At 41.7% G+C, this 72,089-nt stretch overlaps 1 long non-coding RNA gene across 1 annotated transcript; it reads right to left on the bottom strand.

Annotated features, from left to right (window-relative positions):
* Positions 1 to 22,670: 22,670 nt before the first annotated feature.
* LOC124866086 lies at positions 22,671 to 30,292 on the bottom strand. The gene is made up of 9 exons (XR_007037719.1): positions 30,017 to 30,292; positions 28,139 to 28,314; positions 26,161 to 26,276; positions 24,392 to 26,079; positions 24,131 to 24,233; positions 23,555 to 23,656; positions 23,022 to 23,133; positions 22,807 to 22,888; positions 22,671 to 22,737 (listed from the first exon to the last, which is right to left on the bottom strand). It is a non-coding gene; the product is annotated as an uncharacterized LOC124866086 (long non-coding RNA).
* Between the last annotated feature and the right edge of the window lie 41,797 nt (positions 30,293 to 72,089).

The following is a 72,089-nucleotide window of genomic DNA, read 5'->3' as shown; positions in this document are numbered from 1 at the left end:
CATTTTTTCTTCAGCGACACCTTAACAAGCACTATTACAAGAAGATCCATGTCTAGCGTCGGCGCTATCCGCCTTTGCCCGGCTTGTAACACCGGCTACATCATGAGCTACGACCTGCATGCCATCTGCGAGGGCTGCCTCGGTCCCGATCATACAAGCCTGGCCTTGACCCCGCAGTCCACCTGCCCTTCAAGGCGTCTGCTTCTGGAAGAGAAGCAACGGCGGCTAGCCATTTTCTCCCCGCTAGAAGGGAAATTTCCCGTAGCGCACCAATGCTCCCTCGATGAGGCATTGGACATCTTTGGTGTTGGGCGGGAATCGGACGATTCCGCCCCACAGTCAGCGACTGTTATCTCCACTTCCGTCCTCCGGACGGATGGCGCGGAGGCAGATGCGAAATCAGTCCAGGCTCAGGGCCTCCCGATGTCGGCGACCACCCCCTTTCCGGCGATGGGCGCACTTGTTACCGCGCTGCCGGACATCATCACTAAAGTAGCTGAGGCTAAAGGTGTCCGTGTTCCCGCGCCTTTAGCCCAGCTCCCGACTGATGACCTGGCGGGAAAATTTGCCCCAGCTCATTTAACTCGCCGAGATCCGGTTTGGCCCCGTTTTCCGGCGGTAACTGTTTACCTGTCAGGAGCGGCGGCCAAGCCGCTTCAGCTGGAGGCACCGGTCTCCACCTTCACACACATTAAGAGGGTGGAGTCCCTGACGGATCAGGGGTTTCCCCCAGTTCCTGCTCTGGAGCCCAGTCTGTCGGGGTTAGGGTTAGGTCGGCCCGGTGCGTCGGACGACGGCCTGTGCCCCCCCTCCCCCAGTGATCAGATCACAACCAGACTGACTGATCGCTCCCACCAGTGTGCCGCTCAGGTCGCTGTGGCGACCAACAACACCGCCTTCCTACGCCATCTCCAAGAAGGCTCGGGAGATGGAGCTGCCTCCGGAAGATGTGGAGGAATTCTGCAATCTCGCAGACACCATCCTCAACCTCTGTGCGGCATCGGCTGTGTGCTCCTCCCGCATCGCTGCCTGGCAGACCCTGCTACAGCGACAGATGTGGCTTCGGCTCTCCTCCTCCATCCCTGAGGATTTTAAGAGGGAGTTACTGGAGGGACCGATCAGTCCGGATGGGCTGTTCTGTCCTCATTTCGAGTCTGTGCTAGGCCAGATGCAGATCTCTCAAGAGGAACTTGAGCGGGTCAGGAGACATGGGTCTCTTAATCGTTCTGGCTTCCGGTCGTCCCATACCACCGGCCGCTGGCGGGATCGCCGTGATCAGCGGCAGCAGCAGAGACGCTCCACAGCCGCTGCCGCAGCTCCCCGAGTTCCTCCGCCCACTACTCCGTCTACTCAGCAGCGCAGAGGTCGGCAGTTGGCGTGCGCCTGGTCCAACCCTCCACAGGAGCTACGGCGGAGATTTAAGAAATGACTGGTGGGGGGGGGTGTGTGTAAAACTGCTGATTGTTTTGAAATAAAACACATAAATTTCTCTAAGAGCAAGTTTCCGGTTTATTCCGGCTCAGCCAGATCGTAGGATCTTGCTGTGCTTTCCTCACACACATTCCCCACTCCTAATGAGACGGCCCCTTTTAAACGGCCGTTTAAGAGGCCCCACGTTCTCACAGTTTCAAAGCATGACTCCACGAGAGCATCGTATGCTGTTCCGGTAGAGCCACGCTCGCTGCCTTCTCCCTCCTGTCCTCCCCAGCTGTCAGCGGGTGAGATCACAGAGGATGAACAACAGCAGCTCCCCACGAAGCGGCGCACCAGTGATGCCCCCACTCAACACCGTGCTGCGAGCCTGGGTGAATATCCCCGTGGTGAGGCTGGTTTACAGCCCTTTCGATCCGAGCCCCCCATGTGTTACTTCCGATCAGAATCCGAGTCGGGTAACGGCGGTAGGGGCTCTAGCCTGGCTCGTATCCATGAGCACCACAGATAAATGTGCGCCCGCTCTCAGAGCATCACTCAGAGTGGCGGCGCATATGTTCCCTGGACAGGTGGATGGACAGACTGATCAGCAGAGGTTACACGCTGCAGTTCCTGTCTCCGCCCCCACCGTTCAGAGGGATTTTGGAGACAGTCCTGTCCTCCCCGGAGCAGAGCTCCATTCTCATGTCAGAACTGCAGGAACTCCTGATAAAAAACGTCATTTCCAGGGTTCCTCGCGGAGAGGAAAACACGGGGTTTTATTCTCGATATTTTCTGGTTCCCAAGAAAACAGGAGGAATGAGACCGATTCTCGATCTGTCCCTGTTCAACAAAGCAATCATGGAGAGACGTTTCTACATGCTGACAGTCAGACAGGTGATGGAGAACGTTCACCAGAACGACTGGTTCACCTCCATAGATCTGAAGGATGCTTATTTTCACATCCCCATCATCCCAAAACACCGCAAATATCTGCGTTTCGCTTATCAGGGGATCTCATATCAATACAACCGCCTGCCGTTTGGTTACTCTCTCGCCCCACGCACGTTCTCCAAATGTGTGGAGACGGCGTTACAGCCGCTGCGCTCGGCAGGGATGAGAATCCTCTTTTATCTGGACGACCTGCTTTTGCTGGCTCGGTCCAGAGAGGAAGCAGCGGTACAGACAAAGAAGCTGGCCGCACATCTGACAGTCCTGGGGTTTTCAATAAACTGGCAAAAAAGTTCTGTTTTCCCTTCCCGGATGATCGTTTATCTGGAGGTGGAGTTAAACTCAGCCACAATGAGAGCCTGGCTCTCTCAGCTGAGGACAGACGCGCTGTCAGCGCTTCTCCTCCGTGTCAAACCTTACAGCGTAGTGACAGCTCTGTCACTTATGCGATTACTGGGAATGATGTCAGCGGCTCATGTGGTTGTTCCGCTGGGTCTGCTTCATATGAGACGTCTTCAGAGATGGTTCATCCGCCTGCGCATAGATCCTGTACGTCAGAAGAGGCGGATGATCTCAGTCCCTCCTTCAGTGGAACCCGACCTGGACACAGACAACAGAGTGGCAGCAGCCTACATAAATCGCCAGGGAGGTGTGCGCTCGGCTCAGCTGCTAAACATTTCCAGGCGGCTGCTGTGCTGGGCGCGCATGAACCTGCTCTCCATCAGAGCAGTGTACATCCCCGGCGTCCTGAACAGAGGAGCGGACATCATGTCCAGAAGTGGACCTCGTCCCAAGGACTGGAGTCTCCACCCTGAGCTGATTATTCAGACCTGGAGCAGGTTTGGGAAAGCAGCAGTGGATCTTTTCGCCACACGGGAGAACGCACAATGCAAGTTGTGGTTCTCAATGAGCCCACGGGAGGATCCACCGTTAGGAGTGGACGCCTTTGCTCAGAGCCTGTGGCCGAAAATGCTCCTTTATGCCTTTCCACCAGTTCCGCTGATCCCGCGGCTCCTGGATCGAATCCGAGAGGAACAGCTCTCAGTGATTCTCGTAGCCCCCGAGCGCAAAAGCGCGCCATGGTTTCCGAGCCTGCAGCAGCTGGTGTCGGGTCGCCTTTGGCAGCTGCCGTGGAGAGAGGATGCACTTCTCCAGGCGGGAGGGGCGATCAGGAGCGTCCCAGAGTTAGGTCAGCATCTCTGGGTCTGGCCGCTGAACGGGAGCGCTTAGAAAGGCTGGGTCTCCCGCACGATGTGGTGCGCACGATTCATGGCGCACGAGCCGCCTCTACCACAGCGTCATACGCATCAAAGTGGGCAGCTTTTCAGCGCTGGTGCGCAGAGAAAGGCGTGGAGCCTTTTTCATGTCCATTAGGCTACGTGCTGTAATTCCTCCAGCAGCTGATAAACAGAAATCTAGCTTTCAGCACCATTAAAACTTATGCTGCGGGTATTTCCTCCTGTTATGAGGGTCTTGGTGACAGAACGGTTTTTAACCACCCGCTGATGAAGCGTTTTCTGCGGGATGTACTTAGACACAGACCCGTGTCACACCCTCTAGTCCCTCAGTGGGATTTAGTGCTCATCCTGCTGTTAAAGCCCCATTTGAGCCCTTAGATCAGGCTCCACTTAAATTTCTGTCTTTTAAAACAGCCCTGCTGTTAGCTCTGACATCTGCAAAGAGAGTGAGCGATTTATCTGCTCTCTCTGTCGCTCCTTCATGTCTCAGAATACGAACCGACGGCAGCTCAGCTGTGCTGCGTCCTAACCCTGCTTTTACACCTAAAAGCATCACGAGTTCGTTCAGATCGAGAATGATAACTCTGGATGGCTTTTATCCTCCTCCTCATAACTCTGAAGAGGAGGCCACCTCTCATCTCCTCTGTCCCGTGCGCGCGCTTTCGTGTTACGTGGCGCGCATGGCTGCACTGCGCCGCTCCCAGCGTCTGTTCGTCCATTACAGAGAAAACTCTACAGGATGTCCTCTATCTGTCCAGCGCCTCTCACATTGGCTGTGTGAGGCTATTTCACAGGCTTATATTTCCTCTGGATTGGATCCTCCAGAGAATCTCAGAGCTCATTCAACCAGGGGGATTTCCTCCTCCATGGCTCTGCATGGAGGAATGACAGTGGAGGACATCTGCACAGCAGCCTCATGGTCATCTCCATGCTCATGTATTCGTTTCTACCTGCGAGATGTGTCAGGTTTCTCCATGACTCATTCTATTCTCAGGGTTCTGACAGAATGACTGTTATTTTGTTGCATTTATTATTGAGTCACCCTTCCTGCATGCAGACGCAGGGTGCCGTAATATTATTATCAGCCACTGTTATGATGTTATTGTCACTGCGGCTGTATTCATTAAGCCTCCGTGTGAACAGAGGTTTTTCTCCTCTGCTGTGTTGTCTGTGGCACACGAGGTTGTTATGCTGCATCATTACGCATGATCCAGCTGCTGATCTGTCTCCACGTTCCCTCATGGAGATTTTTGACCTGCTCTGCTCATCGTTACACTGTTACAGTTTGTAACCTTCGTTTTCCTATTACAGCAGCAGGTCTGTTATCTCAGCCTTTCCCTGACCAGATATTCTCTCTGTTCATTGTGATGCGCAAGACGCTTGGAGTGCGTAATTACACATTCAGAAGGCTGATTTTTGGTGTCATTAGGCGAGCAGATGTTCAGTTGTGGTCTGGATGGACCCAGTGAGACATAGACTACATCCTGCTTCGCCTTTAACCCACTAGCGATAGCCTTAAAGGGCGAAGCCTATACGAAATAGAACGTTGGTTACGTACTGTAACCCCAGATTCTATGAGTATAGGCGCAGCCCTTTAAGCTCTGGGCCTCACTGGTCCCTGAATGGCTGAAGAAAAAAGCTATTATACTGCTGTGTGGGTGGGGCCCACACAGCAGGTGGGCGTGGACTAAGGTTTTCAGTGCTGCGCTGCGCGCAAAGGGATAAACCCACTAGCGATAGCCTATAAGATGCCTTGCAGCTGACGTCACACGCTCACCGAACTCTAGCCGCCGCCATATTGAGTACCTTCTTTGGTGCCCTGGTCGTTGAAGATGCCGTCCGTGTGTTGTGCAGTTGCGTGTGATAATAAGAAAGGTGACCCAAATATTTCTTTTTATCGCTTACAGAAAGAGGAAGAACGTCGTCAGAGATGGCTGTCAGCGATCAGGAGGGCTAACTGGACGCCGACGTCCGGGAGTGACCTTTCACCTTTTTCCAATACACTACCATTCCCTGCCCTGTGGTGAGATGGTCACATGCCAGGAAGAGTTCGGAGTGTTTTACCTCTTTATTCCTGGCATTCTTCATTCCATTCTCTTTCCACACCGGGAGATGGGAGACGAAACTGTGCCGGGCATAGTTGGAGTCGGAGCAGATCACCATTTGTTTAATGTCCAGGGCTGTAGCCTGCTGGAGGGTGATGAGTACTGCTGCGATCTCTGCATATTGACTTGTTTTCGGCCCCAGTTGATAGTGGTTTGGTTTGGTGACGTGGTGCCCAACCCAGATGATGCCCACACCGGCCTGTAGTTGACCTTCATGAAGGAAGGCGCACCCGTCAATGTAGGCTCTTGGAAGCCCTTCGCACACGTTTTCATCGAAGTAGCGGTGATTCGAGGAAGACTGGGAGGTGGCCGGTTTGTCAATGGTGGTCGCTACCGTGTCGCATTCACAGTGCTGACATTCTGCTAACCCTTGTCCCAACACCATTTTGTTATTCTGACCATACTTGACCTCAACGTCATAGCCTTGGAATGCCATCATCCATGTTGCGATGCGGCTGTTGGACACTCTTCCTTCTCTCAAACGTTCGCTGTGCAAGAAAATGACCGGTTGGTGGCTCGTCTCAATAATGACTTTCTACCCCCCAATGTAACTGCGGAAATGTTCAACTGCCCAAACTGTAGAAAGCAGAGCTCTCTCACAGTGGGAGAACTTAACCTCTATGTCACTCAAGGGTCGGCTTGCGTATGCGACAACTCGCATGTCCTGGTCATGTTTCTGCTTCAAAGCAGCACTTAGACACTTGGAGGAGAAACCCGCTTCCAGGTAGAACTCCTTGTCCTTATCTGGGTAGGCCAGGCAGGGAGCAGAACCAAGTTTCTGTTTCAGGAGTTGGAAGGCATGCTCTTGGGGTTCCCCCCATGTAAAAGGCGTGTTTCTTTGCGCAGGAGTTCTGTGAGGGATCTGGCCATCTCCGCATAGTCCTCAATAAACTGGCGGGAGTAGTTACAGACCCCTAAGAAACTCCGTAGTTCAGACACGTTCGTTGGAGCCTTTATGTCTTGGATGGCTCGGATCCTGCTGGCTTGGGGCTCAATGCCGTTTGGGCCCATGGTTAAACCGACGTATTCCACCTTTGTCCTGCACCATTGGCCTTTGGCGAGTGCTAGCTTAGCCCCTGCCGCGCCAAGCTGGTCCAGGACGTGCCGAAGTTCGGCTAGGTGTTCCTCGAACGTCCTGCTCCTCATAAGGATGTCATCGACGTAAATGAGGTTTCCCCGGGTTGCGGCATCGGACATGGCTTTGTGAAGGAAGATGTTAAATTCAGCCGGAGAGTTTGAGTACCCAAAGGGGCACCTGTTCCAGGTATACTGGCGGTTCCCAAAGGAAAACGCCAATTTGAACTGGTCGGCCGGGTCTACCTTCATTGTCCAAAAGCCATTCGCCACATCCACTGTGGAGAAGAACCGAGCGTCTCTCACCTTAGCCAGCTCCTGGTCCAGATGAATCATGGGCCAGCGTGAGAGGGGTACCTACTTGTTCAGTGAATGGTAGTCTATTGTCAGACGCCATTTCCCGGTCGGTTTCAACACCGGCCAGATTGGGGAGTTGTACGTGGAGTTGCATTCACGTATTATATGTTTCTCCAACAGCTTGTCGAGGATCTCTTGAATCGACTCGTAAGCGGCCAGAGGTATCTTATATTGACGCACGAACGTGGGGGGTGCGTTTGGGTTCGTTGGAATACGAACCATGTGGAGGTCGGTGACCCCACTGTCATGGGAGTCCTTCGAGAGGACTGACTGGTATTCATAGAACAACTTCTTAAGAGCCGTTCTTTCCTCTTCCGTGCTTAGCGCATTGGCTTTCTCCAGCTGCTCGCGGACCTCGGTCTCAAAACCGGGGTAGGGTCCGCTAGAGGAGTCCTGTGTCCCAGGCTCTTCTTGAGCTGGCTGCTCTGGGTGTGTCGCCAGTGCGTACACTACCAGGTTGCCTTCAGGCCCCAGGGTAGCACCACAGGTGGATTTGGTTGCTAAAACCTCATGTCTCTCAATTGTGATCATGCCCGACGGGAACGTGGACACCACGTCTGGAGAGTCCTGTCTATCGGATACAAATAAGGGCATGTCTCCAATCACGGGGATGGTTAGCTCGAAGTCATGATGAGAACTGTCTATGAGCATGCCCAGGGGTTTCCTTGCGGCTACCTGGATCGGCACTTGAGTTGGATTCTCCACCAAAAGATAAGTCCACCAGGTTCAAGTCCCGGAAGTAGGGAAGAGGTTGGAAGAAAACGCGGGTGTTCTGAAGCTTCTGTCCGGTTTTGACCGTCAGTCGCATCGGTACCCCTGCTGTTCGCTGCGGTATTAGTGACTCGGTCTCACTGATGGCCTGGCAGGCCTGAGGGGTAGTTTGTCCCGACAGCATGACCTCAGGGGTTCCCAGAAAGGGGCTTGAGGGAGCGTTGGCTCGGGCCCAAACAACCTGGTTAAAGGTGTCTAACTGGGCGCCCAGCTGAACCAGTAGATCTGCCCCAATGAAAACCGGTGGGTGCAGATGTTGAGCAATGCTGAAGGTATGGGCGAGCTGTCTCACGCCCAGCTGCACCTTGAGGATGCAGACTCCGGTTGCCTTCAGCAGGCGGCGTGGCCAGCCTGCTGAGAGCAGACTGTGGCTACGTCGCGCCTCAATTAGATGTGGGTTTTCTTGGGACAGACGGTCATATAACTCCCTGCTGATTGCGGACTTCTCCAGCCAAAGTGCTAAGATCACTTCCGGTGTGAAGGTGTCCTCCAGGTGCACCTCTTCCACTATTTTGGGGTTGTAAGGTTTCACCCCTTCGTTTTCCAGAGAGCAGAGAAACGAGTCATGACCGCGAAGGGCAGTTCCCTGGGTGGCCGGATGCACTTGTGCCCCACTGGTGCCCGAGACTGGTTCTGTCGAAGGCATAAGCTTCGCCAGAGGTTCTTTGGGACCCTCCTCACTGGAAACTTGGTTGGTGGAAAAGGGCGGTTTACTGCTTGTGCCCAGGGGTTTTGCCGTCTCCACCTGGGCCCAGAGTTGGCCCTGGTGGCAGTCAATGAGCGCGGCTAACCTGCCCAGCAGGTCCTGGCCGACAAGTAGAGGCTCTGTGTCCAGTGTGCAAATGTAAATGGGGTGGACCAAAGTCATGTCTTGGAATGAAACATCCAACCACACCCGACTGGTTATGTATGAGCGGTCTTGGGTGTAGCTGGTTATGCTTACATCGCAACCCTCAATTTGAAATGGTTTACCGAGAGCGAGCATAGCTCTACTCACCTCCTCAAACAGGGTTGAGCACATCAGGCTAATTTCTGATCCGGTGTCCAGGAGTGCGTTCGCCTTGACGCACCCCCCTATAATTGTCGGACAGTATAGGCGACCGGCATGCGTGTTGTGGGTTAGTTCACCTAAGAATTTTAGGAGGGGATTCCGGGGTGTTTTTCCTGACGAGGTCTCAAGGGGTACTTGAGGTTTCTCAGATTTTTCTCCCCACCCGACCAGATAGACTCTGGTTGCCGTGGAGGCGGAATCTACGCCTAGTCACGCTGACGGGGGTTTCGGATCTGGTTTATCCAGGTGGTTGGTTTCGCGTTTTGAAGGTGGTGGGGGTGCGGTTGCCTCACGCACCGCTTCTGTTACCATCTTGCGTAAGGCCTCCTTCATCTCTCTCCCCATAATTCCCTCTGCAGGTCGGTCCCACCCCTTTCCATCAGTCTTACCTTTCGGCCTCGCTTGGTAGTCAGGGCGCCTGTTGGACCTAGGGTTATCAGATTTACCAGGCTTTGGGTGCCGTTCATTGCCACCCCCCGGTCCTGTGGACTAAACCTACGTTGTTCCCTGAACCGGTTCTTGGCGTGGGTTACTGCTGGAGGTATTTCCTGACCTTCTATCGCGAGGCTGGTTCTGTCAGTTTGGACCTGTAAAACCCTAGCCTCGCTCTCCGATCCCTAGGTCGGGCGAGCATGTGTTTCCCACGCCATCTGAGCATATTTGCGGATCTCTTGCATGCTCATGGCCTTGGTTCTGCAATACATAGTAACATCGTATCGCACACTTTCATGAAGGTTGTGGAGGAACAGGGATTTAAAAGCATGTTCCTCCTCAATGCCCAGCGCATTGCGTCCTTGGAAGTAAACGGCTCTCAAGCGCCGGTAATACTCCCTGGGTGCTTCGCTTTTCTTTTGCTGGATCATGAAAGCCCCAAGTGTGGCTGAGGCCCGGTCCGTGTACACAGAATATTCTTCCCTTAAAGCTTCGCAAAGGGTTGAATAACGGTCTCGGACTGCGGGTGTCAGGCTCTCCATGAAAACATGGACGCTCCTGGACGTTGTCTTCCAGATGAGCTTCAGTTTCTCCCGTGCTGATGGGCAGTACAAATCTAGAAGACAGCGTTCCACTTCCCTAAGGTAATCATCAATGTTTGATTCTGCCTTATTAGGGTCGAAACGCTTTATGTCTTTAGCAAGGGACTCAAGCTGGCGGGTGTGCAATCCACTTTCAGGGATTGGTCCCGGCCCATCTGAGTCATCATCGGAAAGTTCACTCCGGTTGCACTCAGAGGGTATCGGTGCATCACGACTCATCCTCGGAGGAGGCAGTGGAGGCTGCTCCCGGTATAACTGTGGGCCCTGTGCTTCCCGGACTCCGGTCCTGAGCAGCGGTTGAGGGCGGTAGGAGCTACCTGAATCCCAGGGGCGGCACTCCTGCCGCCGTGGCGGAGGTGAGGCATCGTAGAGGACCATACTGCGAGTCACGTTTGACGGCTGCTCGCATCTGAACCGTGAACTATTTACACCTGCTGGGTCCCCAGCCAGGTACCGTTCATGGCTGCTGATTGCAGTGGGGTTAGGCACCGCACCACTGAACCTATTGTGAATACTTACCCCTGTTCTTACCTCGGTGGATGTCTGGGGAACCCTATGAGCCTGGAAAGGTAATCTCTGGAGAGCAGCTTCTACATCCTCCAGATCTGACCTGTAGGTTCTCTCAGGGTTTCGCAGGTGTGGCTCACCTCCAAAGGTTTCAACCTGTGGGGTGGGTTTCAGTTTGTCCCCCCATTCTTCCAGGGGGGTCGGGGTGGCATGGCTACCCTCTATTGCTTCCAATCTATTTCCCACTTCTGTTATTTCCCCTCGAAGGACATCCACCGTCTGCAAAGTATCATTCAGCTCGAACTGCAGTTTAACGCGCTGGTCAACTTCCAACATTAATCTTCGCTGATACAACAGAGTGAGCTGTCCTAACACATCTGAGACCCGTCTGTCCTTCGGTGGGTTTTTAATGACTTGGAGCAACTCCTGAATCCTGGCTTCACATTGCTCAATGCCATAATCATTGAGGCCTTTATGCTCCTCGGGGGACAACAGAATCAATGACCCAATCACCTCTTGTGCCTGCATTCCTATGGGGTCTTCCACCATACACACATCTCCAGCTGCAGTCTGGGATGTTCCCTCCATCTTTGGCCCAAAATGCACAATGCACGCACACAAACTGTTTATTTATGAACCACCACTAAAGAAATTAGCAGCAATTCAACAGGCTAAGCTATTCAGTGATTAACGATTGCTAAATTAATTAGCTGCACACAAACAGGCTAAGCTATTCAGTGATTAACGATTGCTAAATTAATTAGCTGCACACAAACAGGCTAAGCTATTCAGTGATTAACGATTGCTAAATTAATTAGCTGCACACAAACAGGCTAAGCTGTTCAGTGATTAAGGATTGCTAAACTTAATTAGCTGCACACAACAGGCTAAGCTGTTCAGTGATTAAGGATTGCTTAACTTAATTAGATGCACACAACAGGCTAAGCTGCTCAGTGATTAAGGATTGCTAAACTTAATTAGCTGCACACAACAGGCTAAGCTGTTCAGTGATTAAGGATTGCTAAACTTAATTAGCTGCACACAACAGGCTAAGCTGTTCAGTGATTAAAGATTGCTAAACTTAATTAGCTGCACACAACAGGCTAAGCTATTCAGCTAGCTGTCTGATTCATACCTGTCTCTTCCAGGTGTATGGGTTTGCTTAAAATGGGCACACAGGTTTGACCGTTCAAACTGTGGCTTACCCAAGTCTATGCTTTAATGGGGTTAATCAAGCAAACATGCAAAAAAGGGGAAGAAGGGAAATAATTTTTTGAAATAACCCAGAAACCAAGTTCAAAATAAAATTTTAAAAATGGGAAAATGAAACTAAACATTCAATGCTGTTCTTAGCTTCAAATAAATGTTAGTGTTCTCTAATATGAATCACCTACCTTCCTGTTAGACAACTAAGTTAGTTTTATGAGTCAGATCAAAACATGCTTCACACACTAAAACCCAGCAAAAATGCTTACATTTTTTTCAAAAGTGGTAATGAATGATCTGTAACTTCAACTTTCAACTTTAAGTTATGCCCTTTTGATCATAGGTGATGGAATAATCTGCCTGTGTTAATGAATTGAGTGATTTAAAAAATATATATATATATATATCAAAGTAGGAAATGCAATTCGCACTAGTGACCACCAGATGGTACTGAGTGCAGGTCTGCGGTTTGGGAAATCCAGCTGCAATCTGTAATCTATTGAATGGCCACCAGATGTAGGTGTTGTTCTCTAACTGACTGGGAGAATGTTGGTCACAACTGTAATTACGCCCAGCGGACACTGGGGCAGGTCTGCTGCTTATCAGCGCAGGTTTTTTACAGCTGCAGCAGCAGGCTGGCGACTGGAAATTAACTTTAACTTTTCCACAAGTTAAACCAACTTTCACCTTGCATTCACAACAAACACCTCTGAAAGCTAATGTTATCCTTTGCAGTAGAACTGAGCACAACCTAATCGAAATCCCCTAATTCACAAACGTTCTGTGCGAAACTCAAGTCTCCCAATAAACGTCTTGTTAATGGAGATCACAACTGTTCATTCTGTGCAACAGTGATTTGATGTCTGTCTTTTTAAGGCCCACCCAGGGACGCCATATGTTGGGAGTATGATTATTGATTGAATAATCTTGATCAATAATTATAATTACAAATCATAATCTGACAAAATCAATTTCTTAACCATAAATCCTCATTTACGAATTGAGACCAGAGATGTTTCTGGTGTTGTAATTGTGGCTCAACGCCTATGACAATTACAACCGTTAAATACTCCGTAATAATTAATAACTATTGCCGGAGATGTCACTGTTTAATTGACCGTTTCTGCCGAAACGTGTGGAACTTGAACCTTATTTTGACTGACACATCACTTTTTGCACACAATGAAACACCAAACGCTCTCTCTTTATCTATGTGAATATTTATTAATTTTCACCTACTCAACATGCAAAATTCTACACACACAGGGGTAACACATCTAAATAAGCAAAATCAACAAAAGGTAGTGGGTATGTATTGAGTCAACCAGCAGTTTATGGCACTACAGACGAAGGGAGAGGATATGAAAGGGGGGTGTGGTGATGACTGGTGGGGGGTTGGAGCGCAGCTTAGAGTGTCTTTTATGATCTTCTCATCATAAAACTTCCCCCTAACTCCTGAACACAAAGGATTGATAACTTTTGGTGGCAAGCTAGCACAGTGAGATTGAAGACAAAGGTAAAATGGAGAATTTTACCATGAGGTCGTTTTAACAGTCCAGTCTTGCAACGCACCCGTGTTCAGATAGTAAACACAAACAGCTCTGGGGAACACGGCGGATCCCGATATTACATAACACATCAAAGTTTCAACAAGCAAGGTTACATGCACATATTATTCAGAACACATGAGATCCTAACCAGCGATTCTGATCGCTTCTACAACCTCTGACCCTGCCCAGGCCTTCTAATAAAGAAATAAAAGATGGGTTTTACTTGTGTCGTCTTCTTCCAAGTGAGGGAATTCGAGCGAGGAAAAGCGGGGTTAAGTTAATGTGCATCCACAATTAACTTCAGGGGAACGGTCAGTCTTTGTCCTTTGGTCTTCTTGACAAAAAGGAAAAATATGATCTGACCATTAAAGTCGACTTGAAAATGAAACACGGTAGCGGTTCGTCTCTCCAGTTACGTGTTAACTCACGTCTTCGATCGGCAAAGTGAAATCTCTGGCCTTCTTAGTCCAAAAACTTCAGTTATGAATGGTTCGTTGTCCAACGAGAGAGAATGAATGAAACTCTTCACAGAGCTCTTCTCTTAAAGTGACGCGCTTCAATCACCAGACCGATTTCTAGCAGAAGGCAAGTTTTCAAATATGAGCGCCTCCTATATAGCACCCTGTGACGTCAGACTGGGGACGCCCAGTCATATCAGTCGCAATGCTCGATGGGATATGTAGGAGCGGGCTGTCCTGGGTACAAAATGGCCGATGCCATTGGAGGGGCACAGTGACGTCCAACAACGTGCAGATAATCCAATACTCAGCATACAAGTGGTCCAACATTAATAATAAGGTATTTCGACTTAGTTGGAAAATAACCCGAAGTGGGATTACTGGAATGACACCATGTTTATAAGTGGAAAACTCTGGCATCAGAACAAAAGGAAACAAAACCTTAGGCTAAATATTATTGAATATCTTTTTGTTATGTTAGCTTTGTACAATGTCTGTTGCATAACAGTGTAGTTCCTCAGTTTGGCTTTATCTTCCTGCATTCATAACATTTCCACACTTTTGGAACCCTTGTCATCTGCAAGCAAGACCTGTGAAAGTGTCCTCGCTTGCATAGTTTTGATGCACAGATGACTACATCCTCTGGAGCCCCCTGTGGTTCACCACAGTAGCATCCTGAATGTGGCTGTTTCTCTGAGATTGGGGAGACCACGGTGCATAGTACCGTGTAGTACTTTCCCAAAAGTTCTGGCAGAAGTCTAGTTTTGATGAACTGCACTACTCTGCTGTACGTCTCACTGAAGAACACGTCATCAAACTGAATGCGTTGTATAAACGTTTCAGTGGGACTCCACACAACAAAGTCACAATACTGTACACCTGCAATACGCATTTGGGCTTGAACTTGTGACATGTATTTGTGATTTGCCTTCAGTGTCATAACATTGTCCTTTTCCACTAGATAGAAGTTTGTGTCAGTGTTACAGCTGTTGGCAAGAGAGCTATGTTTGAGGGTAAAGGGACATTTTATTTCAAGCACACCTTTACCATGGCAGACACATGTAATAATCCCATCTGGCGATGCACCGATCCACGGCAAAGATGTGTTGATGATGAGGCCTGCTGTTGTCACCTGGAAATCTGTGTGATGATCTTGCAACGCTTTGATGTAATGTATCCTTGCTACTGGCTCATTTAGATTTCCCCATTTAGAAAAATTATGTTACACATGAATTAGATTGACTCCTTCTTACAACAATCACAACCTAGAGTATACTACTTCACATCTAAAACCTGTGCATTAGCTGTTATGCAAACATGATCTAATTATGCATTGTATACATTATCTAGCTGTGTAATTACCTGACTTTTCGACAGAGCAGAAATGAAATAGTGGAAGTGTTAGGACTGGGATCTTATCTGGAGCTTACATCACTTATGTCTTTGAAGTGTAATGATAATAACTTTGTTACTCTGCAATATCCCTTAAACATTAAATAAAAACCAACCCTGGGTAAACCTGGTTGGTTATGTAGCCTTTCCATATGCACTTCTGTCTTTACCTCACTGCCTCAGTAGAAACCTGACAGGATCGAGGGTAACAAATCCTTTTAATCAAGGATATGGCACTGTCCGTCCTGCCTGCCTCATGGAAGACCGATGCTGTGACTCTGCCTGCTCTTTGCTCAAACCACACCTTGCTGGCTGACTGTTCTCTAGTTGTCTTTTCTACTGAAAATGACTGCAAGATGTTTTGAACACTGAAGATTAGTTAAATGCAGTTTTTAATGTTGATACATCTGTTTATATTAGTGTTAAGCCAGGGGTCTGCAACCTTTACGTTCCAAATTTGCCCTCGGCCCAGCTAAATAACACTCGTTTAGAGCCACATGACCTTTTAAGTAAAAAGTAGTTTTTTAAAAAGGTCTTCAGGAAAAAAACATTAGTTGGTTCTTTTTTATTTTTAGCCTATGTAATCAAAACCCACTGTGGAAGATCCAAAGAGCCACTTGTGGCTTTGGAGCCTTAGGTTGCGGACCCTTGTGTTAAGCAAAGTACAAATAGCATACTTAATACCAGTACTTACCCAATATGCATTTACCAGAAGCTTTTACCAAAAGTGTAGTAATCTTATTGAATATACCAATAATATAAAAAATAAGGAAGTGCTTTACAAATTTAGTGAAGAATTAGACAGCCAATGTACAAAACCTCTTTTTCCGTTAGCTGAAGATCATCAAAGACCTTTTCACTCTCTACCAGTAGTGATGATAAATCTGCTTGTAATCTTGCATTCGAGAAGAGACTTATCAGAGGTTGTGGCAAGTTCAGTTGAACAGTCTTTGGTATGTATTTGTCAGAGTGACCCGCGATGATAGACAAAATAGCCGTTCCGTTGGGATTTCCTTCCTGGACATCACACTCATGCAGCTGTTGGAAGAACCTCATGTATTCATCCTCTGAAGGGACAGGAATGCTGGGCAGTGTAGTGGATTTTGATTTATTCTTCTTGGTCATTGATATTTTGCTCAGTTCCTCATACTGGATTTGAGATGTTTTGCCTGGAATGACCCAGGCACAGGCCTTCTGAGTGCTGGACTGTCCATCTTTGACATTGACTGCTGCCAGTAGTGCATACATCAGTGCAGCTGCATGGGAGCATGCTTCACCCAATCCTGCTTTACAGGTGCAGTGAGCCATTAGCACTGTCCCATCCTCTCTGACAACAACCCAGGGTTGTGTGGGTGTGGCATTTATGGCCTGAGAGTGATTCACCTGAAGTTAAAGAATGTGATCTATTAGTAAAGTAGAACTAGAAAATACTTATCAAGATGAGTGTGAGACTTTAACTTTTTCTTGGGACAAGTACAACATATTAACCTAAGGTACTCGGAACACCCCCCCACCCCACCCCCCCCCCACCTACGTGACGTTTTGCAACAGTCAGGAGCTTGATGTTCGTTCACCCACCCTTGAAATTTCAAAATTGTTTATTTAGGACCTTAACATCACTCTTACATTAATCATTAGTCCTGCTCTATGTTTCAGTAGATGATTTAAATGATCTTAGCTTACCCCTTTGCAATGCTAACAGTGTTAGCCGCTGTTTACATCAAGCATAAAGATCAGTAGAACACGACTTACCTTTGCTTTACACAAGAATATTTTCTTGTTCTTCTGATACCATATTTTTGGGTCAATGACCCAGCCAGCCGTGAAATATCGATAGGCATCCGTGCTTTTAAAAGCTTTCAGACTTTCCCCGGTGTATGAAGACAGGTTCAGAATCAGAATCAGAATCAGAAAAGCTTTATTGCCAAGTACGTTTTTGGACATACAAGGGATTTGTTTTGGCGTATATGGTTGTGTATCAGATATATGTATAAGTCGTGGAAGGAAAAATCTGGAAGCCTGTCAGTTGAAGAAAGGTGTTGAAAACAGTCTCCAGGAACTTCGTATGGATCGCATCCAATAACAGCGATTTTTTCGTTGTATCGTTTAAGTTCATGGGGATTTAAATGAGAACGATCCATTCTGGTCTGAGAGAAAGCGCCACGAAGCTTAGCGTTCGGTACTCAACATGGCGGTAGCAAGGTAGCGTGCGTGATGACATCATCCTCCTGAAACGCATCTATACTCATAGAATCTGTGGTTACAGTACGTAACCAACGTTACTACGCCGGGAACGGAAGACTCCGAACACGTTGGATCACGTTTGAAATTAAGCAATGTCTAGATAAATCAGGCAGATATTTCACGTCTACATAGTTATATTCCCGCACTAAAAACATTGTAGAAGTTAATTTGTGTCACATAAAGTGTAATTTTCCACAATTTACTCACAGCTTTTGTTGCTATGGTCCGCCATGGCTTCCCCTGCTTGACCAATCCGCTTTGACCCGCAATGAATGATGGGAAATGATGGGCCGCGAAGGATACTCACGACCCATCCTTCAAATCGGGCAAAATAAGGACACATTTGTCGGCCGCATTTGAGGGAGTCTTGGAATGATTCATGAATTGGGACAGCCTTCGTCGCCGCGCTGTAACATAATCGGCCTACAAATACGGCCTTCAAAGGATGCGGCACCTGAGGCTCGGCGTTGGTACATTCCCTTTCCGGTTGATTTTCTGAAATGTAAATTTGTTTTCTGAAATGTAAATTTGTTTCGGTACTTGTAAAAGTGTTTTGCACCCCCCGGCCATCGTACCTCCTAGTGTTTTGTTGTTTTCCTTCCTTTTTGTTAAGTTTCCTTTATGGTGGTTTTCTTATTACTTTGTATGGTTTTCTCATTATTATTATTATTATTGTTATGATGGTTCTTTGTTCTCCTTGGATTCTTTAGTTTAGTTTCTCATTTAGTATCTTTCTTGGTTTAGTTCCTCGGTTTTGTTTCTATAGTTCCAGCCTCCCTTTTTAGGTTAGCTTTAGTTATTGTTTACTTTTGGTTTGCACATTTTCTAGTTCTCTATTTCCTTTTGTGTTACTTCAGTCAGTGTTTGTTTAGAGTTTGTTTATTCTACAGTCAGGGTTTCTTTATGGGTTCTTTGTTTATTATTAGGTTGTGGTGTTCCTCTATTTTCTCTAGTTCTCTGTTTACTTTAATTAATGTCTATTTTAGGTTATGTCTTAGTCCAGCTCCTCTCATGTCCCCTTTGTTTTCTAGTTAGGTCTCCTTAGCAACTATCCATATTCCCTCAGTTCTCTGCAGCCTGTGCTCACACCTGTTTTCCATCCTCCTCTGATTTCCTGCCTCTGGTTCTCATTGGTTCATACCTCACTCCCCTCTGCTTATAAGCTCTCTGGTTCTCTTTGTTCTTCACTGGTTCCTCCCGTTCTCTACCCTCGACTATGCCTAAGTGTTTCTACGTTCCCTGCAGAATCTCCTGTGTAAGTTTTGAACTTCGACTTATTGTCTCATACTGCAGTGCTTCGCTTTGTTTTGAAAACCTTTGGAATTAAACTTGAAGATTCTTACAAACATGCTGCTGCCAAGCTCCTGTCTGCACTTTGGTCCGATCCAAACCCAGAATGTGACAGTGGCATATTAAGAGGCTGATTAGACAGCATGATTATTGCACAGGTGTGCTGACCACAATAACAGATCACTTTGAAATGTTCTGTTTTTTCACACAGCACAATGCCACAGATGTCGTGTGTTTTGAGAGCATGCAATTGGCATACTGACTGCAGGGATGTTGACCAGAACTGTTGCCCGTTAATTGAATGTTCATCCCTCTACCAAAGGCATTTCCGAGAATTTGGCAGTACATCCAACCGTCCTTACAATCGCACACCACATGTAACTAAACCAGCCCAGGGCCTCCAAATCCAACATGCTCACCTCCAAGATTATCTGAGACCAGCCACCTGGACAGCTGCTGAAACAATTGGTTTGTATAAACAAATAATTTATGCACAAACTGTCAGATACCGTCTCAGGGAAGTTCATCTGCATGCTCGTCACCCTCGCAGGGGTCTGGACCTGACAGCAGTTTGTCGTCATAACTGACTTGAGTGGGCAAATGCTCACATTCGATGGCGTCTGGCACAGTGGAGAGGTGTGTTCTACACTGATGAATCCCAGTTTTCACTGATCAGGGCAGATAGCAGACAGTGTGTGTGGCGTTGTGTGCGTGTTTGCTGATGTCAGCGTTGTGGATCGAGTGGCCCATGGTGGTGGCGGGTTATGGTATGGGCAGGCGTATGTCATGGACATCGACCACAGGTGCATTTTATCAATGGCATTTTAAATGTACAGAGATACCGTGATGAGATCCTAAGGCCAATTGTGGTGTCATTTATCCACAACCATCACCTCTTGCTGCAGCATGATAATGCACGGCCACGTGTTGCAAGAATCTGTACACAATTCCTGGAAGCTGAAAACATCCCAGTTCTTGCATGGCCAATATACTCACCGGACATGTCACCCACTGAGCATGTTTGGGATGCTCTCGATCGGCGTGTACGACAGCGTATTCCAGTTCCTGCCAATATCCATCAACTTTGCACAGCCACTGAAGATGAGTGGACCAACATTCCACAGACCACAATCAACAACCTGATCAACTCTATGCAAAAGAGATGTATTGCACTGCATGAGGCAAATGGTGGTCACACTAGATACTGACTGGTTTTTAGACCCCACCCCAATGAAGCAAAATAGCACATTTCAGAGTGGTCTTTTATTGTGGCCAACATAAGGCACACCTGTGCAATAATCATGCTGTCTAATCAGCATCTGGATATGCTACACCTGCCTGGTGGGATGGATCATCTATGCAAAGGAGAAGTGCTCACTGTCACAGATTTAGACAGATTTGTGAGCAATATTTGAAAGACATGATTAATTTGTGAATATAGACATGTTCTAGATCTTTGACTTCAGCTCATGAAAACTGGGAGCAAAAACAAAAGTGTTCATATTTTTGTTCAGTGTAGTTAACAGGGAAAGTGACTACTGTGTCACTTTCTTTAAAGTTTAAATATGTCTACGAATTTAGATTTTTTTTTTCAAAGGTTTCACAAGCCAGTTGCATAAAATGGAATTACATAGACAAGTACATACACCGAACTTTTAATATTTACTTCACATGTACGTCCTTGCCTTTCACCTCAAGGAGAATAAAGTAATGTCTGTACTTCCACTTTAAAAACACAATCTTTCCTTCCAGACCAGCCATCCTTGCATCTTACATCTGTTAGTTTGCCTGAGCAGGGCTGAGATGTGCATTTGTGGTTTGTGTTTAAACTGGACACTCCCTCTGATTGGCTTACAATTAAAGCTTACACCTAACTTAGCCAATCATCAGTTATGCGATTGTCTTGCCCTTCACTCCTTTCTTCACCAAAGAAAAAAAAGCTTAGCTTAGCTGTGGCTGTGAGCCATGATAGATGACAAGAGCTTCAATGAGTAGCTTTAGTTTATAACATGCCCCATTTAATTGTCGGTGACAGTAACGGCGTTGTAACGCTGAAAAAAGTAATTCGTTTGATCACTTGTTACTGAAAAAAGTAACGCCATTAGTAACGCGGTTTATTTTAACGCCGGTATTCCCATCACTGGTATTCACTTGAACCCTGCCTCAAAATCTATGATGCCTATCCTTTGTGGTCATGAAACACTACTTCTCATTTTTTCAGTCGTCAGAAAAGAAGTTAAATTCCTGTATGATAATCGGTAATAAAAAAGTTTGTGAAATGAACGTAGAAAATTACTCTTTTGATTTTTTCTCGTATCTCTACTAATAGTTTGACACAATCTTTTCTGAGCATACAACTGCAAATGCCTTTCCTTGGAAACAGGACATGTGAAAAGTGTTTTTTCTTTGTAAATAAGTCCTCCACAATAAACAGTGTCACTGCGGTCAAAAAATCCCTGTGTTCTGTTTTACTGCAATGGTCTCATATTTTTATTATTCATATTTTGCCAGTGCATTCTGCACAGTCTTAAATGTCATGCCGTGTTGCACCAAGGCTCCTGTCAACACGTGGTTGACCAAACATGACTAATGCTTTTTAAAAAGACAAACATTAGTACTGTTTGTCTTTTTGACCAAAACACATCTCTCACAGTCCTACTGCAAGTTTAATTATTGCCAGTGTGTTTTCCAAGTGCAGTCAACAACCCAGTGCCGGGTCACAGTAGTGACTGCCGTGTCAAGGCCTAAACCAAGGAGTTGTGTTACAATTACTAAAGTATGAAACAGCAAATTAAGTCAGATTATATTAATTGTTAAAAAACTTTTTTTTGTTACGCATTACTAAACATCCATCCATCCATCCATCCGGTAACAGGTACAATAGGGAAACCCATACATTCTCCAGCTACCCATTGTGTATCAAAAAGCTTCCCCTGACTAGAAAGGATGTATAGTCAAGTAAAAAACATATTCTCCTACATTTAAGAACAATTTTAACAATATTGAGAAGCTCAAGTAATAAATTTGCCACGAAACCTAAAGAAAAATACCTTTTTTACTTTATAAACTAATAAATACTATAAATATTTCTGGTGAAAGAGAAATATGCACACCCCCACATTTATTCTCACTTACACACACACACACACTTATCACACTTTTTCCCTCCCTCCCATCTGCTTAGCCTCTCGCTTTCTCTTTCTCCTTTTTCATTGTCCCTCAAAAATAGGTTTTTAAACAATTGGTTCTCTTGCACAGCCAACATCAACATCTTCTAAAGCCCAAAGATAAACATGGACCTTGGTCTATGACAGAACTGATTTTATCCCCAGAGAGCGTCAGCCAACTCCCGTCCCTCCACACAAACACAAACCTGCTGTTTGTGTTTCAGAAAACCAAAGCAGTGCAGTCAGATCAATGTTCCTATTGCCCTTTAGTAGCACAATTGGGCAGCAGACTTTTAAGATCACCTCCAAAGCTTTGTTTAATCTTTAATTGAGTAATCATTATGTTGGGTTTCTTGGCATGATGTGTTTTACTGCGGCCACAAAAAATAAAAAAAGGGTTGCCTGGGAAAAGACAGCATTATCATGAAAAGAAAAAGTTAGGAGTTTGGTAAACATCATTGCTATCACGGAGCGTCTTTCAATGGCCTTGACTTCTTCAAAGTGAAGAAAAAGAAGGATCTTTATGTTGGAGAGGAGTGTAACAAAGCACATGCAAGGCAGGTGTTCTGTGTCATCCCCAGAAGTGGAAAACAGCTTTAGTCACAGAGATATAGTGACCATAAAAGAAAAGTATGGTTTAAAAAAAAACATGATTGGGAGAGGCTTAATGTGATATGATGTCCAGGGAGGCTCTGTCAATTGGAACTGTATCACAGTTAAAACAATCGCATCTGTGTCCTGAAGATTAAGTGATAACCTTCTTGCTTTCTGCAGTCTTTCTGACCGGATTTAGCTTTTATGGTTCACGTTTTTGTCATTTTGGTTGCCGATTTGACCCACATGCAGAAAACACTCAAAGAGAAAATGAAGTTTAACGTGTTTATTTGTTCACAGGTCTGATGGAGGTGGGACCAGGGACTGGAACCTCTCGGCTGCATGGAAGGGTAACAGGTTAGTAGAGGATGATGACAATGGGGATTTTGCAGTGTGAGGTATCTTACAGTTTGTTGCAGGTGCTAGTTTGCAGGAGGGGAGTTATTCTGGGTCTGGTAAGTTTGGGAAGCCTGGTCACTGGTCACAGGCCTTGGAAAAACGGTCAATGATTGTGAGGATAGTGGTCATGCCGCGAGAATTAGGCAGTCCGGTAACAAAATCAAGGGTGACATGAGACCAAGGGCGATTGCAGGTAAGATAAGTTTTTGTGATCAGTCCATACCAGAATAGGATGCCCAGCACCCTCCAGCCAATGTCGCCACTCCTCCAGCGCTAGTTTGATGGCTAGCAGCTCTCTGTCCCCCACATCATAGTTTCGCTCTGCATTAGTTAGTCTGCGGGGAAAAAAAAGCACAAGGATGAAGCCGGTCATCAAGGTCAGAGTTTTGTGAGAGTACTGCTCCAACCCCCATATCTGAGGCATCAACCTCCAACATAAACTGTTTGGGTTAGGGTGGACCAGGATAGGTGCTTGAGAGAATTTTCGTTTCAACTGATGAAAGGCTCGATCAGCTTCCGGGTTTCACTTAAACTGGACCTTAGAAGAAGTTAGTGCAGTTAGGGGAGCAGCTGTTTGGCTGTAGTTATGGATAAACCTCCGATAGAAATTTGCAAATCCTAGAAATCTCTGAAGCTGTTTGTGAGAATCAGGAAGTGGCCAATCCAAGACAGCCTTGATCTTGTCCGGGTCGGAGCGAACCTGTCCACCCTCTAAAATAAATCCTAGGAAGGTGACTGAATCCTTATGAAACTCACATTTCTCCGCTTTAATGAATAGTCGGTTCTCCAAAAGACGTAGAACTAAGCAGACATGGTGGCGATGTTCAGTGATGTCCTTAGAGTAGATAAGGATGTCATCTAAATACACAAACACAAAAATGTTCAAATAATCTCTCAAAACATCATTGACTAGCACCTGGAATACTGCTGGTGCATTGCTGAGTCCAAAAGGCACAACAAGGTGCTCAAAGTGCCCTAAAGACATCTTAAATGCAGTTTTCCACTCATCCTCCTTGCGAATACGGACGAGGTGAAAAGCATTGCGTAAATTCAATTTTGTGAAAACAGTGGAACCATGTACTGGTTCAAAGGTAGAAGAGAGTAAAGGTAATGGATATTTATTTTTAACAGTTATTTGATTAAGTCTGCGGTAATCTATACAAAGATGTAATGATCCAGCTGCCAGAGATTCAGAGATATATTTTTCCATGGTGGCTCGTTCAGGATTTGAAATGTTGTATAGGCGACTTGAAGGTAAAGGTGCTCCAAGAAGAAGCTCTATTGCGCAGTCATAGGCCCGGTGAAGAGGCAGAGACAAGGCCCTAGACTTACTGAACACCATCCTCAGGTCATGATACTCAGTGGGGACTTGAGTGAGATCTGAAGGTTCCTCCTCCTTGCTCTCCGAAACAGAGACGTTAGGTGAGACAGCCGACTGTAAACAAAAAGATAAGCATTTAGATGACCAGGATTCAACACGGACTTCGGTCCAGTTAAGATGCGGATTATGAATCTGTGACCAGGGAAGGCCTAGAACCACAGAGTTTTGAGATATGGGAAACACAAGGAGCATGATAAATTATCTGTGATTACCTGATATGATTAGTTCGAGTGGCTTGGTCTGGTGAGTTATGGAGTGAAGGGAACTACCATCCAAAGCCTGGACTTGACGTGATACAGGAAGCGGTTCGGTCTCAATCTGGTATTTGCTGACCAGGGCTTGATCAATTAAATTCTGGTCGCTACCAGAATCAATCAGGGCCAAAAAACTGATAAGTTCGTTGTTATACAACAAAGTAGCAGGCAAGGTGAATCTAGGGGTCTTAGAGTTACAATGCTGGTCCGCCGGCTCCCCCTTTACAGTCGGCGAACCCCCCCTTTTGGCCTAACAGGGCAGGAAAAGACAAAATGATCTGGTGATTCACAATAAAAACATTGATTTGCTTATTTTTGATGCTGTCGCTCATCAGGTGTAAGTCTGGTCCTACCTAATTGCATGGGTTCTGGTTCAGGCAAACTGAACGGCTGGGGCGCTGTGTAAGTGGATCTAGATCCAGAGAGTAATGGTAACTTATTCACTGAGTGCCCAGAGCGGGACCTTCTCCTTTTTCTCATGCGTGCATCGATAAATATAGCGAAGGCAATAAAGTCATTTAATTTCTTAGGTTCAACCATCAGAGCTAACTCGTCTTTAACAGCCTCATCCAGTGATTGAAAAAATGCGGCCTGCTGATCCCACCCTAAAGCTGCTGCTAATGTGCAGAAATCTACTGAAAACTCAGTTAGAGGTTTGTTTTGTTGTTGTAGCGCCCACAAACGGCGCGCAATATGTGTCTGATCTGTCTCCTGAGCGAATGTTTGTTTGAACTCTTCAATAAATTCTTCATAGGTGCATCCAAACTGATTACTGTCTGTAAACCTGGATTCATCCCATCGAAGAGCTCTTCCTGTTAATAATCCTAATATGTAAGAAATCTTGACGTCATCATGAGGGAATGATTGAGGTGATCGGTTGAAAACCAGCTTACACAGTAGTAAGAAACCTCCACAGTTTCTGATCTCCCCAGAATATTTCTCCGAGTTTGGGGAAGTTACGTCACGTCCGGAATGTAGTTGTTGAGTCGGTGGAGGTCCAATAGCGCCACCAGGCGAAGGGGAGTCCTTGGTACTGAGAACATGCTGTAAGAGAGAGGATGTTGATTTGTTTGTCTTTGTTATTCATGAAGAGATCGGAGAGATGAACCTTGAGCCTAAATTTGGTGACTATGTTCAGTTAGAGGTCTTTTCAGTGTTTCTGCTGGGTCGGCTTGGCCTGAGTGCTCTATCATTTTGGTTGCCAATTTGACCCACATGCAGAAAACACTCAGAGAGAAAATGAAGTTAAACGTGTTTATTTGTTCACAGGTCCGATGGAGGTGGGATCTGGGACTGGAACCTCTCGGCTGCATGGAAGGGTAACAATGGGGATTTTGCGGTGTGAGGTATCTTACAGTTTGTTGCAGGTGCTGGTTCGCCAGAGGGGAGTTATTCCGGGTCTGGTAAGTTTGATAAGTCTGGTCACTTTGATAACTGATCCTTTCCACAGATCAGAACTTTGATTTGTTGTTTCCTTACTGATTTGGTCCAGTGGTGCCGCTCGCTGGAGGGTGGACAGGTTTCGCTTGGAGAAGCTGAGGTTATGGAGTCCAACGGCTGCCAGCAAAGCCTGATTGGAAATCTTGGCAATGGAGGTGAGGTCAGGTAGGTTCTTCAAGGAGCTTGAACTGGGTCTAAAACTGAACCTGGAAAATAAGCGAGGACAAGACTGATAAGTCAAAACTTAGAATAAACATGGTATCATAAACTTGGCCAGTTGAATGTACCACAGAGACAAAACACTCAGGCATCGAAGTGCTGGCAGCATGCTCTTTATAAACCTCCCAGCTTGATCAAGGAGATGGAGAACACCTGTCCAAACCCAACAGCACACAAGCGACACCTAGAGGCGAAGCAAAGTAAATAGCAGGCACAAATTACAAACAGGAACTCCCAGAGCCCGACAGTTTTAAAACTCCTCTAAAATTGAAAGTACATCTGTAGAAGAGCCTTTCAAAACCCTCTTTGGTCAAAAAGCCAAAATGGTTGTTTAGATGTAATTTACCCTTCTAAGCTGTGCTAAAGAGAGGTGGCTCGAAGTTGGGTTGCACTGTAAACTCAGTCTGAAGGTGACAAGTAAAATTGAAACTACTCAACGACAACCTACTTAACTCTTTGACCATGAAATAAAAAATAAGTAAGTACATTCTATTTTCTTTTAATGTAAAAGAAGAAAAGGATTTTGGATTTTGACAGTTTCTGCTCTCTCTTACTTATACATTTGGTGTTAAATGATCAACAAGAAGACGCAGATCACAACAGTGGTGGTAAAGTGAGGTGAATTGTTCCACAGACTGACATAAAACCACATGGGCTGTGAATGATACTTTAGAAATGGCCTTTCTGTTTTTAGAAAAATCATTCATGCCATTTTCTCTGCAGTCTATCACTCTAACCTAATCTTTGCTGTGCACACTGCACAGGAAAGTCCTCATTACTTTCAAAAAATTAAAACTATTACATCCATCAGAAATCTCAAACAAAAAGATCAAAACTTCCTCCACTTGGCAGTTGGAATTGCTGATGATCCTAATGACTCTCAGGGACAGCTTGTGCTCCCTAATGAAACCTGGCTGAATCATTCAGATGATGGTCATGCACTACAGCATGATGTCAGGTTCCTTTCCAACTGTCACATCTGCCACAAAATAAAAATGACCTGTTTGAGCTGGTATGGGCTGCACGGTGGCACAGTTGGTACCACTGTTGTCTTGCAGCAAGAAGGTCCTGGGTTCAATTCCCAGTTAGGGGGTCTTTCTGCATGGAGTTTGCATATTCTCCCCATGCATGCGTGGGTTGTCACCGGGTACTCCGGCTTCTTCCCACAGTCCAAAGACATGCCTGTTATGTTAATTGGTCACTCTAAATTGCCCTTAGGTGTATGAATGAGTGTGTGCATAGTTGTTTGTGTGTTGCCCTGCGATGGACTGGCGACCTGTCCATGGTGTACCCCGCCTCTCGCCCATAGACTGCTGGAGATAGGCACCAGCCCCCGCAACCCACTATGGAATAAGCGGTAGAAAATGACTGACTGAATTGTTATTCAGTGATTGCTGTCCAAACTAAATTTAAAGTTTGTGTTTAATCTTTAGTATTTTAATTTGGATATTACAAAGTAACCTTTTAAAAAGATGATCCACGCCAGTAATATAGAGTACACACATTTAACATGTACTCATCTTGGGCCTGAATGTCGTAATGATTTTTCAACAAAGTTTAATTTATTTTGGATTTTCTTTAAGCAACTGGGTCACAACTATACATACAGGTTCAAAAATATATACTGCTGAAAAAAAGTAAAGAAACACTAAAAACACATCAGATCACAATTGTAAAATGTATCATGATGGATATCCATACTAATATGAAATGGGTAATATGCTAGGAACAAAAGGAAGCCACATCATTTGATAAAAATTAAATTGATCAACCCACATAGGGCTCAATCCAAGTCAAAATCTAAACTGTAAAACTGATGCGACAGACTAATCCAATTTGCTGAAATGCCATTGCAGCAACTTAAATAGTACTTAGTGGTTTGTATGGCTCTCATGTACTTGTCTGCAATTCCCACTGAGCACAGGCCTATCAGAGGACCTTCAGCCCTCAGGCCACCCACATTAAGTTGTGTTTCCAATTGTCCGGTCAGAGAAATTCACGACAGTGGCCCGTTGAATTTCACTTTGTATCTCTAGCAGTACTCACTCTGTTTGTCATTGCACAAAGAGCAGATACCGGTCCCGCTGATGAGTTAAGGACTTCGACGGCCCTTTCCAGTTCTCGTGGAGAAACTGTCTGTCTCCTGGAATCTCCTTCATGCTTTCGAGACCATGCTGGGAGTCACAGCAAACCATCGGGCAATGGAAGGCCTTTCCCTCTATCTGTCTTCAGGAGAGTGAAGACAAATAGGGGGTTAAAACTGGGATATCATTGTGTATTCTAACAGGAAAATTATTGCAAACACATAAAAAACGGTTTTGGAATGGACAAAGCAGACTAATATTAAGTTTTTGGAAAGGCCTCACCCACAAACCAGTTTGAAACATTATTGAAGTTGTTTATTTATCATTCCACCCTAAAAAAAAGAACAGTCCAAATGCATTGTTAAAAGCCTCGAATTACTGAAATTCATACTGATTTATGAATGCATGTAAGCTTCTGACTGGTACAGCAGAAAATCTATGCAGCCACAAGCCTCAGTTAAAAACCAGATGTGAACCTAAAGAATCTTTCAACTGTCAAGTGTCAGAGCAAATTAATGTGAATTTTAACCATACTGTTTTAAAGGGCATGCCACAGAACACATTGCTCTTTTTCTGGACTCTTCAATCAAACATATAAAGAGCAAAATAATAGATTTAGTACTGAGCCTAAAATGTAAACAAGAGAATGATGGAAAGAGACAAACATGAAATTTGGCGGGGAAAATTATTGTTACAAAGCAATGTGATTTTGCATGAGTGGCCTGTTATCCATATACTATATCAAAAGACCAGGCTGTTTTGAAGCAATCATTTTAAAAGCTTGTGCTAAATTATGAATTTGGAATAGAGGAGCCTTTCAACTCTGATTTAGCCCAGGTCCTGGCTCCTTTATCTGTACTTTCCACTTGATTGGGACTGAGAAAGGAATGCAAAATGCTTCCGTTCGCCAACATATACACGTCAGGAAAAATAAATATAAACAAAAAATTTGACCAGATGCCACAAAGAAACAGAGATCGCTATAGGAAGCATTTAAATCAGTAACCATTTAAATCAGTAAGCTCAAAATATGCATACTCCTTCCATTTCAATGTGATTGCTTGCACAGTGCTCCTTGGGATGTTTAAAGCTTGGGAAAACTTTTTGTATTCAAATCTGGCTTTAAACTTCTCCACAACAGTATCTTGGACCTGCCTGGTGTGTTCCTTGGTCTTCATGATGCTCTCTGCGCTTTGAACAGAACCCTGAGACTATCACAGAGCAGGTGCATTTATTCAGACTTGATTACACACAGGTGGATTCTATTTATCATCATCAGTCATTTGGGACAACATTGGATCATTCAGAGATCCTCACTGAACTTCTGGAGTGAGTTTGCTGCACTGAAAGTAAAGGGGCCGAATAATATTGCACACCCAACTTTTCAGTTTTTTATTTGTTAAAAAAGTTTGACACATTCAATAAATTTCATTCCACTTCACAATTGTGTTCCACTTGTTGTTGATTCTTCACAAAAAATTTGAATTTTATATTTTTATGTTTGAAGCCTGAAATGTGGCAAGAGGTTGACCAGTTCAAGGGGGGCGAGTACTTTCACAAGGCACTGTAGATTTTCTGTATCTGATCAGCAAAAACAGATCGCATTATTAGTATACCAGATTGCTTTTAGTGGTGTACTTTGTTTCTAGTACATAGCAAGGAAACATTTGTATGGAGACAGATATGTAACAATAGGTTTGGTTTGGCTATGAATAACTAATAATAAGCACTCAAACAGTTAAGCATCATAAACAAAGCAAAACACAATGAAATAAACAATATTTACATTGTTTTATCCTAAATTAATTTTCTTGGCCCAGACACAACCTCTAACACGAACCGTTCTGATGAAAAGGAGGACAGGAGGTTGAAGGGCCAGTAAATTCTGTGTCGGCCGCTCTCAGTAGCAGCTGGGAGGGGGAGCATCTACTCAAACTGGCGCATGCGGGGAAGGCGTGTGGGGCTGCAGTTTCATTGCCATCTTTCGACAGGCAGTGTTGAATGGCCACTCCATGAATGTAATTAGGCACACCATCTCTTCTTGGGGAATCTTTGGTTCAGATTCCTTTTGCAGGACCTCAGACAGAAAGGTTAAGGTGATTAGTGTTATTTTCAGCAGACTGTACTTTACATTGTATCCAAGGTTTCTTCGAAGATGTAGTCTTATACTCAGCCAGCAAGATCAAAACATTCACGTACATGTCCTCCCATCTGCAACTAGTGGACGGCTGGGGGTAAAGACGAAGAAATGCTGCTGTGCAAAGAGATTTTTAGTTCTATGATGTCACAAGGTTTCCTGCTGTGAAACTCCTCCTTTCTGGGAGCTGTGCAGGAGGATGGGTTATACTTGTACATTCTGGGATTCAGAATCTTAACAAGTCTCTTTTCTGTGTGTAGTTCAGTCCTTGTTTCATCCCATAGCTAGACACCAACAGAGAAATAAATATTTATTTGTCATTTCAGGATATGTTTGATATATATTTCTCTTGTCCAGTGGATACTGGGAAAGTTGTTTGTTCAAAAGTAAGATATTTAACAGCACTTGATAGGAGAGCAGCTGCACATTTCTTGACCACCAAAAGTCTTCACTATTTCCATAACTGTTTTGAATTTTAACCAAGATATGCTACTCAGCATCCGAATATACACTCACTGGCCAATTTATTAGATACAACTTGCTAGTACCAAGTTGAGCTCTTTTTGCTGTTTGGAGCTACTTTCATTTTTCATGTCAAACACTCAACAATGTAGGAAATAACCCTCTGTGAGGGGCTTAGATATGGCCATTAGCAGAAGAACTGTTGAGTGCTAAAAGCAAAACCAATATATTTTTAGATGCCTTTCAGTTCCAAAATTCAGTTTTTTGTGTTACACATCCAGGTCCTTGAAGCCCCAGATTAATCAAACATAGATTTACTGATTCACAGATGTCATTCACTATTGCTGTGTCCAAATTAAGGGGCTGCATTCTTTGAAGGTCACATTTGTATGCTGATTACGTCAAGGTGAGGCAATAAAGGCCAAATTCGAAAGCTTCTTCCGTCCGATTTATTAACTAGTCTCAGATCAATCAATAGCTACAACTCTTTTGAATATTTAATCCTTAGTTTTTCTCATCCAAATTGCAAAGCACTAAAACCACTTCTGTTTGTTGTTTTGCACCGTCCACCAGGCCCTTACTCTCAATTTTTTAGATCAGTTTTCAGACCTTTTATCTGATTTAGTGTTAAATACAGATAAGGTTATTATAGTGGGGGATTTTAACATTCATGTTGACACTAAAAGTGATAGCTTAAATTTAGCCTTTAATGCTATCTTAGACTCAATTGGATTTGCTCAAAACATTAACAAACCTACCCACCTTTGACTTCACTCTCTGGACCTTCTGCTGACATATGGCATTGAGTGTAAAGACATAACAATATTTTCTCATAACCCTGTTCTGTCTGACCTTTTTTTAAAGCCTTTGAGTTTAATTCAACCGAGTACTCCACACCTGAAAGAAAATTTCATTATAATAGGTCTTTATCAGGCAATGTTGTAACAACCTTTAAAGAATCTGTTCCACTTTTAATTTCCTCATTGTCACAGAAAAACGTAGTGGAGGGCAATAATTTTGTTTCTTCACCTACACAAATTGATTCTCTTGTTCATAGTGTTACTTCATCATTGTGTGGTGCATTAGACAATGCAGCCCCCTTGAAAAATAATTATTCATAGGAGGCTACCTCCCTGGTTTAATTCAGAGCTGCATACTTTAAAGCACAATGTTAGAAAATTGGAGAGAAAATGACGCTCTACACACCTAGAGGAGTCCTACTTGATCTGGAAAAATAGCCTACTGTTGTATAAAAAGACACGTCACCAAGCTAGAACAGCTTATTTCTGATCATTAATGGGAGAGAACAAGAATAATCATAGGTTTCTCTTTAGTACAGTTGCTAAACTTACACAGAGTCATAGCTCTGTTGAGCCATCCATTCCCTTAGCGCTCAGCAGTCATGACTTTATGGGATTCTTCTTAAATTAAATTGATTCTATGAAAAATAAAATCTTTCACATACTCCTGAAGATGATTACTTCATCCTCAGCAAGAGAGACAACATTGGAAGTAACTGCAGAACCTGATTTGTGTTTGGACTGTTTTGATCCTGTGGAGCTTCCTGAGTTATCAGAAATATTAGCTTCATCTAAACCTTCAACTTGCATGTTAGACCCAATCCCAACCAAATTATTTAAGGAATTATTCCCTCTGATTACCAGCCCCATTTTAGATATGATTAATCTATCCTTAGTAAATGGATATGTACCACAAGCTTTAAGGTAGCTGTAATTAAACCTTTACTTACGAAATCTTCGCTTGATTGAGATGACTTGAAAAATTACAGACCTATATCCAATCTTCCATTCTTATGTAAAATTCTTGAGAAAATAGTTGCTAATCAAATGTGTGAGCATTTACACAACAATGACCTGTTCGAAGAGTTTCAGTCAGGCTTCAGAGCTCATCATAGCACTGAAACAGCTCTGCTGAAAGTCACTAGTGATATTCTTATGGCCTCAGATAATGGACTTGTGTCTGTACTTATCCTGTTAGATCTCAGTGCTGCATTTGATACAGTCGATCACAATATTCTCTTAGAAAGGCTGGAATATGCTGTAGGGATCAGGGGAACAGCGCTAGGCTGGTTTAAATCTCATTTGTCTGACAGATTCCAGTTTGTTCATGTAAATGATAAATCATCTTTAAACTCCAGGGTTAGTTATGGACTACCACAGGGTTCAGCACTTGGGCCAATTCTCTTTACTATATATATGCTTCCAAAAGGTAAAATTATCAGGCAGCATAGGATAAATTTTAAATGTTACGCTGATGATACTCAGCTTTACTTATCCATGAATCCTGATGAGTCCAACCAGTTGGATAGACTACAAGGATGTCTTGAAGACATAAAAACTTGGATGACTTTAAATTTTCTGCTTCTAAATTCAGACAAGACAGAAGTTGTCATCTTTGGACCGGAGTCTTAGTCAATCATTTAACCTGGATGGCATTAAACTGACCTCCGATAATAAAGTAAAAAACCTTGGTGTTATTTTTGACCAGGACATGTCATTTAAATCCCATATTAAACAGGTTTCTAGGATTTCCTTCGTTCACCTCCGGAACATTGCCAAAATTAGAAATATTCTATCCAGGAGTGACACTAAAGAACTAGTCCTTGCATTTGTTACTTCAAGGCTGGACTATTGTAACTCTTTACTATCAGGATGTCCACAAAATGTAGTTAAAAGCCTTCAGCTGATTCAAAATGCTGCAGCAAGAGTTCTGATGAAAATTAAAAAGAGAGATCGTATTTCTCCTATTTCAGCTTCCCTTCATTGACTCCCTGTTAAATCCAGAATATAATTTAAAATTCTCCTCCTCACATATAAAGTCCTTAATGATCTAGCTCCATCATACATCAGAGATCTGATTGTTCCATATGTTCCTAACAGAACACTTCGTTCTCAGACTGCAGGTTTACTGGTGGTTCCTAGAGTCTCTAGAAGTAGAATGGGAGGCAGATCGTTTAGTTATCAGGCTCCTGTCCTGTGGAACCAGCTCCCAACTTTAGTCTATGAGGCAGACACCCTGTCTACTTTTAAGGCTAGGCTTAAAACTTTCCTTTTTGATAAAGCTTATAGTTAGAGTGGCTTAGGTTATCCTGAGCTATCTCTGTAGTTATGCTGCTATAGGCTTAGGCTGCTGGAGGACATACTGACCACTTTCACCCTCTTCACTACCTTCTCACACTACTCTCCAATTTTGCATTATTTGCTGTTATTTCAGCTTTTAACTTTGTTCTCTCTCTTTTTTCTCTTCCTAGAAGCTAGACCTGGTCTAACTCTGTGTCTACCTGTGACACCTTTCTGGAGAGGGGCATCATCCAAGCCTCTGCTTGCAACAAGTTAATGCTCAACCTCTGCAGATGATCCACATGGCCCTGCCTTTAGTGTTTAACCATTTCTCTCTCCTAGACATGGCAATTGACTGAGCTTTTACTGTAACTAATTATATGTGCTGTCTTTCAGACTCTAACCTTGAAAACTGGCTCAGAGTTTATCTGTTGTTTATTTCTAAATGAAACGACTAAAGGAGCTACATCCATTAACATTTACTTTTCCTTCCCATAGAAAGTACTCCTGGATCAGTGCTTCTGTGTTCTTTTTGTGTCTCTGCTCTGTTCTCTCAAACCCCCAGTTGGTCGTGGCAGATGGCTGCTCACACTGAGCCTGGTCCTGCTGGAGGTTTCTTCCTGTTAAAAGGGAGTTTTTCCTCTCCACTGTCGCTACATGCATCCTCAGTATGAGGGATTGCTGCAAAGTCAACGCCAGTGACTGTCCACTGTCTCTACATTCTCATCCGGGAGGAGGGAATGCTGCAAGTCACTGACTGGATGCAATTTGTTGGGTTTCCAATAGATAGAAAAACTTTTTATCCAATTTGAATAAAAAGCTAACTCCGACTGCACCATTCAATGGTTAGGATTTATTGGAATATATGTACCTGACTTTTGTGAAGTGCCTTGAGACAACGTGTTGTGAATTGGCGCTATATAAATAAACTGAATTGAATTCTTCAAATGCGACTGACAAATGCAACATCTATGCCCCAGATTTGAAGGTTGGCTCCGGTATATCTTTTTCTCTTCTGCTCTCGGTGGGGTCAGACGCTTTTCCACTCTCTCCTTGATCCTCTACCATTTTTTGCCCTGCTTCAGTTTTTGTCTATGTTTTTCTTAGAGCCTCTGTTCGCATATTCTCCTAATTTGTTCATTATGGATTTGGTCAGCTGGTCTCTCAACGCAATCGATCAAATTTTCTCGACAGGAAGGCAGGGTAAAGGGGAACCCTCTCGTCCAGACGGGACGTTCTTCTCCGGATACGCAATGGATTCCTGGCAGCAGTGGAAGATTGTGTGCCTGACAACAATGTCAGTCGAGGACGTGGAATATTTGTACATAATTGGATTTCTGATAACAGGATTTCTGCTTTTTGGAGTTGGCGGTTACCTGGCTTATCGAAAGATTTGTAAAACATTGGCAGCTGTTCAAAGCACTCCAAAGCTGCCTGAGATGTTTGAAGGGATCTTTAGAGCTCTCAGCACTCAGACTGATATGTTAAGAGAGCAGAATCATAAGCTGGACGCGATCCTTGAACAGAATCGCAGGCTGGCTGCGTTTCCCAGACTCAAAGGTGATATGATTTAATCTTGGAGAAAGTTGTTTGCTCAGGATCTACTGAAAGTACTAGATATTTAGCTATTTGGATTTCAAATTGAGAATGCCAGTAAGACTTTGAAGGCAGGCGGAAAATCACAGCCGGCCTGAACCAAAACATTTATTGTTTGTCTAATTCAGGCGCCCCGATATGACCTTCACAGGCTTCTTATCAAAACATTTCTCCTGGATGTTCTGTAAATACGACGCTCTGCCCCAGCATCCCCGCTCATCTGTGAACTGAACTGTATGGTCGTTTGATAAAACTTCCATCTCTTCTTCAAGGACAATGGCACCTTTGTCAGTGTTGACAGTCTAATTCTTTGCACACATGATCATACTTAAATATTGGCACCCTCACGAGTCCACCATGCCCCTGCAAAATCTTTGCTTATGTGTGTTGCTTTCCCATGCTCCTTATTTTTACCTAAATGTGGATTTCATTTCTTCATTTGTTCTCCTTTTCATAGATTTTTAGATTTACCAGAGAAAAGAAAATAATACTAGTCTCTTAAAAATTTCAACAAAAGCTGTTTTTACATCAAGGACTCAGCTGCCTTAGTTAGAACTCAATGATTGCTTAGTTAAATTTCAATGGATGCAAATGACTGTTATTAATTTTTAGATTTCTCAGAAGGATTCATAGATTTTTAGATTTCTTAGAAGGATTGTAGTATCATTTGATTTGTTTTTCTGTTTGTGTCTGTGTTTATTTTCTTTGTGATTGTATTGTAATTGTATGTACAGCGCTTTGAGTGTCTCGTTACTGAAAGCACTATATAAATAAACTTACCTTACCTTACCTACCTATATTGCTTCGTGGCCCACCCTATTGTTGATTCATTGTGGGTCAAAGTAGATTGTTTAAACGGAAGTAGCAAAGGCCGGAGGAGAGAGAATAGCTGTGAAAATTTTATATATTGCGCATATATAGTTGTGTAAACCTGAAATATCTAATCGGTTGATCAAGATATCGTTTAATTGCACAAGTACGCAGAAGTATTAGGAGATGGCTGCTGCCCTAGCAGCCGGCTCGCCTCGCCAGCTGTCAGCTGACCAGGCAGTTGAGGTGCGCACATTGCTTTCAAACTCCTGCTGGGTTTCCCCAGTGGGTGGACGTAAACTGATATAATTCAGTCAGATGATATCTAATATTAATGTTTGGTTTATTTATCATAATTATAATAATAATAATAATTATTATTATGTTCTACAAGTAAACTGATTTAAAGTTTGTTCTTAAAGTTAATATGTTAGTGTTTAAGTTGTTAAAAGTTGTTAAAAGCTTTATAAATAAATTAAACATTTAAATTAAGCATTTTTCATCAATGTAATTTATCTAGTGTTAGATTTTTATATGTATAAACACAAAAATATTTTGAACATTTAAAATGGCTGAATAATGAACAAGATCATAAAACAAGAGCATGTTAAACAAAATAGGATATATAAGCCATCAGCAATATGTAAAAGGGCAAATAAAAACCATGTAGTCATTTACAGTGGAGACAGCAGTATTAACGTTCAGGCTCCATTTGTTTGGCTTCGCAGTTCTATGCTTCACGCTAACATGGTTGCTAGGCAACAGAAGTTATGCTGAGGTAAAGGCAAGAGAAACGCAGACCGACGTAACACCATACGTAACACTATGCTAATCTGGCATGTTTAGCTAATAGCTGCAGGTAGCATAAGTGTTACTGTTTGACCATCATTTGTTCACGTGACGCTTCTTATAGATGCTCATTTAACTTGGTGACTGACATCCGCCAAGCTTATGTAGCTGCACTGCGCCAGCTCAACATGGCGTAAAGGACCTCTTGTGAAATGTAAATCGATGAATCTGTGTTTGATGAATCTGTGGCTATCGTCAAGGACCTGGATGTGTGACTCAAAAAACTGAAGTTTGGTCCTGAAATTTAATTACAGACCTGAAAGTCAAAGTAGTCAAACTGAATTTTCAATACAACAAAATACATTTTAAAAACAAATTAATTCAGTTTCAAACCATTAAATTCAGTTTCAAAGCAAACAAATTCAGTTTCAAACCATTAAATTCAGTTTCAGTTTAGTGAAATTCATTTTCAAACCAATGTATTTAATTTCAAGCTACGCAAATACGTATTTAATCTGAGCAATTCAAATTCAGTTTCTGATGGCACAAGTTTCTTCCCATACAAACCTCCTCCAGTGGATTGAGATCTTGTCACTGTGGAGGCCATTGGGGAACATTACAATTATCAAGAAACCTGGAAGTTGACATCAAAAAAAGGGTACAATGGGGTCATAAAGGGATGGTCATGACCGGCAACAATACTTTGGTCTTTAAAGCAATACTCAATCAGTACTAAAGAGTCCAAAGTGTTCCAGGAAAATATGTCTCACATCAATAAACCACCACCAGCTTGAACTGTTGATTTAAGGCATGGGTCCATGTTTCATGTGATTTACACCAAATTCCGACCTTACCATCTAAACATTGTAGCTGAAAATAACAGTCATTGGACGAGGCAATATATTCCTAATGTCATCGTTTTTCTAGCTGCTTTTGCGAACATGCAGAAATACACTCAGGAAAACAGGAAAAGTTTTAACAAGTTTATTAAGAAATATTTCGATTGCTGGAGAAACAGGAAATCGCCGCTGTGTGGAGAGGGGATCAATGGTAAGTGACAGATAAAATTCAGGGTTGTTGATCTTGATATGTTTTGCTTACAGAGGGTGATTAGGAGATCCGCCAGGGGGGGGAGGAGAAGATAGATGATGGATACTCCGGGAGCGTGTCGGGTAAGTGAAAGGTCCAGGTAATTCTGTTTTACTTGCACTTGAGGTGGAGGTGGCACCAGATGGATGATCTTGGAGGGAAGCACGGTGGTGGGTGAGCCAGGTTTGTTCACAGGTAGTGAGAGGAGACTTGAAACCCAAATGCAGCCAACTGAGAAGATAATCCGTGAAGTTCTCTTGCGGAGACAGAGTCTGGATTTTCTGCATACGCAGACTGGATAAGAAGTTCGGAACTGGAGGTAACCTGGGAAGGAGGACACGAGAAGGTAAGTACTCAGAAAAGAATCACAAGGAGACAATCTTTGCCAGCTAGAGTTATCACTGCAGGTTAACACTCAGGCACCGGAGTGTTGGCAGCGTTGGGTACTTAAACTGCTCTCCTGATGAGGCTGATGGAGAACACCTGTGGGTTCAGCTCCTACTGTGTGTCTGGTGCCATCTAGAGGTTGGATGGGGTTAGTAGCGGGTAAAACAGGTGAACAGAAACAAACTCCTAGACCTCCGACACCTAATCTGTAATTCTCCACTTTTGAGGAGCATTAAGAATTTGTTGCCACAGTTTTGTGTTTTTAGCTGACAGCAGTGGCATGTGGTGTGGTTATCTTCTGCTGTAGCCCATACTTCAAGGTTTGATGTGTTATGAATTCAAAGATGGTGTTTGATGCATAAGTTGATTGTACTGAGTTGATTGTACTGTTGCTTTTATGTCATCTTGATCTATATTTATCATTGTCCTTCAACATCAACAAGGCTTTAAGCTCCATGCAACTGTTGCTCCCTAGATATTTACTTGTTTTCAGACCATTATCTGTAGACCAGAGAGATTAAGGAGTATGAAAATCCCAGTAGATCAGCAGTTTTCTGAAATTCTTCACCAATACCCATTCCATGTTCACAGTCACCTAAATCCCTTATCTTGATCATTCAGATGTTCAGTTTAAACTTAATCAGGTACCATCCTATTAAAATATCTGGTGATTGGCTCACCACTTCATCTGATGTAACTATGTTAATTAAAAGGCTTCATAAACATAAGAGGCCGAAGGCACCTATATTCAGTTTAACATATTTAATCTATTTAAGGAGAAACTGCCAAATATTATTTCCAAGATAATATGTTTTCTTTTAAGAACACTGAACTCTAACCAATAAAATCCATTTCCTAATACCTTATCAAGCAGGATTTATACTATACCCAAGCTAAAGCTCAAACACATGTTTGCTAACTTAACATAGGAATTTTCTGTCTTTGTTCAGATGCACATTATCTGCTTGGTTAACATTAGGAACTAAGGGTTGGTATTTGTAGGTGTGGCATTAAAAGGATAATAGTCACACAAACCCTATAGTGTCTACCAGGCCAGAGTTAAGTATGTTATCTCCATTCTTTCTTTTACCCCCCTTAACTTTCTCATTGCTCCTCACAGTGTGAAGTGCATTGTTTGTGCTGAGAACACGCAGTGCCTGGAACTTGCCAGCTCCATTGTAAAACCACCATGTCCAATTTCAATTATCCAGCTCTTACCACCAGTCCCCTTATCTAATTAAATCTGCACTCTGTGGGTCCTAGGCACTACAAGCTTCATTGTGGGGTCCTTAAACAAGCAAAACAAACAGAGGTCCCAGCATGTGGAGATCTGAAACAGACCTTCCATGTGGCTCTTAGATGTATAGAGGAAAACCTTAGGGGGTGTGCATGTAGAGGGGTCGGGGTTGCAGTCAGGGATATAGTTGGCAGAAAATGTAGAAGTTCAGGTGGTAATAAATGGAGTTTGGAAAGAAAATACAAGTGAGAAACAATATTACAAAGATGCAGTGGAGATATTGAGTGATGCATCTGGGTGTAGCTGTATAGGTTTTACTGAATAATGTCCTGTAGACTAGCGACCTCTCCATAGTGTACCCCGCCTCTTGCCTAATGACATCAGGGGGGGGGGGGGGGGGGAGGAATGAATGGATGGATGGGTGGGTGGGTGGGTGGATGAATGGATGGATGGATGGATGGTTGGGTGGGTGGATGAATGGATGGATGGAATGTTTTTGTTTGAAAATATATTTTGAATAATTTATACTTTGAGCCAAAAGTCCAATCTATGGATTGTGTAGTTATCGGTTGTTATTTGTTGTATTTGCTAAGGACCTTTTTGCCTTATTTTCTTTAATTGTAGTAGTCCCTGTCACCATGTAGTACATGTGGTGGTATGTCCCTGCTGTTCTGACCCAGTGAGTCTCTTTGCTGTTCCCTGCTGTGTCTCATTAGTCAGTTAGGGTGAATATATTTTACCACTTCTCCCCACCCTGTTTGGCCATCTGCTATCCTTCCTGCTGTGTTTTGCCCTTGGTACATCTGAATCATACTTCTTCATTTCTGTTGTGCAATCTTTTGTACTACTTATCACACTTTAGCATGATCCTCTGCCTCTGTTGTTATTTGTTCTTCAATGACTCACTTGTGATGTAAATACTAAATATGATATACTTAATAATTTAATATGCATATTACATTATAAAGAGAGTATTAAAGAGTTCAGAAGTGATGGCAAAAACGTATTACTTCAGAACTAAACTTCGCCTTATCGGGGTTTTAAATATCTCTATACATTTTTGCATGGACATTTAGCAGGGGTGCAACAAGATCCTGCATTATTAAAATGCCAAAAGAAAACTCCACTGACAACATGAAGTAGGCTAAAATATCTTCAAAAGCAGACATCATACCCCAATCTAAATAAATTGAAAAACAAATGAGAAACAAAGTCATTGACATCTATTAGTCAGGAAAGGGTTATATAGCCATTTGTAAAGCTTTGAGACAAATCACAGAGAGAATAATTATCTACAAAAGAAGAGAAAACCTGACATGAGGTGAATCTTTCGTGGAGTGGCTGGCCTACAAAATCACTCCATGAGCACTCACCAGGAGACAGATTGGGCAAAAATGTCAAAAACCACTGTTAACCAAAAAAAGAACACAAAGACTGGTTCCACATTTAGCAAAAAACATTTTGATGATTCCTAAGACTTTTGGGAATAATTTCTGCCAACAGACAAGATAAAAAGGAAACTCTTAGGATCATCCTGGAACAACTAGTGTAAAACCAACATAACATTTCAATAAAAGATCATTATACCAATAGAACAAATGTTTGGCCATCAGCTTCTGGCTTTAAGCTCAAGCACCTTGGGTTATGTGGCAGGAAAATGATTACCAGCGAGCCCACCTCTGAATGAAAAAGAGAAGGTTTTGGAGTGGCCTAGTCAAAGTCTGGACCTAAATGTGACAGAGATGTAGTGTGACCTTAAAACTGTTTTGCGAAGAAAAAAATAACTCAGTGCCATTTATGACAATCTCTTGTTGTCAAATTTTGCCGCTAACAGTGGCACAACCAGTTATTAAGTTTAAGGTTGATTTACTTTTTCACATAGAGCCATGTTGATTTGGATATTTTTTTTTGCTCTTAGTAAATAAAACATTTTTTAAACCACTGTTCGTGTTTTCTCAGGTTATCCTTGTTTGACTGTAAAATTTGTTTGATAATCTAAAATGTTTAGGTGTGACAAAAAAGCAAAACACAAAAATCAGAAAATAGAATGAGGTGTAGAAAATGATAATATATGCCCTTTAAGATTTGTTTTTAGCATCTGATACTAGTTTACTTTAAATTGGATATTTTTAAATAAATTAGATATTCTTAAACTACTATCTGATTTGATTTAAGACAGTTTTATCATTTGAGTTAGTTGAATGTTACTTTTTTTATATGACAGAATAAGATGTTTTTTATGATTTACAGCTGTTCCAGATCACCATCAGAGACCCATATGATAGCCCACACCCATCTTTAACAGTCCATCAGAATATTGAGAAGGTTTTCTGGTTTACTGCAGCATAGCTAAAGAAATAATGTTGGGAAACACACTGCAAATAATAATAATAATCCTCTTTTAACAAGAAAAATAATCAAATAAGTTTTGTGTTTTGGATCCTTTAGTGTCTTAAAGCCAAGCTTCTGCCTCAATGCAGCTGAGACCTTCTCAAACCACCGGCTTTGTCATAGGTGCCCAAGTCTCACTCTTTAAATGTTTATAAAACACCCTGTCATGGTTAGTCTATGTTCAAAGTAAAATCAAAGAAAACAAATGATAGATCATAAGAAAAGAAAAAAAGTATTAGAAATTTCTCTGAAAGCAGACCTTCTAAGCCTCCCGAAACAGCAAAGATAACAACTGATTAATGTTTGAAAAGGCTTCATTTTTGGTTTGTGTTGTTTTACAATTACTGCCCTCTACTGGTAAAGTATACAAATAAATTCAGAAATAATTAACATTCTCTTTTCGACTGTCAAATCACACAGATGCCTTTTTAGCAATTGCACAACAACCAACTAAACTAAACAATCACATGTGCACATATTCAAAGAGAAAGGGGGTTTCCACATCAATTCCCAACTGCCTAATTAGAGCTGACAGTAGCATTATCAAAGGCTGACTCCCCAGGTCACATGACCTCTGTTGTCAGATACACTTTTTTCCGGAGGCAAACGCCAGCCGGATATCACTCAGAGGGGTTCATGTGTGTGTTCGCATATGAAGGGAGTATAGAGAAAATCATGTTTTCTTCATGTCATGTGAGTCCCTGATGATGTGTTTGGGGGTACGTATGTTGATGTAAGAGAACATTAAGCATTTTTCTACCGCCACCAGATCCCCAAAGGTATATTAGATAAGCATACAACACAACTTAAAAATACAATTACTGTCCACTACTATCAATTCATATACCCTGGTACTTCACCAAGAATGATCTTCTTGTTTTAAAGTCCTTTTCCATTAGGTGATGGTTGCAGTTGTCAAAAATAAAAACACGTTGAAGGAATGGTGCCCTTTTAAATCTTTGGGTTGGCTGCAGTTTGTAATATCTCTAAGCTATCTCAGTAAAACGTGCGTCTCGTCCCGCACTAACAAAACCTCATCACTAGTTCACTTTCCTGCAAAACTGTTTTGCCCCACATACAACTTAGTTGATGTGGGTCTAAGACTTTTTTGCTCAGCAAGTCAGGGGCATAACAGAGGAAAGCTGACTTCTACCTCCTCTTTTCGTCACTCTTTTCAGAAAACAGATCGAGACTGCCAAAAGGTGCTCAAATCCCATCTTGAAGTGTTTGGTAAAAGGTCCTTAAGACAACATTTCTGCTCTCCCTCTCCTCATACTGGATAGTTTACCATGTAAAGATTTGTCTTGGGGAGGCCAACAGCTAGTGAGATAGATCCCCGTCTTTTTAGTTGGTTTTAGGAATTTAAAATAACTCAAACTAAAATGTTTAAATCTGTTGATACAATGCTATGTTACTTAAAGGTGACCTATTATACTTCCTTTTCAACTTTAAATTTGGAATCTGTTTCAGTTGCTAGTCAGAGGCGGGACTCAGGTAACATTGCTAGGTGGCTGTGTAATTGTGACATCACAATTACACAGGTTTTGAAACCACGCGTTTTCTAGAAAGTATAAAACATTCATTTATAGCCAAAAACGGCTGAATGTTTTTCTTTTGCGTTTGTAGAAGCATTAGAGACTAAATGGAAGTATAACAATGATAAAAAAAGTGAATTTTGCACAATAGGTCCCCTTTAATGTTAACAGTCTACACTTTCATAAGAGATCATTGTTAAGTGGACACAGTTTTCTCATCTCCTCACCAAAGTTATGTTGATGAAGGCTGCAGACTACATTTTTATACCTGGTCAGCCTGGATAATTTTTAAAGAACTACATCATCAGTAAAAACATAGGAACTTACAATTTTTGATGCCACTGCACAATGAATAGCATGATTCAAAATCATAAGGTTTACTTCACATTTGACAGACTTAGAGTAGACTAATGAGCAAAAATGGAAACAAACATATTACTAGCAGTTAGCCTTCAACAATTCAGAAGATGTATTCACTTTTCTGCAAACACTTATTATTAAGACATTCTTCTTGTTAAGGAGACTAATGGAGTTTAGACAAAAATTCCAAATAAAAGACTCACCTTCACCGCCTCCACCTTCCAATGGCTCTTCTGTGCGTCTCCCGGCCTTCCAATCAGCATCCTGTCTGCCTGATTCTCCATCCAATCACCTTCCGACGCCTTGCTTTTAAAGGACCTTCAGCGGTGTTCATCCTCGCTTGTCAGCTGAGCTCATCCCTCCTCCACCCCACCTCCACCATCTTCCTTCCCATCTCCTCCTGGCTTCCTCGCTCCCTGGCCGCCAATCCACCACCAGTGTCGGATCAGGGGGAAGACATCTCTAAATCTAAACCTTTCAAATGTTCATCTTAGCTCATGTCATTCTCAGCATTAATGTCTTCCTCCCAGGTCCGAGCGCCAAAGAAATAACCGTGTAATTTCACATCATTAAAACCTTTCTAATTGCCATCTCTTTTCCTTGTGAGTCTTTTCAGATTGAAATAATAATAGTACCTTTGCAGAACTTCACTTCAAAACCATTAGCACTATCCCTTTAATACATTTATATTTAAATGTTTTCAGTGTGTCTCTAAAAGGGGTAAACAATGTAACAAATGAAACATCTTAGTTTTTGTTGTGTTTTGAAAACCTGCCAGGTTTTCTGTAAATGTGGTTTGCACAAAATGTGGGGATGATTATGCCTACAGCCTCCCTGAACCACAACTGTATCCAAGTTGCATTAGTAACGTGCTATTCATATTTCATTACCATGCTGGCCAGTTATTCAATACCCAGTACCTCGTCAGCAAGAGAGAGGACTTGCTGAACTTCCTCTGTTTGAAAGCTTCTTTAGTGAGCATGCAGGAGATAATAGGCCTCAGTATTGTATCTGGCTGAATGCCAAGTATTTTGTTTTCCACAACTGGGGGAGCAAAGGGAGAAAAAGTCAAGGTAGTTATTCAACCATGTGTCAGGATATAATGCAATATGCTCAGTTAAGTGGCATAAATTGTTCATTAGCGGGTATTAAGTAATAATGAAAGCCACAGACACAAGGGAAGATGGGGCTTTCTGGAGATTCAGGAATAAGATAATGTCTCTCAGGAGGAACGAGACCATGCACTTACAATTATATACATACAGGGGTTGAACAATGAAGCTGAAACACCTGACTTTAGACCACAATAGTTTATTAGTATGGTGTGGGCCTCCTTTTGTGGCCAATACAGCGTCAATTCATCTTGGGAATGACATATACAAGTCCTGCACAGTGGTCAGAGGGATTTTAAGCCATTCTTCTTGCAGGATAGTGGCCAGGTCACTACATGATACTGGTGGAGGAAAACGTTTCCTGACTCACTCCTCCAAAACACCCCAACGTGGCTCAATAATATTTATATCTGGTGACTGTGCAGGCCATGGGAGATGTTCAACTTCACTTTCATGTTCATCAAACCAATCTTTCACCAGTCTTGCTGTGTGTATTGGTGCATTGTCATCCTGATACACGGCACCGCCTTCAGGATACAATTTTTGAACCATTGGATGCACATGGACCTCAAGAATGGTTCGGTAGTCCTTGGCAGTGACGCGCCCATCTAGCACAAGTATTGGGCCATGGGAATGCCATGATATGGCAGCCCAAACCATCACTGATCCACCCCCATGCTTCACTCTGGGCATGCAACAGTCTGGGTGGTACGCTTCTTTGGGTCTTCTCCACACCGTAACTCTCCTGGATGTGGGGAAAAACAGTAAAGGTGGACTCATCAGAGAACAATACATGTTTCACATTGTCCACAGCCCAAGATTTGCGCTCCTTGCACCATTGAAACCGACGTTTGGCATTGGCATGAGTGACCAAAGGTTCGGCTATAGGAGCCCGGCCGTGTATATTGACCCTGTGGAGCTCCCGACGGACAGTTCTGGTGGAAACAGGAGAGTCGAGGTGCACATTTAATTCTGCCGTGATTTGGGCAGCTGTGGTTTTATGTTTTTTGGATACAATCCGGGTTAGGACCCGAACATCCCTTTCAGAGAGCTTCCTCTTGCGTCCACAGTTAATCCTGTTGGATGTGGTTCGTCCTTCTTGGTGGTATGCTGTCTTTGTCGTTTGAGTTCTAGTTGTGATTCCGGTGTCTATTTGGTTGCATGAGGTGATATCTCATAATGAGTAACCTCCATTTGTTTTAATCTAATGGACAAGACAGAAGCATTAAGATTTCATTGGCTTCTTTGTCAGAAACGTCAAAATCTTTGACCGAATTATGTAGGTCCCTGAGTGACGCAGAAAGGAAATTTAAATGAGAAACCAAGAAACTGAAAAGACATTAGGTCAAAAAAGCTCAAACTACCAACCAAGAACTGGTTATATTGAAGGTTTAATGACTGGATGTAGAGCAGGAGTCAGAAACTAGGGACAAAAAAGACCAAAAAAACCAAAACAGAAGAGGAGCCTGAAAAAAGGATCAGTAAACATAACAATAATAATAACACAGACCAAACAAATTCCAAACATCATGACATTCATCTCTAAAGAGTTTAAAACTACCAAAACACTTTGGTTAGAGTTTATTTTTTCAGAATCCTACTTTAAAACTGTATAAAACATTTTAGAGTTAGCCAAACAATGCTGAAAAGCAAAATGCTTTGGGACTCCAACGAACCATTGTAAGAGCTATTATCGACAAAAAAAAAAAAAAAAAATTGCCAAAATTTGTCCCAGAGTGCATTGATGACACATCCAGGAGGTCGCAAAAGAATATACAAAAATATTTAAAGCAATGCAGGCCTCACTTGTCTGAGTTGAGGTCAGTGTTCATGATTCAACAATAAGGAAGAGACTGGCCAAAAATGGCTTCAATGGAAAAGTTCCAGTGTGAAAACTACTGCTGATCAAAAGAACACACACTCACTGGCCTGCCTCATATTTGCCAAAAAATAGACCCCAAGACCTCTGGAAAATACTTTTTGGACTGAAAGGAACATTTAGAAGAGCATCACACCAGTAATCAACCAGGGTTGTGGTAGTGCGATGGTCTGGGGCTACTTTGCTTCTTCAGGACTTAGATAATTTGTCACAATTGATGAAACCACAAATTCTCCCTCTAGCATAAAAATTAGGGAGAATGTCAGATTATCAGTTTGTGTTAACTTGGGTGTTGCTTCAGGGCAAAAATCTAACGCAAAGTTCAGACATAAATCTGATTAAGATGCTGTGGGATGACCTGAAAGAGGCTGTTCAGGGTTCAAAACCCCTCCAGTGTGACAGAATTAAAACAAGTCTACAAAGAAGAAAGACTGCATTTTGTATTTATTCATGTAGTCTTTGATATTATTTTATTTCAACGATCTTTAACATTTAAGCATGGCAAAAAAAAAAAAAAACACAAACAAAACCAGAAGAAATCTGTAAGGGGGAAATACCTTTTTGGGGCACTGTACTGGATATGCAGAATTTATGGTATTAGCACCAAACAGATATAAAAGTGAATAACTATAGCATCCAACCTGCCTGGAGTTCAGCATGAACTAAAGTAAGTAAGACTTATCATATTAGAGCAAGATTATTTTCTTTCTATTATTGTTAACACAAATTAACGTCTTTAGCGTTTTGCACTCCCCCACATGGTAACATTCTCAGTCCAGACCACCAACATCTGATAGAGTTGTATCCAGTGATCAAACTATTTATTGTTTTATCTGCTGTTGTTCATTGCTCTGTAATATATTTTGGCCATATCTCTGACAGTTTTACACCTTGAGTCAGCACCAGTGCGGCTCTTTTTAATGTCTGAAACACATTTAATCTATTCAATCTACACATTCACACTATGTTACCATTTTTTTACAATACACTTGAAAAATAAATTAATCTGGTACATAATATAAACATACAAACAAAAAAATGCAATACTCTAGTGGCGTAAGTGTGTTCAATCATTTTATGTAAATATTAGGGATTTAACAGTACATGTATTCTACGTTCTGCTGTGCAAGTAACCCAAACAAAGCAGAGATGACTCCCGGCTGTCACTAAACTCTCTGGCAACAATAAGGTATATAATTACGTTAAAATGTGAAAATAGAGAAAGAAAGGTAGACCAGACCTAAGCTTTATAACAGTGTTTTTGAACAACAAAAAGGTACCTAGCTCTCACAGCTAAAGTCCAAGCCCAGCTGCCAACAGAATCCTTCAAGTCCAAAGTACCATGGTAATTTTTATAGCAGCAGATATGTGATCACCCACTGGAACTGTGTTGAGGGGCATCTATCTGTCCATCGTTATTTCCCCACAAGGTGTTCTTCAGTGGTGGTTTGAAGTACAATTTGTACACTTGATTGTTCATATATCAGATAAATTCTAATGTGAGTTGAATATTTTTTTATTGTCAAATGTAGGCATAATCTTTGAAAATAACTAAACTGCAACATTGAGTATTTTCAAGTGGTTTTATTCTTATATAATGATTTTATTAAATAACAAACTCAAATCAAATCTGCAGTCTGCTCTATAGTGGCCTCTTATTTAAGTGCTAAAACATATTGTAAAAACCTAATCTTTGTTTCTTCTGATTAAAAAGTAAAAAAAAAAAAAAGATATCTTTTTAATTTTAACATTTTCCCCTAAAAGGTTTGATTGTTTTTCAATTGAATATTTACATGATGAAAATCTGACTTTTTATTGATGGTGTGCCCACTTTTAATTACAAAAAAACATGTCCATGTTCATGTTTCATTTTCATCTTTCAATATTCAGTCCACAGTTTTTCAGACAGTAGGCTGCTGTCCAATAATACCCATAAAGCTAAAAGCTACAAACAAAAATTTTAATGCCACCACTGTGTATAGTTAAACAGAGACCAACACACACACACTGTTGGATCTCCCCACTGTTGCCCTCCAGCTGGGATTAGACCAGGAAATTGTCGTTTTCAGGGTATCATCAATCTTCCTACAACTCATCATGAAAGGGCCAAAGTGGAGTCTACTTTTAAGGCTAGGCTTAAAGCTTTCCTTTTTGATAAAGCTTATAGTTAGAGTGGCTTAGGTTATCCTGAGCTATCTTCCTTATTTTTTTACCTCTGTCTTCCTCCCTCCCTGCTTGTTGGAGTAAGGGGGAGTCAGGTTTAGCCTAAACCGGCTCAGTTATGGTTGAGGTGCGAACACACCCTCCATTTCTACTACCTGTATGACCCCTTCTCTTTTCCAATGGTTATGGTCAATCTGACAGAGAGAGGTATCCCAGTCGTTGTGGTTTTTAGTATAACAATGGCCATCAGTGGGCTCTAGATGGACAAACTGTCTACTTTTAAGGCCAGGCTTAAAACTTTCCTTTTTGATAAAGCTTATAGTTAGAGTGGCTTAGGTTATCCTGAGCAGTCTCTGTAGTTATACTTCTATAGGCTTAGGCTGCTGGAGGACATAATGACCACTATTACCCTCTTCGCTACATTCTCACACTACTCTCCAATTTTGCATTATTTGCTGTTATTTCAGCTTTTAACTTTGTTCTCTCTCCTTTCTCTACCTAGAAGCTACACCTCTGTGTCTACCTGTGACACCTTTCTGGAGAGGGGCATCGTCCGAGCTTCTGCTGGCAATAACTTAATGCTCACCTTCTACAGTTGATCCACATGGCCCTGTCTTTCAGTATTTAACCCTTTCTCTCTCCTAGACATGGCAATTGACTGAGCTTTTACTATGACAAACTCTATGTGCTCTCTTTCAGACTCTAACCTTTTTCGTTGTCCGATGAGCTAACCCGTCCTTCCTACTTCCCTATGTCTAAAGGGATTCCCCAACCAGCTCTCCATCCAACGGATCCAGACTTCCCTAAACCTGAAAGATCTGACTAAGCTGGTTTACTGAAAGTTCTGTTTAAGCTGGTGTCGGGAAATGACTAGCCTAGCCTCTGACAGCTGTCATACAAAAGTCTCGCCCTTCTTCAACTGGAGGTCTGGACGACTGAGTAACCCACCGCAAACATTCACACTTCAACAGTCACTTTTGTTCACGGCTGCTCATTACCTAATATTACAACTGGCTCTTGGTATATGGGCTAGGTTAATTTTAGTAGCTCGGCATGTGCCAGAAGGGCGCTGTTTTAACAAACTTGGCTAAGGGAACCTATAAAAACCTTCTAAAATTTCTTAGAACCAGGCAACAAGACTTTTTACCACCAATGAAAAACCAAAAATAAGGTGACTCAATTAATTGAATGTCCACGATTTAACTAGAATTTTATATACTTTCTTTAATTAGTAACGCTTATGCAGGGGTCAGTAACAGCTTCAAGTCGGTAAGACATAATAATTTCAGTAATAGAAATGAATCAATCAATTCAACCTGTCTTTCCCTGATGCTGAAACTAATGAGGTTGGAGAGGCTTTGAAGACGGAGGCTCATCCATGCACCTAATGGAGAAGATTCTTCTGGTAACAACGACTGGTTTCTTGAAGGGAATACGACTTAATCTTCAGTTTTCTTCCCTTTAAGTGGCAGGCACTGATGCTCCAGGCTTTGATGGTTAAACAGGATCTTTGTTGTTATATGTCTCCGAAGACAGTAGTTTCCAGAGGCTGAAGAGTTGAAGGAAACCCGGAGACATAAATGAGGTTGATTCAGGACTTCCAGAAGCCTGAAATTTATAGCAATCAGTTGTTCACCGATCAAGTTCACTTCTGTTGTCTGGATAAAAAAGCTTTAGATGAAATCAGATTCTTAATCTTGAGGCACAGTCCTTCTAAGGCAAACGAGTTGATCCTCTTTTTAATGCAGTCAATCAGCTGGGCTATGTCTCTGGTCCTCTGATTCATCTGTAGCTTCTCTCCCATCTCGTTTGCTGGTATTCTGCGAGGAAACAACCAACTAGTTCCTCTATTCTTGCCCATTTTATAGAGCATTTCCACCAAACTCTTTGTGCTCATTGGCCAGTGGTTGTTGCCATGGCTGTCCCACTGGTCACCCGTGACATAAGGTGATCTTTTTTTTCTGGAATTTCCCATGTCGTGTCCATATCAGACATGCCATCATTGCCTCAGTCCTGAGCTGTCTGCTGACATCTGCTCTGGAATGTATGTACCCGACTTTTGTGAAGTGCCTTGAGACGACATGTGTTGTGAATTGGCGCTATATGAATAAACTGAATTGAACTGAATTGAGTTCCACACGGGAGTCACACAAGCCTCAGACTAAAATATAACTGCACTCAGATACATGTTTACAACAGAACATGAACCTTGGGCCAAAAGAGTACACCTGCTTGCCAGAAAAATATTACAGGAAATATTTACAGTTTTTCTCCAATGATTTGCTGTGTAAGACATTATTGGAGCTACCTTCTCTGTTTATTCAATAGGTTTAAAGGTTCACCTGTCTTAAACTTCAGATGCTCCTTTCTAACTTCACTTTGAAACTTTGCAGAGCTCACAATAACTGATGGGAAACATTGCTGAATGTTAGCTGGCAGACTTGGAAAAAAGGAGAAAACACAGCTTATTCTGATGATTTGGTGCATCACAAACCTTGGGATAATTTTCTTGTGATCCAAAGCATAACAGTTCTCTTTGCACTTTAAATTTGTGTTCATAATAAATGAAATGGACAAAAAATGTTCAGATTAAACATGTGCAGGAGTTACATACATGAGGCAAACCTTTATATTTCCCAGCATTTCTTTTTGCCAGATTCTGCATGTGTGGGACAGAAGTTGAAGACTGAGATTTTAGATGCTGACAGTTTAGACGGGTTTGTATGCACACATGAGTGCACACTCCATACTGTAACACACTACAGGATACCTCTGAACCTCATCCAAAAAAATCATCCAAACTCAATTGAAAGCAAACAAAAAAAGGTTTTTCTTGTATGACTACATCACCGCCATTTGTGTGCAATTTGAAGGTATAAATACTTAATTTTTAAAATTTGTGGGGGTCATCTCAGAGGTGTTTCCACAATAGCTGGCAGCAAAGTAGAGTTTAGTCTGGCTGTAGATAATCAAAGCTGGAAGTCTGGTTAGAGTTGTCAAATCAGGTGATATATGATTTTCCTTTGATACTTGGGACCACTGTAGTAAAATTGTGAGGACGTACAGTTCAGGTTAGACTGATATGATTTTCCTGTAAAATCTCTTTGGAATATAATCCAGTTTTGTTAAAGATGAAAAAGAATCAAGTTTTTATAAATTCTGCAAATGATTTAGATGAGATCACATAGTCTGAGTCAAAAAATAGGAGAGAATAATTATTTGTAGTATACACAAACAGAGGTTGTGAGGCCCTAAACAGAACTTATACAGAACTTATTTTGGGGCTCACTTCCAGCCCATCATGCACCACAGCAGCAATGACCAATCTATATCTCATGCATTGGTCAACCCATGGTATATTAGTGCCATACATTCAAGAAGGAGACCCTAAGTAGTGGCAGAGTTCGTACCTGGGCAAATGACTTTAAATGACTCTCTAACCTGGATGTGACTGATCACCTATTGAGCAATGCAGAACTAAACAAGAGGAATCCAGAGAACTCAAATGACTCTAGTTTCTGGAAGTTTTTCCCTTTCCTACTCTGCACTTTCCTACTAGATGTCAACATTGGATTATTTCAGAGTACTGAGGTTCAGAAGATTAGCAGTCTGTCCACCAGTGTCAGTTGAGACTGGCGCACAGAGGAAAGCAGGCAAGCAGTTTCACAGCTTCCTCGAAGAATGTGACCGAGTGTTTTCATGTTCAATCAACCATCAAACGTGGCTAAGGCCACGCCACTGTATAGGGAAAACAACAGAATGAGCGCAAAGCAGCTGCAACCACCCTGAAAGTTTGGCACTTATAAACACAGGACAAGCCTCGGTGGTAGAAACAGCTCAGCAGGAGACTTCACCAGGATCTGTACTTACTGAGAGCCTTTCAGTGGACATGATGTGTCCAATGTAACCCAGAGCTTTTGTTTATCTAATTTTATAGCTCTGATTTTACTGATTCTGTAGCTGATTCTGCTGAGAATTCTGGGAATTAAATTTGGACGTTTTTGTTTTCATATTTCTTTGTGTTAAACTAGTTTAGGGTTTCTAGGTGGTTGGAAGTTTCTGTAGCAGAGTCCTTTGATCAACAGGCATGCAGTGAGGTATAATAGACAGTTTGCAGTCTCTTACAATGCAGGAAACAAAACAACAGCATCACACATCACTAATAGCATAATATTAAATATGTCTGCTCAGTTAAATGCGTGCAAATCAAAGGAAATGTGTTGACAAGACCAATGTAAAAAATGTGTAATCCTGCATAGGCCTGGAAAAGTACAAAAATGTATTGCATTTGTGTAAAACTACTTGATCTTATCTAAAAAGACTTGACTAATAAATATTAGGGCTGTGACATTACATCCAGATATACAATGAGAAGATGCACAATATTTAGTTCACAACAACAAAGCAAGATGAGAATTTACAATATTGTTTACAAAAACAAATTTTCTTTTTGTTTTCACAAATAAAATACAGTTTTGACAAATCATGAATCATGTTTCAAAAATATATATATTTACTGGAAAATATTAAAGTTTGAAATAAAATAATCTAAATAAAGTTTGGTTAGGTCACATTTCACAGTTTTTATGCTTGTCTAATTGTAAGAAGGCCCCAATGACAAAAAAATAAAAAATAAAAAATGCTACTTTTTTATGTTTTCACAAATAGATTGAAGGTGTCTCAAATTAAAAAACTATTTTTAACTCTTTAAATAATCTCTGTTCAGTGTATAATTATCCAGTTCTGGGATAATCTGTGTTTTGGATTTTCGACTAAAGATGATCAAGTGCAGTCAAGCCATTTAGTTTAGTACCAGCATGCAGTTTGAGCCAAATTCCAAAATGAGTTGCCTTAGATAATCAGATGTCAGTGCAACTGGCCTTCATTCAAACAAATGTGGAAGAAGGGAGAAAACCTGTATGCTATCACCTAAAAAATTCAAGGGAATGCAGTTGTTACAACTGTTCAGTCTCTCTGTACTCTGAGTGTCAAATAGAGCTGTTTTCTGGAAAATCACTTTAAAAGTATGGAAATGTAGAATTGTGTCAGTGATGCACCAGTTATGTCAATATCTGATATGTGGCATGCTTTTCAAAAATCAGAATCTGCATCAAGAGGGTGTAAGTGGTTTCAATATTAGTTCTTTCACAAAACCCTTAAAGCTTGGACTTAAACAGCTTCTGGCTGTCTCTGTGTGTCTACAGAAAGGGCCAAGGAGGCAATGAAAGGCTGAATTCAACCCACCACCTGTACACCTTGGAACCACTAAGCTAGGTAGTCACTGGTCCGCAACATTCGACTGAGGCAAGGGTTAGCCAGCTTGGCAGCTTGAGGATGTGATGCAGCTATGAAAGATGCCCATTGAAACTAGTTGGATGGGGAATCTTTGGCAAAAAGTAAGTCACATCATGCTCATCCTTTCTTGCCATTAACATACATTGGCAGGGTTCACTGGACTTCAGCTTAGGGTAGTTCTTCACTAGAGGTGTTGCTTTACTATAGGACAATCTGATAGAGATCTAATGACGCTGATGTGTTCTATTTCTTAAAACGTGAGATGTTCAACACAAATATTATGCATAAGGCTTAATATCAATCTTGCATAGTTCAAGTCCTCTACCATGCCAATGTAGGCCTAAGCTTGAATAAACAAATTATGAAATAAATTGTACACTTTGACAAAGATGGCATATAGAGTCATTCAAGTAGCAAAAACATTTTGCATGTATAGTAGCTCACTTAACCTTTCAGCCAAAACAATAGGATGCAAATGTCATTCCTGGGTTACAGCTGTTCTATACCCAAAGTAAGCACACAAAGCTCCGGACATATCTGTAGATATAGTTTAGGTATGTTGTGGCCCCCAGTTCTAACAAGTCTTTTAAGACACATTTTTAGTGCCATGACAGAATGACCGCTAACCACTAGAGTCAGAAATTTCCGGTAAGAGCGAGATGTCTACTGGCAGACCACTGGACATGCATCTGGGTACAAGTAGAACAAAACCCACATTCACCACATTAAACATAAACATAATATATGTTATAACTTGAGTCATAGTGGGCACTCCCATCATACAAACTGGGTATACAAAGCATGACAACACGTCCACAATCCCTCACCTCACCAAAGGCCCTTGGTGGCACTAAACCTTTATTTGTCATGCACCATAATGAGCCAGTAACTCCAGTGGCGTGAGGAAAGTAAATGTCAGTGTCTGCTTTACAAAGAGAAAATATTTCAAAGCACCTGTTTATTGCTATTATTAGCTCGCTCCCTGAATAACGCGACTGTGGTTTAAGTGCATCTGGTGTGGCTTCATTTAGCAACAAACTACTGTAAGGCAAATTACCATAAAACCACAGATGTATGACTTAAAGTCCACCTCTCTTTGTACCATTAAAAACTAATTAAAGACTTCAAAGAGCCCGTATTGCAGAAGTGGTCTTCTGCTTTCGTGTAGGAGAAAACAGAAAGGTCTCTATAAGCAGTAGCGGTCGGCACTGTTGTGGTCTTAGTTCTGCTTGAAGGTATTAATGTGGTCAGGGTGACTCCTTATGATCATAATCTACTGTGAATGCAGCCCTGTATGTATGTGCCATCACAGATGTTTGTGACTTTAAAGTTTTTTTTTGTTGTTGCACATAAGAACAGAGATGCACTACCAGAAGCATTGTATAACTTAATCCAAAGTTTTTGGACATCAGAAGATTTTCAGAAACACAGAACTGTAGTCACTGTACAATTTTCTTTCTGTCACCAACATAAATTTATTTATAAATGTTAACTGGTAGGAGAAGAACATGTTTTTCTAAATCTTTTGCAAATGAAAATCTAAAAAGTGAAGCATGCAATGCTTTCACTCTTTCACCCTCAAGCCCTTAGGGACCTAAGTCATTTTGGGTATGTTTTTGGCAGCTTTACACATCCAGAGGCTGACATTTCAGCCAGTTTGTGTTTCTAAAATTTCTCAAACTGGATTAAGAGTCTGTGTGAATAGTAATTTGTCAAGTCTTGCCACTGATTCTAGACTTTGACTGGCCCATTCTAACATATGTATATAATTTAATGTAAAGCACCTGACTGTAGCCCAGGCTTTACACTTAGGGCTGTTTAGTATCGTCCCCCATCTCAAGTCATTTACACCCCCTAACAGGTTCTCTTCCATTATTTCCGGTATTCAGCTCCATTCATCTTTTGATTAACTCGGACTTGATACCCTGTACTTGCTAAATAAAATTACTCCCACAGCATGATGCTGCCATCACCATGTTTTGCCATATGAATTGTGTGTTCAGCATGGTGTGCAGTGTTAGTTAGCACAGTGTTTGGCATTTGGGTCTTTCTTCTGATTGATGCTTTCCTGGCCTTGGCTGTCAATTTAGTTGGGTCACTATGTCTTGCTACAAGTGTGCCATACTTTCTATTTTTTAAGGAACAAGATGTTCAAAGATTGGAATACTTTGTTATTACCTAGCTCTTTCTTAAACTTTATTTCCACCCTGTCTGCTGTGTTCCTTCACTAATGTTCCCTAACAAACGCATGAGGCCAGTGCCCAGCCAAAATTACACCCACATGGACTGTGTTTACTTATAAGGTCACTTAAGAAGGCAATTTGTTAGACTGGATTGTATTAAAGCCTATCAGAGAGAAAGGGGCTGAAAAAAAATATGTGCAACACTTTTTAGATTTTCATTTGTAAATAGTTTTGAGATTTGTGCACCTTTATCATTAGAGTGTGTGCTTATGCTTGCAAAGCACTATAGCTTATTCATTTTTTCCTTAAATCATTTCTTCCAACAGACTGAATCATGGCTTTTACAAATTCACAGTCACACAACTGCAGATGTTAAAGGAATTTCAGATGGACATGCACCTGAAAATAAACTGAAACAGGCAACACCGCTGCAGCATTCTTCTCTGCTTCTGCTAAGTGGAGGGAGCGGGGTGGCAGGGTTCAGCACGTTAGGTACCACTACCATTGCATGAGGTATGTAAAACATCTGCTAAGCATTTGTTGAATTAAAAATAAATTAATAAATAATAATGGGCGCCTGGTGCTGAGCCAGGATTTTGAGTCCAGTTATATGGCACATGGCTTTATGGTTTGTATTAATTTATCCTGGCTTTTGTCGTTTGGCAACGGGCTGAAATGAAAGAGACGGGCCCTGGGCAAGACACATCATATTTACTCATAAAAAAATATTGTACATTCGAGCTGTTGGTTTTTATTCCACCTCATTTTTTCCATTAAAAACCACATCGAATGAAGTTCAAATGCGTCCGTGCTTGTCAAGAGGTTAATTTAAGTGTGACTATAATGTTCCAGCTGTGCATACCGACACTGGATGATAAGAAGACTGATAAGTCAATAATGCTCTTATGGAAAAATAGCTTAAGCATAAAAAGACCGACTTGAAACAGCGTTGTTTAGATCCACTGATACTAAATGTCAGTACCGCCAGTGGTGTGAAATTAATCTGAATTCAATACATTTATTTGCATATGTTGTTATATGTTTACATATAAGTATTTTTAGAAATCTGTTTTGATTGAAAAATATATATAAATACACTGATTCAATTTTAATGTGGATGAAGATTTCTGATGTCGGTAATTAGTTTGTCTGATAATATTTAGATTTTACATTTTAAAAGAGTTTCATACAATCATTCACTTTTATGTGGTTGCAAATTTTAAGCAGCCAAAGTAAAGGAACCTGCGTTTTTAAGGACATTTATGCACAGATGGTATCTCGTACTGTATTCCAGCTAAAAAGGTAATGGAAGAAGTTGAAAACAGTTTCTCTGTTTAGGAGTTTCTCAGAAAGACGCAGCTTGCTCACAGCTGCTGTTCGTGTTTTATCAGCAATGTAAATCAAATTGGGACTCGAAGCTCCAACGTTCCGATTGCTGAAAAATAAAAGAAATACTCCCCCCCCAACAAAAAGAAAGATCAAAACACTCGGTCAAACTTCCATGCCCTTAATGTTTAATTTATTCACATTGAATGTGCTTGTGCAGACCACAGAGGCTAATTTCAGCTCATTTTGTAGATAACCACAATACAAAAAGAGTATTTTTGATAATTAGCAAGTCATTTGCTGGCCGCAACATATTTCTGGACTTCCTGCTTTGCACTGAAGGTGGCTTGAGGCTCTGTATGGGGATCAAACGCTCTTCATACACCATTAACTAGGAAGTGCTCCACTAACAGCAGGCTGTTGCCAGTTTTGACACCCCTCCCAAACTCTCCAGGATTTTTCACTCACACAGAATACCTTGTTTCGGTTCAGATGGATCTATTCTCTTCGGTAATGTTATCACCTACCTAATGTGTGTTATAACTTCCACTTACAATAAATAAATCATTCTTTTGTTGTGTGTGTGTGTTTTTTTCTGATGTTTGTATTGTGTAAGTATGTTAGGGCATATTTTTTTTTACAGATTTTTCCTAAACAATCAAAGTTCTTGTGTATACTAAGTTGAGGTGATGTTTTAATTATTTACGTTGTAATTTTTGTGAACATGCTTTCTCTGTTTACTTGCAATGGCATCATAGTAATTACTGAGTTTGCAGTTATTCATTCACATAGTTAAAACAGAGATGCACGATTAGGCCAGCACTGATTGCTGTCTGACCTCTTGATTCATATTTTGACAGGTTCTGTTTTTTCTATGGACTATAATACATAAAAGAGAAAATGTACTGGCAGATCTGGTAGCTTTAAATCCAACAGATTATCTATGTTTATTCATCAAAGCATATGTCTCTAAATTTGATCTAAGTTTTATTAAACTCATGCTGTTGGTTAATGTGTTTAGAAACCAACAATATATGTTTTGATGCATTTAATTCGTAGGGAAAAAAATCAGATTTTTCTGTATTTGACTTGCTGATTACAAGTTGGCCACCAGAAAGTAGTGTTGTTTCCTCCCTGACTGGGAGAGGGTGGCTCCTACTGTGCCAGGAATTTTGGTTGCTCTGGCAACAAGCTGACTGCGCTACAGCTCTAAGCCAGCAGGGGTTGCTTTGACAAGCTGGCAATTTACGTTGAATTTCACCATAAACTACACAAAACGTCCACCTTGTGTCCACAAAAGCACCTTAGAAAAACTGTTATTACTATTAGGAGTATATTATTACTTCTCTGCAGTAGAATTGAGCCAATATTAGTCAAGATACATCCTCCAGTTTACAACTGCAAAATTTTACCAAATCTCATGACAGAATTTCCAGGATATCACAAATGTGTTACTTCGTGCAACAGTGGTATCTATCATTTTAAGGCCCGTTAAGGAATGCCAAATATGTAAGGATTATAATTATTGATTAATTAATATTCATCAAGAATTATAATTTAAAATCATAATTTGAAAAAAATAAATAATTTCTTAACCAAAAATCATTACTTACAAATAGAAATCAGAGATGTCCTCTGGTGTTGTGATTATGGGCTCAAAGCTCTTTAATAATAACAAATTATTAACCAAAACCACCAACTGTCACTGTTTATTCAACCACTTCACCGAAGGTGGGGGAACTTTGACCTTGTTTTGACAGATAAATCACTCTTGCACGAAATAAACACAAACGCTTCTCTTAATTATATATATGAAGATTTATTGAAGCCAAATAATCCTGATATATAGGTCCAAAAACCTTCACCTAACTAACAAGCACTATTCTACACAAAAGGGATAAAAATGACTACCTTACAATAATAATAAAAGAAAAACATATATATGTGCATTTAGTGTCTATGAAGATCAAACCAGTAGTTTTATGGACAAAATGTGTAATTTGGGTGAAATAGAAAGAGAAGTCCTCCTGGTGCTGATGTCTCAATTGCAGCGAGTTTATGACCCTTTGTCAAGATTTGGAGCGATCAGCTGGTTGTGGCTAAAGGGGCGTGGCCCCACCGTTTTATCAGCTGATCGCTCCAAATCTTGACAAAGGGTCATAAACTCTGAGGCGGGAACTCAGTGGAAAATCTCCAGCAATAAAACTGGAACAAAGAGTGGTCAGGCGAGGCCCAGACCGCAGTTGCTTTGAATGGAAACTTTTAAAAGTCCAACTTCTAACTCCTGGCTGATTTGGGATCAGCCGGACAAAACATTAACCACGCACAATTCAGCAGCGCTTGTGCACCAAATCAAAACACAACTCAGCATAACATAATTCAATCGGTATTGCATGCAACAAGTTAATACCTTAGATTAACTACTGGTGATCTTACATCACCTTAACTATGCCTCATCCTGCCCAGACCTCTAAATGCACCTATCCGGTTTAATATGAAACGAACGAAATTACTTTGAGGTTGATTTCTGCTCTCCACCAGTTGAGGGATCAGGTCTGAAGAAAAAGGAGGGGAGGGGGATCACGCGTCCGTGATCAAATTAAAGAAAAAAACTGTAATTTATCCTCCGTCCAGGAGGGGAAAAGATGAACCGTTAGTCGACTGCATTACACAAAGAGGAAAACTCATCTCCTTGGACACAGAACCTCTGTGGGTTTCCACCTGCGCCGGGTGTCGGCGCGGTCTTCGATCGGTAAATAAATCTCCTGATCTTCTCGTATCAGACAGATTTCCAGCTTTCAAGCTCTTCCAGGAATGGCCTTGTAGAGCAAACGTTCACCTGCGAGCTTTTGTCTCTCCAGATATGCGCCTCCGATCCGCTATCCTGTGAGACACGTGGGAAATGGCAACAAAATTCTGCATCCCAGCCGGTTTATGCTTCCAGTGACGTCAGAGCTGGATGACCCCAACAAGCCCATCCGCCTCAAGGTTCGACGTGTTGTGTGTTCAGAGATGCTCTTCTGCATGCCTTGGTTGTAATGAGTGGTTATTGCCTGTTGCCTTTCGATCAGCTCGAACCAGTCTGACCATTCTCCTCTGACGTCTGGCATCAACAAGGCATTTGCGCTCACAGAACTGCCGCTTACTGGATATTTTCTCTTTTTCGGACCATTCTCTGTAAACCCATTAGAAATATATATTATATATATATATATATATATATATATATATATATATAGTATATAAAAGTACTCGGCCCCCTTGAACTTTTCAACCTCTTGCCACATTTCAGGCTTCAAACATAAAGATATGAAATTCTAATTTTTTTTGTGAAGAATCAACAACAAGCGGGACACAATCGTGAAGTGGAATGAAATTTATTGGATGTGTCAAACTCATTGAACAAATAAAAAACTGAAAAGTGGGGCGTGCAATATTATTCGGCCCCTTTACTTTCAGTGCAGCAAACTCTCTCCAGAGGTTCAGTGAGGATCTCTGAATGATCCAATGTTGTCCCAAATGACTGATGATGATAAATAGAATCCACCTGTGTGTAATCAAGTCTCCGCATAAATGCACCTGCTCTGTGATAGTCTCAGGGTTCTGTTCAAAGCGCAGAGAGCATCATGAAGACCAAGGAACACACCAGCCAGGTCCGAGATACTGTTGTGGAGAAGTTTAAAGCCGGATTTGGATACAAAAAGATTTCCCAAGCTTTAAACATCCCAAGGAGCACTGTGCAAGCAATCATATTGAAATGGAAGAAGTATCAGACCACTGCAAATCTACCAAGACCCGGCCGTTCCTCTAAACTTTCATCTTGAACAAGGAGAAGACGGATCAGAGATGCAGCCAAGAGGCCCATGATCACTCTGGATGAACTGCAGAGATCTACAGCTGAGGTGGGAGAGTCTGTCCATAGGACAACAATCAGTTGTACACTGCACAAATCTGGGCTTTATGGAAGAGTGGCAAGAAGAAAGCCATTTCTCAAAGATATCCATAAAAAGTCTCGTTTAAAGTTTGCCACAAGCCACCTGGGAGACACACCAAACATGTGGAAGAAGGTGCTCTGGTCAGATGAAACCAAAATCAAACTGTTTGGCCACAATGCAAAATGATATGTTTGGCGTAAAAGCAACACAGCTCATCACCCTGAACACACCATCCCCACTGTCAAACATGGTGGTGGCAGCATCATGGTTTGGGCCTGCTTTTTGTCAGCAGGGACAGAGAAGATGGTCAAAATTGATGGGAAGATGGATGGGGCCAAATACAGGACCATTCTGGAAGAAAACCTGTTGGAGTCTGCAAGAGACCTGAGACTGGGACGGAGATTAATCTTCCAACAAGACAATGATCCAAAACATAAAGCCAAATCTACAATGGAATGGTTCACAAATAAACGTATCCAGGTGTTGGAATGGCCAAGTCAAAGTCCAGACCTGAATCCAATCGAGAATCTATGGGAAGAACTGAAGACTGCTGTTCACGAACGCTCTCCATCCAACCTCACTGAGCTCGAGCTGTTTTGCAAGGAAGAATGGGCAAGAATTTCAGTCTCTCGATGTGCAAAACTGATAGAGACAAACCCCAAGTGACTTGCAGCTGTAATTGGAGCAAAGGGTGGCGCTACAAAGTATTAACGCAAGGGGGCCGAATGATATTGCACGCCCCACTTTTCAGTTTTTTATTTGTTAAAAAAGTTTGACACATCCATTAAATTTCATTCCACTTCACGATTGTGTCCCATTTGTTGATTCTTCACAAAACATTTGAATTTTATATCTTTATGTTTGAAGCCTGAAATGTGGCAAAAGGTTGAAAAGTTCAAGGGGGCCGAATACTTTCGCAAGGCACTGTATATCAGTGGCGATTGCTCTAAGACTGCAAGGGAAGCTCAGCTTCCCCTAAAATGTCAAAAAATAAGTGATCAAATATATACTGTTTTGTGTGAATGTCATTGACTAAATATGCGCTCAATTTTTGTGCAGAATCAGCTTTTTATCACTGGTAATGACGCGGCTTTCCTCTCACTCATTCCCACAGCTTCACAGTGCTTTAAACAGTGAGTTCAATAGCGAAGCAAAAATGCTGGGCTTTGTCCCACCCATCGGACGCTCAGCGTCTCTGGGGGTCTATGGGACAGTGGACTGGCCTCAGCTGGCCCGGACGCTCAGCTTCTGCATGATGATTGGATGATCTGTCTGAGGCTGTATCCCTTTTTGATTGACAGTGAAATGAGCAAATCAGCGATTTTGAAATTGAGCTTCCCCTCCTTGAAAGACCAGCATTCACCACTGATATATATGTACATATATATATATATATATATATGTGTGTGTGTGTGTGTGTGTGTGTGTGTTCCATATATAAAAATCCATGTACAGAAAGGAAAGTAAGTGGAAGCGTGTGCATGCATTTGAATGTCTTTGTTTGTTTGATTGTTTGATTTGGATATTGTTTGTGAGCACTGATTTTACTGAGCAGAATGTATGGCATCCTTCATCAGTGCTGAACAATTAAATACTAGCTGCTTATTTTGCCTCTTCCCGATTTCATACCATTGCATTATTAGGTTTTCATTTGTACCAGACTTTTTTAGGTACGAAAAGGAGGTTTCATACCAACCATGCATCAGTTCATACCCACTTTTGGGACATTTTGCAACCACTTTCACATTTAAAAGAAATTCCTATAATCTGAACATTGTATACTGTATCTGTAGTTCCTTGCCTCCGGTAGGTGATCACTCATTTTTATTTTCATTTGATCAGGGCTCACGTTTACACAAAATCTATAGAAGTCAGCTGGCATAAACAGAACAACCAATGCAACAATCAATAGAAATATTAAGGTATACATACCTTGAGGATTTTTGTAATTATTTACTTCCACAACTGATTAAAATACCAAACTAACAAAAGGAAATAAACCGATACTGCATATCTAAATTCATGTAAATGAGATGATTTGTTTCCAGGCGCAAAATGGAAGTACGTTAGAACAGCATAGTAATAGCTGTGCATGAAATATGGATATGAAGTACCGAATGGGTGAACTGATCTGGAAACACTAGTGTGTCAGCTACAATAACTGTTGCAGACCTGAAATTGAATCACATTTATAAATAAAAGATAAATCACTATTCTATTAATAAGAGGTAAAAATTCATACTTTACAAATATGTCCAGAAAGTCCATTTTAAATCAGAATTAAATTTTGTGCTTGTTGTAATGAACTGTTGCCTGACTGATTGATTTGAATTTTATCATGCGGGCTTATTTGTGACAACTTAAAAGCAGGCACTCACTTGGAAACCTCACCCATTAAGATCATAACTAATGCTTTATGTACTCTCATAAGGTATCAACAGGTGAAACGTGTCCTGAGAGCCTATTTTAAATTACAAGGATATTAAAACACAAGTTGGATTAGCTGCTATGCAAACATTATGGCAAAGTGTAAAATGTAAACCAACATGAATACAATAGAATGAAGGTAAAGAAATATAAGAAGTATTTGTAAATGTGTTTTAGATCTATCCATGCATAATATCAGTAGTACATTTCAAAGTGTTTGGACCAGGCGAACATAAACACAGATGGTAAAATATGCCACTGCACAATGGGTTGATGGACAACAAGTCAGTAACAGGATTTTGTTTTGTAACAACAACCTTTCAAGGCTCTGTCTTTTGGTAAATAGTTCATCACTGGCTATGCAAAAAAACAAGAAATGCAAAGATATTTGCAGCCACTCCATCTACAGTGAAAAAAAAAGGAAGGATAAAAAGAAGCCAGTAAAAAAGGGGCCAAAATGTTTACATTGCCATGATCTACAGGCATGAGAGAGCTCTGCAATAAAAACAGACATAATTCTCTAATGCAAATTACAGCATGTACTCATAAACAAACAGGGAAAAGAAACCCAAAAGTGGCATTTCAAAGTTACTTTAAACATCAGTGGTTTGGATGGATGTCTGAGAGTCATGTGTCATTTTACCATCCATCCCTTTAGACTTGGAAACGAGGGCTCTATTGCATGTACGAAACTCCTTTCATGAGTATCTGAAAGAATATAGTGAAAACATTGTATTCCTTTATTTACTGTATTGGTTTGTAGATTTGTAAACACATGCATGCTTTGTGGAGTTTATTTTATCTTGTGAGAAGAAATCATCTTTTTCACACTAAAGCACATGTCAGCTTCACTTGAACCCCGATTTACATATGATACAGTCTACAAGTGTTGATACATGAAGTGACTGATGGTGATAGTCTGTACTGCTTGTGGCATAAGAACAACATATACAACCAGAGAAGCTAATGTATTTAAGTGGATTCTCCCAGGATGGTTTCTGCTTTATTATCCTAGCACAACTTGCCAAACAAGGGGTGAAATACAATGTTTTTAAGTAAATTTTCAGGTACATCATAGACCACTTCACAGCATTTAGTGTATCAAACTAAATTTAAGTTGTTAAGTCAGGGGTTAGGTCAGGGGTCAGTTACCTTTACAATAAGGGGAGCCACCATTTTTGCCCTTGATTCTGCTAAATAACATTTGTCTGGAGCTGCAAGCAGTTGGAAGAAGAGATTTATTAAAAACTAAAATAAATCTTGGTTCTATTTAAAACAAAACTGCTTGTAAGATTATGTACTGTACCTATTGCCATTATACTTACATGTTGTATCTATTTTGTGTTCCAGCAACAATTTTTTTTTACATGAATCTGTTTAACATCCAGAAAAAAAGTGTTACAGTTTGTTCTTAGAATTTGGCACAGTTAAACGACAATAGATCGATTTAGTTTGATTATTTGTTTATTTTTTTCATTTGATTTCCATTTTAGGTTTTAGTTTAAAGAAAACTACTAAAGAGAATTAACACATCTTCTTGAATTTCAAATTTATTGTAAATAAGGAGAAAAGACATGTTTTTGACCTAAAAGCAAAAAAAACAAAAAAAAACTGAACCCATAAAGTTATGATTCCTTCAATACTACCATTCTATACAGATAGCCTACACCACAAAAACAAACAAAACTACTAAAATCAGTCTGTTTTTGTGGCTTAAATATTCAAAAACACGGCTCAGTTTTTAATAATTCTTGGCCAAAGTTGTTCAGAGCTTTTGTCGTTAAATGTAGAGAAATTATATTGCTAAAGAGTAAATTTGGCTGTTATAAGTGGGTTCCGTGGAGAGAATATGAACAATGGGTATGTTAACTGTACTGGATAGTTTTTCAATCACCTTTATTTTGTATAAAAAAGAAAAACGTTTAACAGCTAATCAGAGTGGGTCAGGAACAAGCAGATACCAAATACATACCAGATCTTCAGCAAATGTTTCTGAAGCATTTTTAACTCACTAAAACAAAGACACACAAAAAAAACCTGAAAAAAATAAATTGTGAGCAATAATAATAAGTGCACAATTTTAGCAGCAGTTCAGCAATTTCACATGGCTCAGACAGACAGATGCGTGAAAGTCTGGTGTTTTTGATGTTGCGGTACAGGTAAGCCGATAAACCTCGAAAGGTTTACGAAGAAGGAGTCACGAGTCTCTGATGATGTCCTGCAGGGCTGGTGTCCAGCAACTTTTAGATTTGAATCAAACGGTTGAATTGTATCATTATGCAGTCTGGTCCTAGAGACCCCTGCTAATTACCTTATTTTCTGATTTTAAATTGTTTTGAGACATGAGGTTTAAACTGGGCAAATGCTCCTTCAAAATGCCGAGTAACAATGTTGTTTTCATGTGCGCTTGAAATGATGCGCTTATGTCTGCTTAATGCAGTTTTAAATAGGAATAAATTTAGGGGTGTCCTAGTTTATTCTGCATTAGAAATTGCATTATTCCAATTACATTGTTCAAATAGTTTTAAAAGGATTTCCTATGTTTGAAGATTTTAAAGTGTTATGGGATTTGCTCAAGATTTATATAATTGATAGTAATGTCCAAATATGTTAAAAATAAATAAATAAATAAATAAACATGCTCTCATAGGGTGTGCTAATTTTTTTTTTTCACAACAGTAAGAATGAATAAAACTGTGTTTGTCAAGGAGGTAAATTCACACTGTTTACTTACTATTGGTCCAAAAAAGGGGTGGGGGGAGGTAATTTCTTCAGACATCAGAAGTCACTGAGAAACTGTAACCTATCCTTGATATGTCCCACAACATGAAGGTTTTAAAGGACTAACAAGCGCTGTACCTTTCAACTCCATGATAGAAGTATATATACTACATGGTTCATTTCAAGCTATGTTACAAACCACAGTCTACCCTTACAGTAATTAGCAAACATAAAATATTTTCTGTTATAAATACAGATGATCACTAGCTTGCTCATCTGAAAAGGATGTTGAATTAAGAAGTTTTTGTTAAAATTAGTAACTTTGAAGCTGAGAACTTAAGGAAACACTCAGAGAATATGAGTTCCCTAAACTAAGTTTGCAGAGAGAGGGAGACAGACCAGCAAGGCAGTTTGTTTGCATTACCACATACTGTTTATATAAACATTATACCATGCAGTGCAATCATGATGTCTTGGACTGTATGTGTTTCTGTAAGGAAGTGCATGTGTGTGTGTGTGTGTGTGTGTGTGCGCGCGCGTGCTAATCATGAATCATTTCTTCTAAGATTTGGTATTTGACAGCAAAGTGAAACCATTAGCCCTTACAAGATGTGGACCGAAACGTTTCATTCACAAAATCTGATACAACTTGAGGTTCCTAACAACAAACTTATGCTGCGCAGGGATGGGAAACATCAGCACAAAAGTATCGTCACGACATACTTTACTCATTTAGTCTGGCTTTCCTTTTTATGTTCATGCTTTGGAGTCATTTATTTTAACTGCAACAGAAAGATTCCATAAAAAAAAGTAAAATAAGCAGAGTTGTTTTTCTTAACATAAAATTTGACATTTAGCTGGTAGCCCTAAATAGTGGTTGAGTGTGGCAATAAACAGTGTTTCAGCTACACATACTGTGCCTTTGCAAAAGTAATTTAACATTTTGTTGCATTAACCAAAAATTTGCATCATTTAAAAGCAGAGAAATAAAAAAGAATGAGGATCAGGACCAATGTTCCACTAAGGTAAATATCGGGTGTGGGGTATAATTTAAATAAAAATGTTCCTTTGAGCAAGAGTTGATGGGTTCAGGGCTTTTCTATTTAAACAGTCTTAAACAAATCCTGACAATGGAGTTAAAGTAAAAAAGTTTTCATGCATTTCAAAACAACTCGCACTAACATAGAATCTTGAAATAAATGCATTTCAAGGTATTCTGTTTGCATCCTTTCATACAAAAACAATGTATCCTTCTGCTCCATAATGCAAATGCTAAAATGAAAGAAATCATGGACCAGTGGTGATCCCTCCCAGGACAACTCATCCAGAAGGTCTAAAAAGAACCCAAAGCAACATCTAACGCTCTGCAAAGAATAAGAAACATCAGTAACATCAGTACAAATTTCCAAGAGAGTTCCCAAATATAAAAACTTGCCCTGCAAAGGATTTATCTATATTTGCTCTGTAAGAGACTGTTGGTAACATGGAAGAATGCTGGTCCTGAAGTTGCAAAGGCCTTGTGGGTTATAGGAATAAACTTACAGAGATATTCATCTTGCCACCGCACACAGGGAGCAGGATGGTTAAGGAATCTAGAAATATCACTGTTTTGGGGTGGAGGAGGAGGGGTGGGTGGGGCTGGAGGGGATATAGCTTGGGACAAATATGTGTAAAAGCTCCTCATGTTCTCATCTCTGATGCTGAGGAGCTGTCTTTTTTCCAAAAGCAATGGGAACCTTGTTATAGTGCATGACATTGAGAAGTGAAGAGTGGCTGGTGTCTCTGCCCGCTGGTATATTGATGGTTCTCAGTGTCCGGGGCTAGGTGCTTTGGTGTGTGCCAGCTCACTCCTGGTGGCTGCTTGCTGGGGCCTGGGTACTCTGGCTCTGTTGGGCCTCTGCTTGAGGGGGTCTCGGGTCTCTGGGTCCATGGCTGGATCTCCTCTGGTGGAGACAGCTGCCGGTGGGGCCTGTGGGTTCGTTGTTGCAGCTCCCTGGGGCTTCTGCACTGTGGTTGCTGGTTGGTTCCTTTGGGGAACCAACCGGCAACCCTCTGCTCTTCTCTGGGGGGATTGTGCTGGTCCTGGCGGTGGTCCTCCTGGGGTTCCTATGCTCTGGGAGCCTCGGGATGTCTGTGGCTCAGATTTGCTCTGTGTCTTGGGTCCAGAGGGGCAGGTCTGTGCCTCTTCACACTCACTATTGCATATTTTTATGGAGAAACCTTATATACACAAGCGCCCTCACACTTTCACCCACAGGTGTTTGGATTCTGGTGTTAACAGATAGACAGATGTTCTAGATTGAGCCGCATTTACCACTATATACATCTTGCATTCATTCATTAGTGCACCTTTTGGTAAAATTGCTGTTGTTATATATGTTTCTGCAGGTGTAGAAGCAAGCAGGGTGAAGCGAGCACCCTTCTTCATCTCCTCTATTCTTTTCTCCTTTTTTCCTTTTTACCTGACCTCTGTCTGTCTTGTATTTTTTTTTTTTTCCTTCTTGATACCGTCTTTGTGTCCATTGCAATTGAAATAATCCCAAAGCAGATTTTAATAAAGTTATATATCAAGCATAGCATTATATTACATTCTTCTTGGCACTCAGACAACAATTCTGAGCGCTACTGTGCTGAACAGGACTCTGGAAGATGTATAGAGATAGATCAAAGATCCCTCCCTCTGTAAAGTTGAACCTTCTAAATTGTTTCAGGAGTTGTAATTCACTGTACTAGTTTTCTTTGTTTTTGGCCTGTTCAGACTTAAACAAGCAGTTTTACAATTTCCAATCTCTGTGGTAAAGAAAGCTGTATGCAGCTTTGTATTGAATGGACTTTAGAACGGAATCCATGTTCTCATCTACAGGGGTTGGACAATGAAACTGAAACACCTGTCATTTTAGTGTGGGAGGTTTCATGGCTAAATTGGACCAGCCTGGTAGCCAGTCTTCATTGATTGCACATTGCACCAGTAAGAGCAGAGTGTGCAGATTCAATTAGCAGGGTAAGAGCACAGTTTTGCTCAAAATATTGAAATGCACACAACATTATGGGTGACATACCAGAGTTCAAAAGAGGACAAATTGTTGGTGCACGTCTTGCTGGTGCATCTGTGACCAAGACAGCAAGTCTTTGTGATGTATCAAGAGCCACGGTATCCAGGGTAATGTCAGCATACCACCAAGAAGGACGAACCACATCCAACAGGATTAACTGTGGACGCAAGAGGAAGCTGTCTGAAAGGGATGTTCGGGTGCTAACCCGGATTGTATCCAAAAAACATAAAACCACGGCTGCCCAAATCACGGCAGAATTAAATGTGCACCTCAACTCTCCTGTTTCCATCAGAACTGTCCGTCGAGAGCACCACAGGGTCAATATACACGGCCGGGCTGCTATAGCCAAACCTTTGGCCACTCATGCCAATGCCAAACGTCGGTTTCAATGATGCAAGGAGCGCAAATCTTGGGCTGTGGACAATGTGAAACATGTATTGTTCTCTGATGAGTCCACCTTTACTGTTTTCCCCACATCCAGGAGAGTTACGGTGTGGAGAAGCCCCAAAGAAGCGTACCACCCAGACTGTTGCATGCCCAGAGTGAAGGATGGGGGTGGATCAGTGATGGTTTGGGCTGCCATATCATGGCATTCCCTTGGCCCAATACTTGTGCTAGATGGGCGCGTCACTGCCAAGGACTACCGAACCATTCTTGAGGACCATGTGCATCCAATGGTTCAAACATTGTATCCTGAAGGCGGTGCCATGTATCAGGATGACTTTGCACCAATACACACAGCAAGACTGGTGAAAGATTGCTTTGATGAACATGAAAGTGAAGTTGAACATCTCCCATGGCCTGCACAGTCACCAGATCTAAATATTATTGAGCCACTTTGGGGTGTTTTGGAGGAGCGAGTCAGGAAACGTTTTCCTCCACCAATATTACGTAGTGACCTAGCCACTATCCTGCAAGAAGAATGGTTTAAAATCCCTCTGACCACTGTGCAGGACTTGTATATGTCATTCCCAAGACGAATTGACGCTGTATTGGCCGCAAAAGGAGGCCCTACACCATACTAATAAATTATTGTGGTCTAAAACCAGGTGTTTCAGTTTCATTGTCCAACCCCTGTATCTCTCACACGTCAAAGAGAGAAAAGTGTATTTTTTCACTCGCTTTCTAACCGTTACTCTAAGCAGAAAGTTGTTTTCTCTCCAAACTAAACTGAAAACTGCAGAAAGCAATAGCAACCTCCCTTTTGCCTCAGGTGAACTATGTCCATGCACAAATGAATTCCCCTTTACTACCAGCACATACAACACAGCTGCAATAGCAAAGAGCAGCCAGTCCATTCCTGTGGTGTCAGAGTCCAGCAGTGTCAAGAGAGCTGACCTACAGCACACAGAGAATAAAACTGATTTACTGCTGCTTCGCTGGCTGTGCCGCACTTTATAAAACTGTCCCAAGCAAAGTTATGGTTATGGCCCAGGTAACACATGCAGACACTCTCACAGGCACATGTAAATACACAGACGGAGCTTCCAGGCCATACGTGCAGTACATGAGCACTCACACTGAAAGATGGGAAATTCACACACAAGTGTGATTCATTATAGTCAGCGTAGGCAGATACTTTCACTCTGGGACACGCAGAAAAAAACAAACATACCTTTCAAGGGATAAAATGATGAAATGATAAGATCAAAAACATTTTAGAACCGCACAAAAATTATGTCAACATTTTACATTGTTCTTATTGTTGACAGAGGCTTTTCAGCTCCATTTTTCAATCCACTTTCCCCATATCTAAGTATATTTTAAAGTTGTTAGGCATTTGTAGTAAATTTCTTAAATTGAAAAGATTGCACAAGGGCAAGGAAGAGCAGCAGAAGAAGGAATTCGTCCTCCATGTGGGCTTCCAAGAAACCACTGCAGAGCCAGCCCTATAGGGATAAGCAAACAAAACAGCAGTCTAGGGCCCTCACATCTGCAGGGGGCCC

The sequence above is a fragment of the Girardinichthys multiradiatus genome, chromosome 3 (genome assembly GCF_021462225.1).
Source record: "Girardinichthys multiradiatus isolate DD_20200921_A chromosome 3, DD_fGirMul_XY1, whole genome shotgun sequence".
NCBI classification, from domain to species: domain Eukaryota; kingdom Metazoa; phylum Chordata; class Actinopteri; order Cyprinodontiformes; family Goodeidae; genus Girardinichthys; species Girardinichthys multiradiatus.
This window is presented reverse-complemented; position numbering and strand designations above follow the sequence as displayed.